Source organism: Malania oleifera, chromosome 12, assembly GCF_029873635.1.
Source record: "Malania oleifera isolate guangnan ecotype guangnan chromosome 12, ASM2987363v1, whole genome shotgun sequence".
Lineage (NCBI taxonomy): Eukaryota > Viridiplantae > Streptophyta > Magnoliopsida > Santalales > Ximeniaceae > Malania > Malania oleifera.
In genome coordinates, this window is record NC_080428.1 from 40,565,090 (window position 1) to 40,633,422 (window position 68,333).

A 68,333-nucleotide genomic window follows, 5' to 3' on the forward strand; every position below is an offset into this window, starting at 1 on the left:
AATTAAGTATTGTTAAATTTGATTTATTGAATAAATAATATAATATAATATATATATATATAATATTATTATTATCATATGATTAAGTAAGTAAAGTAAAAAAAAAAAAAAAAAGGGAAGAAGAAAAGGATAAAGAAGCTGAGAACTTCCTGATGCGTCTTAGCCTCTCTCCCTCTCTCCTGCGCTCGTCCGTCACTCCTCCGTCTCCTCTCTCTCTCCCCTCATTTCTCGACAGATATTCGACCGATTAGGAAACAGAAGGTATCATTGGCTTCCTAACTCCACCACCGACATTTCTACTGAAGCAGATTTGTCGTGAGAGCGGCGTAGCCACCATTCCTAGAGTAAGGTAACTTTTTACTAATTTCTCAATTTCTCGTTATCTGCTGTTAAATCGATTATTAGGTACCACCATGGGGTCCTAGTCGTTATCGTAATCATTTTGGCATAGGTTATTTTTCAATTGGGATTTTCTAGGCCCCACTCCAAGGCGAGAGTGGGAATTGGAAATTTTGGCAAATTGGTTATATTTGAGGGTATAATTGTTTATTTGATATTTAAGGGCCCTAGGAAATATTAAACTAATATTTAATTTATGATTAATTTAATGAAATTAGGATTTTTGATTCAGGGTCTGGGTGAGCGCCACAGGCATCTTTTTAGGGTCTCTGTTGGTGTAGTTCAAGAAACCAGGTGTGGGAAATTTATATATTAAATCAGATTTTATGAAATTAAAGGTAATAATTTATGTTATATTATATGTATGTTTTGGTGTGAATTATTAAAATGTCAATCATGTAAAATTATGATTTCTGAGTTTAGGACCACTTATTTAATTATGTATTTATGGAAATGAACGGAAGAAAGTGGAAGGAATTTTCTAGATATTTATGTAAGAAATGGAAATTGTATTTTCAGTAATTAAATGCTAAATGTGGGTTGACCTATTTTACAAGAATATGTATGAATTTTACTATTAAATTATGTGGCATGAGATTTTGTGCAAATATATGTTAAATGTATGAAATGCAGGCCAAGTAAAGTATTGAGAATAAAATATGTTATGGACTATGTTACTTGTGTATGCTAAATGCAACCATGAAAATGTAAGACAACTGGAAGATAGTCATGTTAGCAGATCTAACACATTTCTATGTGGACTAACTGATGACAACTAAAAGGAGCCGTGTTAGCAAATTCTAGCGCATTTCTATGTGGACTAACTGATAATGGCTAAAAATCAGCTGTAGTACAAAAGAATGAAATGAAAACGTTATGCAATGAAATGACAATGGAATGACCATAGAATGAAATGAAAAATGTGAACGATGTAAATGGGAAAGAGTCACTTAAAGTGAAATGAAATGCAATGCTTAAGCTATGAACATGAACATATGTGTATGATTGAATAATGATAGAAAAGAATAAAGTATTATGATATTGGAAGTACCTATGTACGTAGAACATGATGTGATTGGGTGGGGTGTACTCTTCGCCTGATGGCTTGTTGAGAAAGGCGAGTGCACTAGTAACTTCAAATGTGGCAGTAGTTGCATAACATACTAGGGCAGAGGGAACCTACTTGAATGGGCGGGTAGATTTCCTTTTCCTTAGTGCCTTTGCCGGTAAACTATTGTTGAACGGTGTGAGTACAAGATCAATCTAACACTTGAGGGCTTACTGAGTAACGTGAGTGCCCTGGTATGCTTTAGTAGTGACCTTAGGGTTACCTAAATATCAGAGCAGAGGGGTTGTACTTGTATGGGCAGGTAATCACCCATATCCTTGGGTAATCTCGTGGGTTAAATCTCTGCATGTGATTGATTAGGTTCAAAAAATAATTTTAGTGTTATGTTAATGATTTGAAAAATGTTATTAAAATGATATTTATATACCTCATATTAGTCATACACTATTTTAATATATTGTTTCTTCTCTTACTGAGATGTGTCTTACCCGAATATAAATGTATCTTTTTCAAGATTTCCTTGAGATCGAGCATAGGGAGCTCAAGGGTTTTAGCTTTTTTAAGAATCATAAATAAAAAATGGTATATAATGATAATACTTTAGGGAATGTAAATTTTTATGTTTTATGTCGTTATGTTTTAAGTCATTTATGAAAGGAATGATTGTGAAAATACTGGAATGTTTAGAGAGGTATGTGTATATATGGAAATACAGGTGACAAATGATTTATTATGGATTATAGTTAGAATTAGTAAGCTCTAGTATTGTGTTATATGGAGATTATGCTTATGTTTTCCACTACGTATATCATGGACTATGGATTATTAGGGATTTTATCACGTATAACATGTCGGACTTGGGTTTAGGGGTTTGGGGCATTACATTATGGTATCAAAGCAATGTTCAGCCGGAAGTGTGATTAGATTCACATCGCCTGGATATGGAAATATTAGAATATTAGGTTAGGGATGATTTATACCAGAGTATAGGATTGAGTTATCATAAGGATAGGGATTGGTAGATTAAGATACCATTAGGAATTCTGAGTTGCATTTCGTAAGCTTGGGGAAAGAAATCTCTTGATGGTCTTATGTGTTTTTTTTTTTAAGTAGCTAGCTTTAGAAAATCATGGTAAATCCATTGATGGTGATGTTTCCGAGCAGAGAAATAAGAACTTGGGATTTGAACTCGAAGGTTAGGTTGGTTGATTTAGGAAGAAAAATCTTTGAAGGAGAATAATTTAAGTGATGTGATTTAATGGTTTGTGGTCAAGTTGTGTGTTTGAAATTTAAATTAGAGTATATGGAAATGTGTGGTATGAGGTTGGTTAGTTGGTTTCAGAGGTTATGGCATCGAGGGAAACCAGTAAGTACTTGAAAGGATGAATCGAACTCTAACTGAAAGAGCTCGGTGTCTCGGACTTAATGCAGGGCTACCAAAGAACTTTTGGGTTGAGGTAGTTAGTATGACTTATTTTCAGATAAACCAATCACCAAGGGTGTCACTAAAGGGTAACATGGTAGAAAAGGTATAGACGGGAAGTGCAATAGACTACTTCAGATTGAAATTATTTGGGTGTCTAACTTATGTTCACGTGTCTAATTAGGAGAGGTCTAAGCTTGATCCAAAGTCTCATCGTTGCATCTTTTTGGGATACCAAAAGGGTTTGAAAGGGTGCAAGTTATGGGACCCGGTGGCAAACAAGGTGGTGATTAGTAGGGTTGTAGTATTTGATGAGAAGTCTATTGTGAAGCGTACTCAAGATTGTGATGAATAAAGATAGAAGCTAGAAAACTGAGGAAAAGATGAACATGTTGTGTAGATGGAGTTGGAAGCTCAGGGCAACGACAATGATCATGGTCCTTTGGTTGCAGGGAGCTCTAGCTCGGGAAACCAGCAAGTTGACGATCTTCCTATATTGAGATCCAGACACATTATCAGGCCTATGCCAAGGTATGGGTTTGAAGAGTTAGTGTCATATGCTTTTCTTACCAGTTGCAACGATCCAACTACATTCCAAAAGGAAGTGCATGGCCAAGAGAAAGGTAGGTGGATGGGTGCGATGATTGAGGAGATGGAATTACTACATAAAAATCAAACTTGGAATTTGGTAGAACTTCTAGATGGGAAGAGACTAATAGGCTGTAAATGGGTATATAGGAAGAAGGAAGCAATTTCATAAAAAGAAGAAGAGAAATTCAAAGCACGGTTGGTGGCAAAAGGATACTCACATAAGAAAGGGATAGACTATGATGAGATCTTTTCACATGTGCTCTGATATACTTATATTAGGATTGTGTTGGGTTTGGTAGCTCATTATGATCTTCATTTGGAACAAATGGATATGAAGACGGCGTTTCTTCATGGTGGTTTCGAGGAACATATTTATATGGTATAGCCGAAGGGATTCAATGAACTAGAGAAAGAAAACTTAGTTTGCAAGTTGAAGAAATCTGTTTACAAGTTGAAACTGTCTCCAAGGCAATGGTATAAAAGATTTGATTCCTACATGATCAAGATCGACTACAAAAGGTGTGAGTATGATTGCAGCATATATGTGAACAAGCTTGATGATGGTTTTCTTATTTTTTTGTTATTGTACATTGATGACATGTTAAAATCTGCAAAACATTTAACTGAGGTGAATTAGTTAAAGGAACTATTGCATAAGGAGTTTGACATGAAAGATCTTGGTTCAGCTAAGAAAATACTGGGGATGCAGATTCGTCGGGATAGAATTGCAAGGAGGTTATGGTTATCTCATGGCAGTTATGTACAAAAAGTGTTGGAGAGGTTTAGCATGGCTGATGCAAAACCTGTGTGTACACCTCTAGCAAGTCATTTTAAGTTTTCTAGCCCAAGTACAGATGAGGATATCTGGGACATGTCAAAAGTCCCTTATGCAAGTGTTGTGGGGGAGTATAATGTATGCTATGGTGTGTACGATGCCTGACTTGGCACATGTTGTGAGCATGGTAAGTAAGTTTCTCTCTAATATAGGAAAATAGCATTGGGAAGCCGTCAAATGGATATTCAAATACTTACAAGGTACATCGGGATATGGCATCATGTTCAACAAGCAATAGGGTTGTCCTTCAGTTATAGGGTTCGTTGATTTTGATTATGCAAGGGATATGGATGATAGAAGGTCTACAATGGGTTATGTTTTTACCCTTGTACGAGGACCTATATGTTGGAGATCCATAGTTCAATCTCTGGTAGCATTGTCCATGATTGAAGCTAAGTATATGGCAGTTGCTAAAGCTGTAAAGGAAGCCTTATAGCTTACCGGTTTGGTCAAAGAGATGGGATTGCAACAAGATGGGGTTATGATGCGTTGTGACAGTCGAACTACTATTTATTTAGCGAAGAATCAAGTGTACCATGCCATAACCAAGCATATTGGTGTGAGGTTCCATAGGGTTCGGGAATTGATTACTTCGGGTGAACTCGTATTGGAGGAGGCTCACACATCTAAAAATGCAACAAATATTTTGACAAAATCGGTGACTAGTGAAAAGTTCAAGCATTGCTTGAACTTACTCCATTTCTCCACTTGATAGAAGGGAGACAAACCCAACCGAGTGTTTCAAGTTTAAGGTGGAGTAGTTAGATATGATTTTTGGGTTCAACTAAGGGACATATAATTGCCAAGGTGGAGATTATTTTTTATGGTGTGGCTCTTATACTTTGGGTTTCATAAACAAAGGAAGGAAAAAGAATATAAGGGTGCTACACAGCAGGGACTCGTCGATGAGCGCCTTGTGCTCGTCGACTAATAGATCTCGAGAGTAACGAAAACTCAGAGGTTCTGAGATACCGAGAGCAAGAAAATGGGCTCGTCGATGAGTTTTATAATTAGTCAATGAGTGTTCTTCTCTGCCTTGCCGACGAGTGCCCTGTTCTCATTGACAAGTGCATCTGGGCTATGAGAAAGTATTTGAATTTTAAATTGGAACGTTGTGGTGGTTGGGAATTCGAAGGGAAACTTTCGCGGGAGTCTTATTTATATTTTTCTAGGTGTGTAATGACAGTAGTGAGAGATCATTGTGAAGTGTATTGTGTATTTTGATATTTCTTAGTGAAATTCTTGTGTCGTTTGCTTCCATGGATATAGGCTTTTCCAAACCATGTTAATTCTCGTGTTGTTGTTCTTGTTGTTTCTCATTTACTAGTTGTGTTTCATTTACTTGTTGTGTTTTACTTATTCTGCTGTGCATCCTATATTCGATCATTATACAACACAATAGAAGATAGATGTAAAATCCTAACTAAAAAATGTCCTAAATCAATAAATATTACAAATCAACATAAACATGTCAGCAATCAAGCCAGTAATTAATTTCCAAGAAAAAAACAAGTACAAATTCTTTGAATCTGTCCATGGGGGAGTCCAACCCTACATGTATCCTTGTGGCAGGATAGGATATTATCCTGCCCCATGTCCCAAAACCTAGTTTGTATTGACTTTTAAGATTTGCATGTATGAACTAGTTTCATGCATATGTCATGGGTTGAAGATAAGATGGTAATGATCATTCAAGTCCATGGGGTTGGACGTAGATAAGCTGTGGTTTGTTTCATAATTGTAGCATAGGAATTTACTTCAGTGATCAATACCATCTCATCTTCACCCACATGGCACACGCATAAAACAAGTTCAATATATATATAACAAATTAAGATGCTAGAATATTCTCAGCAATGTAAAAACTCAACCAAGTCCAAATCCACCCTACATATTAAGCTCTTAGGGCTATGTATGTACGTGCATAAGGGCTACTCTTTTTTAACTTTTTTTTCCTTTTTGGTGTCCAATATTGAAGGCATAATATTAGACTTGGGGTATGTAACATAATAGTTAGGTATCTCTCATTTGTCTCTCACATAATATCCCTTCCATATCCTCTCTTTTAAGGCTAAAATATGAGACTATCAACATAAAAGTCTCATGCTCTAACTAAGAATGTCTTTTTTAGAACACGCAAAAAATTACACTCTTAAAAGTCTATCTCAATTTAGATTTTTTATCAAAAATCTCACTGCGTGAAACTTGATCTACCTTTAGCCATGTAAGCTTTCAAAATTATCAAGTTTGATCATATTTTTGAGCTCATGCCCTTTGAACTATAGTTAGAGCCAATTCTCAACTCAAATGAGTTGGAATTGGTGTGATCCCAAGTGGGGTGAATTGGGTTTTAAAACATTTTTTGCTAACTTAAAAAATTACGCCGATTCACCACGTATCATATCTCATTCAATATTAAATGCGTGTATGTAAAATGATTAAACTATTGGTTCATGCATACGCGTGTATCTCATCCAATGTAAATGTGTGCATGCAATTAAATGTAACAGTAAATAAATAGGCATACACATACTGAATTTAAAGTGCAGTAATTTAAATGAGATAGGGAGAGAGAGACACAAGATTTGTTATCGAGGTTCAGCCAAAACCAGCCTACATCCCCGCCTTGGGCATACCCCCCAAGGATTCTACTAAACCTGCTCACTTAACTGGGTAGAGCAAAAGCCTTTTACATTCTCTCCTTACGGAGTAAGGAAAACCCCAACTCAATTATTAGGTTAAGCCGAACTAGTCTCACTTACGGGGCTGAGACTCTCCAGTTCAATTCCAGGCTGAACCGGTCTCATTTATGGGGCTGAGACTCTCCAGTTCAATTTATGGGTTGAACCCAGCCGTTACATTAAAACTATTTTTGTATATGAAAATGCTTCTAAAAAATACAAGCAGAAATGTACACAATAAGCTCAATAAAATATGCACTCCAATGATATGAAATAATGCTCAAGGGAGTAAGGGTGCTTAACTATATTTAAATCCTAATAAATGGTTTTCTCCAAAAAATATATTTCAATAAAAATATATGAGAACCTAGGGTTTTTCTCTTTCAATGATTTTTGTACAAATAGAATGTATATGAAAAATGAGTATTATGTTCTCTAATCAAATATTTATGCAAGTTAGAAATATTTGGAGAATCTAGGAGTTAAGCTCAATAAAATATCTGTGCAATAAATAACTTCTCACAAAAAATATTTATCAAGGAAATAATCCAGGAGAAAACCAAAGCTACACTCTCAAAACAATTTTCAAAGAATAAAGAATAACTGAGAGTAAGCAAATAAATATCCAAATATAAATATGTTCTCTTCAAGAGTAATTTTGAAATGAAAGAGTGGAAGAGAGTTAGAGAGTTTTGTATAAAATTTTGGCCCCAAAAGAAGAAATTTTTGCAATAAAAATGATTTGGGGAAACTTTGATTAACCAAGGATTAGAGAGAAATTTAGACTTAATCAAAAGTTGCTAATTTGGAGTAATGAGGGGGTATTTATAGAGCTTGTGAAAAATATAACCGTTAGGGACATGCTCGGTATTTTGAAAAAGTTTAATTAAGTTTTAATGATGTTTTAAACACTTAAAAAATATTCCAACCCAAGAGCACCAGTCGATCAAGACAAGTTTAGTCGACTGAAGTTCTTGAGGTTTGGTCGACTAGGCAAGAAATGAACTGAGGTCTCGGTCGACCGAGCAAGGGACCTAAATGCGATTTTTCTGAATAGCGCGGTTTGGTCGATCTGGAAGATTTGAACTATTAAGTTCGGTCAACTAGGTAGTTGGGGCATCTCTCGAGGACCCTCAGTTGACTAGAGCATTGGAATACATTTTGGGCTCGGTCAACCAGATGGTCAAAAAGTTAACTTCATGAAGATTTTGTCGACTGGGGTCAAATGAGCTTCATAAGCTTGGTCGACCGAATTGTGGTCAATCGGTTAACCCACACTGGGTTCGGTCGACTGGGGGCAGAATGAACTGCACAGATCGGTCGACCGAAAGTGCACATCTTGTACATTTTTGGTCCTATTTTAAACAACAAACACCCTATTCAAATGACTAACATATATAAGTGTATGGGTGAGTGTCGTAGGGTCATTTCTAGCTCCTTTTGAAAACACCGAAAAAATCCAGTGTGTTTTCATAAACTTCGTTTTAGCCCCGATTTTGACCCTAAAGCTATTCCAAAAACTTTGTATGATTTTAGTCTATTTAGAAAAAAGTTTTTGGTGAGATGTGCTGGTCGCTAGGGTCTATCTACGTTTGTTCTGAGCATTCGTACACATCATGCAAAGCATGCAATATTACATACCAAAGATAAAAATTAAATGCATATACAAATTAAAAACAAATGTCTTCTTCGTCTTTTTGCTCTTCCAACTTCATGGAATGCTCTTGATCATATAGTCTTTAAGTCTTGCAAGTTTCCATTGCCGTTTCCTTATGTGTGTGTTAAATAAATGGATCTGTTCACTTGCTAAATACACACATAAGAAACATGTGTTTTGTCAGCATCAAAACAGGGATCAGACTCGAAAAGTCAACACCTCTCTCTTAAGGCTAAAATATGAGACTAACAACATAAAAGTCTCCTGCTCTAACTAAGAATGTCTTTTTTAGAACACACAAAAAATTACACTCTTAAAAGTTTATCTCAATTTAGATTTTTTATCAAAAATCTCACTACGTGAAACTTGATCTACCTTTAGCCATGTAAGCTTTCAAAATTATCATGTTTGATCGTATTTTTGAGCTCATGCCCTTTGAACTATAGTTAGATCCAATTCTCAACTCAATTAACTTTTCGTCTGTTTGGTTAGAAATAGAACTCTGATGAAAAAAAAAAATATCTAAGTAGATTTCTCTTTATTTTTCTAGTGTGTTATAGATGCCATATGGAAAGAAGAAAAAGTTTTTAAAATGACCACATTGTTTTGTAGTCAAATAATTGGAAGAAATTTAGCATAATTGAAAGAAGCTTGTCAAAAAGATTTCAAAACTTTAGACAAACGTAAAAAAAAAAATGTATCTAAAGGATACATGATTTTATTTTTATATAAGTTTTTGATGTGAATGTTTAGGCTCATAATAGACAATCATCCTCAATGATAGCCTATTTTTTAAACATTTATCTTTTGTTGGTTCTACCCTTCATACAATAATTTTAATCTAATTTAACCTATAGGCAACCTAAGGCAGTCTCTTTTCCTTACGGTAGCTTTACTTTGAGAGGTTACACTCTATTACTATTAGGTAGTCTTTTTTTCATGATTTTAGGCCTATCACATGTGATTAATTATTTTGAGACCAGATATTATTAAATTTAATAAGTATTTCGTGAAAAATTAGTTAGCAATAAGTGATCCATTGATTTATATATTCTTGTTTCTTTACCTCTTTGGTTTGGAGCATAAATAAAACATTACCCAATTAACTTTACACTTTTTTTTCAAAACTTAAAGTATTTTGATTCAATTCCTCACGAGTTACATGTCTTATTGGCAAAAATAAAAAATAATGTAAGTTGTCGATCACAAGCTCGATTGCTTGAATATCATACTTACTTGTTTAAAGAAGGGTGGAAGCTCAAAAAAGACCCTCCGACATTGTGTACATAGATTAAGTGGTGCGATTAGAGGGGACCCATCTAATGTTGATATCATCATACAGTGCTGATTATTTTAAGGGAAAATAGAATATAATTGAAAGGAGGAGCAGAAAGATGTTGTCACATACAAAGGATTTAAGGCTACGTATGTATGTGCATAAGGGCTAGTTTTTTTTCCTTTTTTTCTTTTTGGTGTCCAATATTGAAGATCTAATAATAGCCTTGGGGTATGTAACACAATAGCTAGGTATCCCTCAATATCCCTTCCATATCCCCTCTCTCAAGGCTAAAATATGAGACTATCAACATAAAAGTCTCCTGCTCTAACTAAGGATGTATTTTTTAGAACACGCAAAAATTACACTCTTAAAAGTCTACCTCAATTTATATTTTTTATCAAAAATTTTATTGCGTGAAACTTGATCTACCTTTAGCCATCTAAGCTTTCAAAATTATCAAGTTTGATCATATTTTTGAGCTCATGCACTTTGAACTATAGTTAGAGCCAATCCTCAACTCAAATAACTTTTAGTCTATTTGGTTAGAAATAGAACTCTGCTAAAAAAAAAGTGTAAGTAGATTTCTCTTTATTTTTCTAGTGTGTTATAAATGCCATACGGAAAGAAGAAAAAGTTTTTAAAATGGCCACTTTATTTTGTAGTCGAATAATTGGAAGAAATTTAGCATAATTGAGACAAGCTTGTCAAAAAGATTTCAAAACTTTAGATAAACATAAAAAATTATGTATATAAAGGATACCGTCATGAATGGTATTTGATGTGGAATCAAACATTAGCCTCCACCATTTTGTTGACATTGTATGGAGAGAGAAGAAACGAAATAGATAGATGTGTTGAGAGAAAAATCAAACCTATATAAAATATTTAAAGAGCTAAAGAGAGTATTACACATAACCATTATGTGTTTAATAGTAAAGAATTTTTCACTATTTCAAATATTTTTTAAATAGTATTTGATCTGTGAAAAAGTGTAAGTTTGTATTCATATATAAATTTTCTCCAAACTACACTAGAAATATCCTTCAATTGTTTTCAACTTTTCAATCAAGCTTATTTCTCTGCTCATTTATTTTTCACCATAAACTACCACCATAGGCTTGTTCTTGGTCATGTTTGCCACTACATATATCCACTTCCTAAGGTTTTTGCTACCATCACCACTGCCACCATCAACCTCTACCACCACCTTTTGCTTCCACCATTGTTGCAACCACCTTCCATATATACATGCTATTGTAAGTAGCATATATGCATCTTCACTATTGCCACCACCTAATGTCATCTTTATCATTATCAATAACTAAAGGAAAATGAAACGTATTTTTTCTACTGCCATATGTCATGAACTTGATAGTTTAGCTATCAACAAATTCAAAAACTTATCCTATGGAGAATATTTTTCCAATATTAATTGAGACATTCATAGTTTAATTTTATGTTATCACCTTCTATCTCTTTTCCATTTTCTATTAAGTAAAATAAATGAATTAGTCAAAAAAATTAGTTTCTTTTCTCTATTCTATTCTCTTATAATTTTTTTTTTTTTAATAACTTAGAGATTCTAGCCACCATCGTGCCACTTTGGACACTATAGTGTGGCACCAAACCCAAGGAGGTGAAAGCTACCCGCCTAGTGACGCACCCCTGGTAATTCACCGAGGTAAACTCGCAAGGGGGAATCGAACCCGCAACCTTGGGTTACTAAAGTCACAAGTCGCCCTTACCACTTGAGTCAACCCAAGTGGGCCTCTTATAAATTTTTTATCTCAACCTCTACCTAATCAAATGAAGTGTGAATTGAATTTCTTTTCTCTTTGACCTTTATAATCAAATTGAGTAAGCTACACACATATAGCGTAAGTTGAAACGGACTCATTTGTAATAAAATTCATTAAAATTGATATTATTTGTGAGTGCAATTAATTGAGTTCAATCCAATTTTGAAGATGGTTAATTTTTTATTAGATTCAATATATTGCAACCTTATCATCAACCTCCCCCACCTCTCATAGGAAAGAAGAAAAAGACAAAAAAAAAAAAAGAAAGAAGAGGGAAAATGTAGAGCATTGTATGATCTAAATTACTTTATAAAAATAAATAATATTTAAGGTGTGAGGATTGGTGTAATCCCAATAGGGGGTGAATTGGAATTTTTAAAAGCATTTGCTAATTATTTTACCGATTCACCAATAATATCCCAATCAAAATTAAAGGCATGTATGTAAAACAATCACAACAATAAATATAAACAATCATACACATGTAGAAATATAAATAGTGAAGGGAGAGAGAAATCAAACACAACATTTTTTAATAAGGTTTGGCTATCCCCGCCTACATTCTCGCCTTAAGAAACCCACTTGAGGATTTCATTTAACCACTCCTTAACAAGGTAGAGCGACCTTATACACACTCCTTTAATAGTATGGAGCCACCCTTCACACACTCCTTCAATAGGGTGGAGCCTCCCTTTACACACTCCTTCTAGGCGTAGCCGCCTCTCCAAACAATACCCCACGTTTGGCACGATTCACAATTGTATTCCCTCCTTACAGGCGGAGAAACCTCTTCAAGTGATATCCCCTCACTTGGAACGGTTCACAACCCGAACCACAAATACAAATGATTTAAAAAATAAATTTGCATTCAATGAAATGCTTCTCAAAAGCTAATTTGTACAATTGAAAAATTAGACGCACTCTCAAATGATTTTAAATATGAAGCTCGGTAGAGTATATATATTCCTCTCAAAAATATTTTGCACGAGAATGAGAGAATGTGATCTCTGAGAAAATGTATATATAATAAATGCTTCAAAGACTTTAAACCCAATAAAAGATTTCACCAAAAGTATTTTTCAAGATAAGAGTAAAAGAAGTTAGGGTTTTGCTCTCAAAATATTTTGCAAATAAATGAGGATTTGGAAAATGATTTTTTTTTAAGATTGACCTTTGATAAATCAAGAATGATAAGTTTTTCAAGCAAGATTTATGAGTTCAATATATGCTCAAAGCTATCTTGAATGAGTCAAAGATTTTCTCCCAAATAAATTTTCAAAATGAAAGTTGGAGAAGTAGATATTTTATATTCAAAAAGAGTATAAAATATGAATAAGAATCAAAGAATAATCAACCCTATTTTCAAAATGACGATATTTATATTCAAAAAGAGTATAAAATATGAATAAGAATCAAAGAATAATCAACCCTATTTTCAAAATGACTCTCTAACATTTTCCAAGAGATTTGGCCAAGTATATATAGGCAATTTTGAAATATAGCTATTATATGACCGTTGGTGGATAAAATAATAATTTATTTCAAATTTTTATGATCATTGGGAGCTCAAAATGTCTTCAACTCAAGAGCTCCGATTGACAGACCCAAGGTCCGGTCGACCAGCCAAAGGGCAATTTCCCTTTTAGCATGGTTCAGTATGCCGTGTCAATGATCCAGTCTGCCATGTCGTCTTATGTACAAAGTTTGGTCGACTAGGAGAATCATTCAGTTTGTCGGGCCCTTTAAAAAAGATACATTTTGGCCAATTTGTTCTATCTGGTCGATTGGGCTTTACAGCCAATCGACTGACCCCTTTGTAAAAATGATTTTTTCCTTTGCTTTGTTTTCAAAAACACTTCAAACCTTTTCGTAATTGTTTAACTTTGTAAATAAAAGGTTTTCATGAAAATTTTAGTATACAAATGCGATGATGTGATTTGCCATTATCAAAATGGGATAGGACTCAAAAAGTTAACACAAGATACCATCCAAGTGATACAGAGTTGGCGAGAATTACTTATTGCTGAAGTGACTTCAAATATATCTAATGGTTGGTTAGCCACATCATTGCTTGTCTTGATAAAAAAAAACCAAGTGCTTTTTCTATAGCACACGTGACAAAATTTTCTATATAATATATCTTATGGTTGGCCAGCCATATCTTTGCTTGACTTGATAAAAAAGTGCTTCTTTTGTGGCACATGTGATATATATATAGCACTAAGTCAAAACCTATTATTTAGCACGTTCATTATTAAAAAAAAATCAAGAAATAGTCACATCTTTGCTTTTCTTGATAAAAATGTGTTTTTTTTTTTTTTTTTTTTTTGTAGTAGATGTGATAAATTTTTCTATATATATAGCACTAAGTCAAAACCCATCATTTAGTACGTTCATTATTACAAAAAAATCAAGAAATACTCACATCTTCGCTTGTCTTGATAAAAACTTGTTTTTTCTGTAGCACACATGATAGAATTTTCTGTATAAATATATTTGTAAATATAGCACTAAATCAAAACGTATCATTTAGCACGTTCATTATTACAAATAGAATAGGAAATGATCACATCTTTGCTTGTCTTGATAAAAACATGCTTTTTCTGTAGCACATGTGATAGAATTTTCTATATATGTATACATATATATATATATATATATATATATATATATATATATATATGGCACTTAGTCAAAACCCATCATTTAGCACGTTCTTTATTACAAAAGGTCAAAAATAGTTTTCTTAAGATTGCATTAATGGAAGAATACCTTTTTTTTTCTTTGAATTTTAAGGTTGATTGTCCTCCACTCGTTTAAATAGCTCTTTTCTCACACTACAAAATAAATAAATAAATAACTGGTTTTTCATTATTGAAGTATTAGTGACGGTTTAAAATTCATCACTAAAAGTGTTTATTAGTAACAATTTTTTAAATGGTCACTAATAGTTTAAGTATTAGTGACGGTTCTGATCACCCTCACTAATATGATACTTTTAGTGACGAATTTAAAACTTTCACTAATACTTCCATCACTAAAAACTAGTTTTCACGCTCAAACTATTGTGGTAAACCGGCTTTCGCGTGGAAACTATCCCAGGAAAATATTAGTAATGATTATTGGGGTATTAGTGACGATGTCAAGGCATCACTAAAAGGCACATATTAGTGACGATTGATCAACTCTCACTAATAGTATTGCATTAGTAGAAAAGTCAACAATATTAGTGACAGTTCATAAAGATCGTCACTAATAGCCCATTATTGGCGACAAATTTTTTATACTATCACTAATAGTTTTTTAATTTAAAAAAATATAAAAACAATTTATTTACTATATTAGTGACAGTTTAGAAAATTTGTCACTAATAGTCTGTTATTAGTGACGACTTTCATAAACCGTCACTAATAGCCCATTATTAGCGTCAAATTTTCTTAATAGTCACTAATATAGTTAAATAAATTGTTTCTATATTTTTAAAATTAAAGAAACTATTAGTGACGGTTTATAAAATTCATTGCTAATAGTATGTTATTAGTGATGGTTTATGAAAATCGTCACTAATAGTTTTTTTATTTAAAAAGTATAAAACTATTTATGTACTGTATTAGTGATGATTCGAAAGATTTGTTGCTAATAATGGGTTGTATTAGTGACGGCTTACATAAACCTTCAATAATAATATACTATTAGTGAGGAATTGTCAAAACCGTCACTAATAGTTTTTTAAATTTGAAAAATATTTAAAACTATATTAGTGACGATTTATAAAATTCGTTGCTAATATAGTTAAATAATTTTTTTATATATTTTTAAAATTTTAGAAACTATTAGTGGCAGTTTTGAAATTTCGTCACTAATAATGTTTTGTTTAAAAAATATAAAAACTATTTATTTAATATATTAGTGACGGTTTAAAAGATTCGTCACTAATAGTCTTTTTTTAGTGACGGTTTATGAAAACCGTCACTAATAGCCCATTAGTAGCATCACTGATAGAATTTTCTATATATATATATATATAGCACTAAGTAAAAACCCATCATTTAGCACGTTCATTATTACAAAAAGATCAAGAAAGTCACATCTTTGCTTGTCTTGATAAAACATGCTTTTTCTATAGCACATGTGATAGAATTTTCTACACACACACACACACACACACACACACACATACACACACACACACACACATATATATATATATATATATATATATGTATATGTTGGAATTGGTGTATTTTCAAGAGGGGGTGAATTGGAAATTTAAAAACTTTTCCTTTTAGGTCAAAGTCACTAGCAATAGTAATACACACCCTAGGGTCTATCTAAGTATTACCCAATATCACAAATAATCTACTGAGTAGATATTTAAATATATAAAGCAAAGTCAGTATATAAATCAATCAGAGCAATAAATAATAACACACATGTGCACTAAATAAAGTGCGGAAATTAAAGAGTATGTATAAGATATGTTATCAGGGTTTGGCCGATAGTGCCTACGTCCCCGCCTCAAGCTCACAAGTAAAAGGGTTCCACTAATTGCTCGCTTACAGGTGGAGAGACCCCGTTGACAACACCTTATAGGCTAGTGCACCTGGTTCTCCTGATCGGGTTTGAACCAATCTGGTGCTTGTTTAACCAAGTCAGAGCAATTCGAGACTATTCACAGGGCTAGTCTCCCTCCTCCGACCACACGTTGGGAATACAATATATATCAATATTTGTGTACAATAAAGATGCTTCCTACACTAAGAAGATATTTACCACTATGCACAATACAATAACCAATGCAATCACAGATTATAAATATTTATGCTCAAGTGAGATTGGTCAAGTTATGTATCAACTCTCAAAGAGGTTCATATGAATATGTGTCTATGTGAGAGTAGTACCTTTGATTCAAGATAATATAATCAACAAACAATCAAAGGAACTTCTAACATCCTAATCAAATATCTCAACAAATATATTTTCAATATTAAGCACAGTAGAGATTGGGATCTATGGATTTAATCTCTCAAAAGAATATATCAATCAAGTAATATGAGAGATAATTTAAAGATAAATCTTTGAATTAAAAAAAACAGAAGTCAATAAAACATATTTCAATGATTTATGCTTTAACTATATTTACCTCCACAAAAATATTTTCAGCAATGAAATCAAAGATAGTGAAGATTAGTTTCTTCAAAAATATTTTTGCAATAAGCACAAAAACTAGCATTTGAATCTTACAACAAAGATGCAAAGATTCTTGAGCTAAAAAGAGTTATCCCAAGATAATATTTATCAATGAAATAATCTGGGATCAACTCAAGCTAACTCTCTAAAAATAGTTTAAACAATAATGAATTAAAGAATATAAGCTAAAGAAAGATATATATATATATATATATATATATATATATATATATGCCCACAAGAATTAAGAATAATCACTCTTTAAGTTTGCAGTGGATTTGAAAATGAAGAGGATGAAACAAATGCTCTCTTACCGAAGATGATTTTGCAAAGACGAAACAAGAGAGTGTGAAGATATGCATGAAAAAATCTAAGTATATAAGCAATAAAATCTCAAAATAATTTAGAGAGATTTTTTCTTAATTTAATTGCTAATCTTACTAATTAAGCCAAATGAAACCATATATATAGATTTTTCAAAAAAACTAACCCTTGGGGACACAGAGGACTTTTTGGAAAAAAGCTTAATTGTGTTTAATTAATTTTAACCACCCAGTTTACTTGTGGTAAAAATTTACAACTCGAGAGGTTCGGTCGTCATAACACTAATGACAATTCTTAAGGATTTTTCTTGTTCAATCGCTCATGGCCACTAGCCAATCTATTGAGCTAGGCGATTTTCTAAAGCTTTGGGCTTTCGGTCACCCAGTGAGGGGTTCGGTTGGCTGAGCTACGAACTACGATCGCTCGAGCTCAAATTGAGCTAACATTTCGGTCAGCTGAGTAAAGTGGGGATGGCCACATCCAATGTTCAATCTACTGAGGAGAGTCAGTTCAAAAACCGCTCGGTCGGCTGAGGTTTGTGTTGACTTTATTGTAATCCCAAGAGGGGGGTGAATTGAATATTTAAAAAATTTCATTCCTAGATCGACTAACCAGCAACAATATTCACAAACCTAGGGTCAATCTATAACATATAAGAAGTAAGCCAATAAACACAACTGTAATTAATTTTCTCCAAATAAATTAAACAAACATGCACAATATAGTAAAGTGAATAAAATAAAGATAACCCCATATGTGTTATCGAGGTTCGGCAAAAGTGCCTATGTCCCCGCCTTTAGCTTGCAAGCCCAAGGATTCCACTAAATCTCGCTTAACGGGTGGAGTAGCTCCATATACAATACCAGGTAAAATTACCAGGTCTAACCTCTACCTTTACAACGAATCCTTGCGGGCTTGATTAACACCCCCTCAAGCCATGCTTAGAATAAAGCAAATAAACAAATATAAATTTTCATGTACAATATACGTGCTTCTCCAATAAGCAGATATGTACCAGTATAGCCAATGCACTTGAATATATTAGGATTTATAAGTTTCATGAAGATTATGTAGCTACTTTCAAGTTAATGCAAATATAGCACTCACAGTGTGAGAGTGTATGTGTATGGATCTTTGATTCAAAATAACAATGTCAATCACAATGTTCAATATCAAAGATCCGAAACACCCAAGCAAAAATCTTGTAAATCATTTTCGAAAGTTAAGCACACGAGATATATTGAAAACTAGCTTGTCAAAAATATTTTCTTCAAAACACAAGACAAGCTCTTGAGTCTTGCAACAAGAATGCAAAGAATCACTAGCTTAAGAAAGTTTTCCCAAAATAAATTTATGGATTAAATCACAAGGGAAAACTTTTTGGCTTGCTCTCACTAAAATAAAAAATCAATCCAAGTATATAGAGTGTAAGCTAGTAGTAGCAGTGTAGGTTATCTCAAGATACTCTCACCAAAAAAAATTTTGCAAAAGGAATGAGTAAGGATGGAGTATGTAAACTTGTATATGAATGAGTAACTCAAGGAATTTCAAAGAATATTTTTGTTAACCAAAGTCTTAATCACTTGTTAATTTTTCCAAATGAAGGTATATATATAGCCATTGATAAAAATATAATCGTTGAGACACAAAGGTAATTTTTAAAAAAGATTAATCAGCCCTTTTACATTGATTACAATGGTTAAATTGAAAAACTAGATGCACTCTCAAATGATTTTATTTATGAAGCTCAATAGAGTATATGTATTCCTCTCAAAAATATTTTGCATGAGAATAAGAGTATGTGATCTTTGAGAAAATGTGTATAATAAATGCTTCAAAGACTCTAAACCCAATAAAAGATTTCACCAAAAGTATTTTTCAAGATAAGAGTAGAAGAAGCTAGGGTTTTGCTCTCAAAATATTTTGCAAATAAATTAGGATTTGGAAAATGATTTTCTTTAAGATTGATCTTTGATAAATTAGGAATGATAAGTTTTTAAAGCAAGATTTATGAGTTGAATATATGCTCAAAGCTATCTTGAATGAGTAAAATATTTTCTCCCAAAAATATTTTCACAAAGAAAGTTGGAGAAGTAGAAATTTTATCTTCAAAAGGAGTATAAAATATGAATAAGAATCAAAGAATAATCAACTATATTTTCAAAATGATTCTCTAACATTTTCCAAGAGATTTAGCCAAGTATATATAGGCAATTTTGAACTATGGCCGTTATATGACCGTTGGTGAGTACAATAATAGTTTATTTCAAATTTTTATAACCATTGGGAGCTCAAAATGGCTTCAACCCAAGTGGTCCGATCGACCGGCCAAAGGGTAATTTCCTTTTTAGCGCGGTTTAGTCTATCGTGCCAATGATATGGTCTTCCATCTCGTCTTATGTATGAAGTTCGGTCGATCGAGATAATCATTCAGTCTGCCAGGCCCTTTAAAAAAGATACATTTTGGCCATTTTGTTCTATCCGGTCGATTGGGCTTTACAGCCAGTCAATTGACCCCTTTGTAAAAATGATTTTTGCCTTTGTTTTGTTTTCAAAAACACTTCAAACCTTTTGGTAATTGTTTAACTTTGTAAATAAAGGTTTTCATGAAAATTGTGGGATACTAAGGTCAATCTAAGGTCAGAGTGGAGCTTCAATTTAAATCATAAGATATGCATGCACAATTTAATCATAATAACATTTCAAATGAAAAACATAGAGTCTTCAAGCTCTGCTCTTCAATAATCCATGGAATACGCCTTAAAATATGATTGTGTAAGTGCTTCAAGGCTTCCACTTTGCGTGTATTATTTGTGCTTACAAAAATGGGATGCTGTGATTTGTCATTATCAAAATGAGATAGGACTCAAAAAGTCAACACAAGGTACCATCCAAGCAATACATAGTTGGCAAGAATTAAGCGACTTCAAATATATCTTATACCTGGCTAGCCACATCTTCGCTTGTCTTGATAAAAAAAGATGCTTTTTCTATAGCACATGTGACATAATTTTCTATATAAATAAATAAATAAATATTTATTCAGATATATATATATATATATATATATATATATATATATCTTATGGCTGACCAGCCACATGTTTGCTTGACTTCATAAAAAAGTGTTTCTTCTGTAGCACATGTGATAGAATTTTCTAGATAATATATATAGCACTATGTCAAAACTTATCATTTAGCACGTTCATTATTAAAAATCTATATTAGGAAATTGTCACATCTTTGCTTGTCTTGATAAAAACTTATTTTTCCTGTAGTACGTGTGATAGAATTTTCTATATACATATATATATATATATATATATATATATATATATATATATATATAGCACTAAGTGAAAACCCATCATTTAGCACGTTCATTATTACAAAAAATCAAGAAATAGTCACATCTTCACTTGTTTTGATAAAAACGTGCTTTTTCTGTAGCACACGTGATAGAATTTTATATATATATATATATATAGCACTAAGTCAAAACCTATCATTTAGCACGTTCATTATTACAAAAGGATAAGGAAATAGTCACATCTTTGCTTGTCTTAATAAAAACGTACTTTCTATGTAGCACGTGTGTGATTACGCGTCAAAACTGCGTAATTGGGCATCTTAACTCGGACTTTACGGTTTATATTTTTAATTAAATATCCAAAATTTTCCAATATTTTAATAAAGTTCCAAAGTCATCATTCTTGAACTTTATTGCACTATTTATGAAGTTTTGGTAATTTTTTGTTGCAGGAAAAATCTTGGAAACCAAAACCGACACCTGTTCGTATTTCGTACATAACTTTTCCGTCTGAACTCCGATCGAGACGATTCAAATTTCTAGAGAAATAAAAAAGGATTATATACAACTTTCATGCTTTAATTTTTATGAGAAAAGGGCTTCATAAGAGTCAGATTTGCGATGAACAGAGAATGAAAAAAATGAAAAAAAAAATATAACAATTCGGGTTGGGTCAAGTTGCCAGGTCAGCTCCAATTGGGTCGGGTCAAACCGGTTCAAGTCTCTCACACGGATCTTAGGGCAAGCCTCCTCCTCTATTTATTTATTTTTCCCCTGTTCTGGGTGTGCCTTGCGCACCACTCTTCTCCCCTCTCTTCCTATCGCTTGTCTTGTGTTCTCTTTCTCTCTTACTCTGTCCCTCTCTGTAGTTTTTTTCCGTTTATCTTCCCAGCTCCCTGCTACCTGGTCAGTCTTCCTCTTCCCAAATTTCCCTCTGCCCCTCTGCAACCTCTTTAAGCCACAGCAGCTGTGTGTCTTCTCTAGCCCACGAACCAACTCCCCCCCTACTGCTGCCATACCAGCACAGCCACGAGACAGGCCAGCCTCAGTTCCAGCACTTCCCGAGCTTCATGCTCTGCCCAACCTCCACAGCATCAGCAGCAACACCAGTACCCGCAGCCCTCGAACCACAGCATGCACAGCCATGGCCGAGAGTTTCATGCTTCAACAGCTCCTCTGCAGCAGCCGAGAACATCCTCCATGGCTGGACTCTCTCTCTCTCTCTCTCTCTCTCTCTCTTCCTCTCTCTCTTTTCTTTCTTTCTTTTCCACTTCTTTTAGTTGCAAAATAACACTTGTTTTTATTTATTTATTTAAGTTTATTGCTATGTTTAGAAGATGGTTTTTCTTATTTTATTTCTTTATTGAAGTTTAAATTTTCTTATCTTGCTGTTAGTAGATTTAAAAATTTTAAATTGTTTATTTTTATCTTTCTCTTAATTTAAATTCTCGGTTTGATTAAAGGTTATGTTTTTATCATATTTCGTCATTGTTTGCGTGTTTTAAATTATCGTTGAGTTTGTGTTTGCGTTTAAAATATGATGCTTGATTTAATTTTTGTAGTTTTGTTAAAGGTTCGATTTTAGTGTGTGCGTTTGTGTCTAATTGAGTTTCCATTCTTGCATGTTTTAGTTCCATGTTCTAGGTTTCCAGTTTTTATTAACGCGTGTTCCAATGTTTCCTTAAGTAGACGTAGGGTTTCTATTCTTGTTTTCTTTAATTTAGTGAATGTTAGTTTTAGGATTTTTAAATTACGTGTCATTTAATTCATCAAAAGTAAAATTGAACAACCTTGAAAACTTTGAATCGGAACTGAGTTCAGTAACCTTTTGTTTTCGATTGGACGAATGTGAAATTGAGATTAAAACGCATTCTCTGAGGAGATGATCTAGGCTTTGGGCTTAATATTACACGACGTAACTCCTATACTTGGGATAGATTTCGAGCTGCTCATTTTTCGAGTGAGTCAGTGTGATAGAATTTTTTTTTTTCTCTCTCTCTCTATATATAGCACTAAGTCAAAACCCATCATTTAACACATTCATTATTACCGAAAGTCAAGAAATAGGTGTCTTAAAATTGCATTAATGGAAGAATACCTTTTTTTTTTCTTTGAATTTTAAGGTTGATTGTCCTCCACTCGTTTGAATAGCTCTTTACTCACACTACAAAAAAACTTGTTTTTAGTGATGGAACTATTAGTGACGGTTTAAAATTCATCACTAAAACTGCTTATTAGTGACGGTTCTGATCACCGTCACTAATATGACACTTTTACGACAAATTTTAAACTATCACGAAATCTTCTATCACTAAAAACTAGTTTTCCCGCTCAAACTATCGCGGGAAACCAATTTTTGCACAGAAGCTATCCCGAAAAAATATTAGCAACAATTCTTGGGGTATTAGTGACGATGTCAAGGCGTATCTAAAAGGCATGACATCGTCACTAAAAGGCACATACTAGTGACAATTAATCAAGTGTCACTAATAGTATTGTAGTAGTAGAAAAGTCAACAATATTAGTGACGGTTCATAAAAATCGTCACTAATAGCACATTATTAGTGACGAATTTTTTAAATTGTCACTAATAGTTTTTTAATTTTAAAAATATAGAAACAATTTATTTACTATATTAGTGACAATTTAGAAAATTCTTCTCTAATAGTATGTTATTAGTGATGGTTTATGAAAATCGTCACTAATAGTGTTTTTATTTAAAAAGAATAAAAACTATTTATGTACTGTATTAGTAATGGTTTAGAAGATTTGTCGCTAATAATGGGCTACATCAGTGATGGTATACATAAACCTTCACTAATAATATAATATTAGCGACGAATTGTCAAAACCGTCACTAATAGTGTTTTAAATTTAAAAAATACTTAAAACTATATTAGTGACAATTTAGAAAATTTGTCGCTAATATAGTTAATTGATTTTTTTATATTTTTAAAATTTTAGAAACTATTAGTGATGGTTTTGAAAAATCTTTAGTAATAGTGTTTTATTTAAATATATATATATATATATATATAAACTATTTATTTACTATATTAGTGACGGTTCAGAAGATTCTTAACTAATAGTCTTTTTCTAGTAACGGTTTATGAAAACTGTTGTTGGAATTGGTGTGATCCCAAGAGGGCGTGGGGTGGGTGAATTGGACATTTAAAACTTATCGGCTAATTTAAAACATTTTGCCAATTCGCCAAAGTTCATATCCCATATACATATATACGTGTATGAAAAGCGAGTTTAACAATAAAAGCAAACATGCACGTGTGCGGTATCTTATTTAAATCAAATATATTCATGAGAATAATTTTGACATTAAATAAATATTCATACACATGCTGAAATTAAAGTGCAAGAATTTAAATAAGATTGAGAGAGCAACATCAAATTTGTTATCGAGGTTCGGCCAACCCAGCCTACATCCCCGCCTTGAGCATACCCCTCAAGGATTCCACTATACCTGCTCACTTAACTGGGTGGAGCAAAAGTCTTTTACATCCTTTCCTTACGAGGTGAGGAAAACCCCAGCTCAATTACTAGGTTGAGCCGAACTAATCTCACTTATGGGGTTAAGACTCCCCAGTTCAATTTTTAGGCTGAACTGAACCAGTCTCATTTACGGGACTGAGACTCCCTAGTTAGATTAATGGGCTGAATCAAACTAGTACAATAAAACCATTTTTGTACATGAAAATGCTTCTGAAAAATACAAGCAGAAATGTACACAATAAGCTCAATAAAAATACGCACTCCAATGATATGAAATAATACTTAGGGGAGTAAGGGTGCTTAACTATATTTAAACCCTACTAAAAAGTTTTCTCCAAAAGGATATTTCATTAAAAATATAGGAGAACCTAGGGTTTTGCTCTTTCAATGATTTTTGCACAAAAAATATATGAATATATATAAATGAGAAATATGTTCTCCAACAAAGATTTTTGCAAATAAGAGTGTTTGGAGAATTAAGAGTTTATGTCCAAGGAAGTATTTGTGCAATAAATAATTTTCTCTCAAAAAATATTTATTAAGGAAATAATTCAAGAGAAAACCAAGGCTATACTCTCAAAAAGATTTTCAAAAAGAAAGAATAAGTGAGAGTAAGCATGTAAAAATAAATGCCCAAAATAAATATACTCTCTTCAAGAGTAATTTTGAAATGAAAAAGTAAAAGACATTTTAAACAATAAAAAACATTTTGGAGGAACTTTGATTAACAATAGATTAGAGAGAAAATTTGGGTTAATTAAACTTGCTAATCTAGAGTAATTAGGGGGTATTTATAGATTTTCAACAAATATGGCCGTTGAGGGAGACGCTTGGTATTTTGGAAAAGTTTAATTAAATTTTAATGATGTTTTAGCACTTAAAAAACATTCCAACCCGAGAGCACCAGTCGACCAAAGGAAGTTCGATTGACTGAGTTGCTTTGAGTTTGGTCGTCCAAGTATTAATTGAACTACAAGTTTGGTCGATCGGACATGGACGTTTTAGGGCGATTTTCCTATTTAGCGCAATTCGATCAACTGGGAGGATTTGAACAGTGAAGTTCGGTGGACCGGGCAGTTGAGTTCTCACATGTGGGAACTTGGTCGACCAGGGGGTTGGCATGCAATTTGAGCTCGATCGACTGGGTGGTCAAAGTGTTGACATAGAGGGAGTTTGGTCGACTGCGTGAGAATGAACAGGCAAGTTCAGTCTACCGGGTAGTGGCCAGAACGTTGACTCAATCCCGGTTCAGTCGATTGAGAGATATTGTACTTTCAAGTGCGGTCAACCGAACATGTAACATTTCGGCTCTAAGTCCCTTATACCTTAGCCCTATTCATATGATGATATATGTTTATGCATGCATGTGAATCCTAGGGTCATTCAGGTCTTTTTGAGGACACTGAAAAAATCTGGGGTCAGTCAATTGAAGGGAGCTCTAAAGTCATTCGGTCCCTATGGTCAAACTACGGCCATTTGAGCATATAATTCATATCATGTAGATGTACGCATTATTACAGACCAGAGATATGAAAAAAAATGCAATACAAATAAAACAAAAATCTCTTATTCTTTCTTCTTTGCTCTTTAACTCAATGGAATACGGCAGATATGAGCTTTGAGACATCACATGGCTTCCATTTCCTCTTAATCTTATGTGTAACCTGAAATATACTTATTCACGCACTTAAAAGCACACATAAGAACCGCTTGTGTTTGTCAACATCAAAATGGAGATTGGACTCAAAAAGCCAACAATATCCCCTTTTTTTATGATGACAAGCACATAAGAGCAAAATGGATACAACCTAAAAAGGCTCCCATTTACAATATGCATAATGTAAAAGTATAGACAATACAGTACAAGCATAGCACAAGAGAAGATATTTACAAAGATTGTGCATTTAAATTTTTCATTAAAGCACAGGCTCAGATAATTATCCCTATAATAGTTGCCCTTATGTTTTTCCCCATCAAGATATTTGCCCCTATGGTCATAAATATTTCGCTAAAAAATATTCTCCCCCTTTTGTCATCAGCAAAAGGGCTAAGCTAGGTAGAAAGGATTGAGCATTTAAAACAAGCTTAGAAAAGAGAACACCCTTTTTAAAAATAATTTTTAAAGAAAACTCTCCCTCCTTTTAGTATAGATTATGGGCATAAAAATTTATAATTGTTTGAAAGAAATATGACATTTAAGCACAGAACAATTTTTATAACTGGTCATTAAGAAATTAAAAAACATATGACAAACAAAATCAAACCAGGATTATCCACAAACCATGGCAATTTAGACATATCATAAGACTCGTTAAAGATTTGAGTTCAACACGCACGACATATGATAGAAAATGTAGGTTTGAGCATAAGAGTGGTTTAACTAGTTCATATGCATTTCATGAACAATCAATGAACCAGTCATGTAATATAACACCTTTAAAATATTTCATGACAAAAAATTTTAATGCAGAGAGAGCATAAATCATGTAGGCATTTAAGCACACAAGCAAGAACCAAGATGTATTCTATATAAGTTCAGTTCTTGCTTTTAAAAATTTGTATATAACTAAGTGTATATATATATATATATATATATATATATATGTGTGTGTGTGTGTGTGTGTGTGTGTGTGTGTGTGTGTGTGTGTATGTATAAAATATATCCCCTTAAAATTTTCAATAAATAGTGTGGGCTTATGCTTGCTGAAAAAGAAACTTTAATTTAAAACTCAAACAAACATTATTTTTCTGGTTTATCATTTAAGCACCAAAATCAAAGTACCAGAAAAATGCAACTATATAAATCCAAGGATATTAAATAAATTTAAGAATAAGGATCATATGGCAAAACCTAAAACATTGTGGCAAACAAAATATTTTCATTTATTATATTCAATGAAGATATTACAATTAAGCATAAGCCACAATGAATTCAAAAACCAAATCTAAACTAGAAATGTTGTGAGCACAAGAAGATAGAAAAAAAATAATGGCAAGGTGCTCCCCCTATCAATTTGAATACGTGTGTAGATTCTTTTAACTACTTATACTGATATAATTTGTGAAAATTCATTAAAAGTCCAAACAATATAAGTATTAATTTCATATTTTACCAGATAAGTGTTAGACATATAAATTTCACCAGTAAAATGTCCCTAAACACACATGCACTAAAAGTCAAGAAGTAAATCAAGCATGGTGTTCATGTGTACTCGAAACAGTTCATATCAAAGATATTCAGTAGAGATAGGATATGATGTTCAAGGTGCCAAAATAAATTTCAAATTCAAAAAGTAGAAACAATGAAAGTATGAGTCCATGGGATAGGTGAGTTATAATTCTTATCTAAAAGATGGGGCTAAAACTCCCTTGTCGCGATGTCCCGGAGCGCGGGTGCGTTGAGGTGGCGAAATAAAAATGTGTTTTAATTTTTCTTGAAAAATAGGAATATCGGAGTCGCCACTAACCTTTTAGTGTGGTTAAAACACTTAATTACTACCCAGAATGGGCCTACGTTACCAGAGCTGGGGTCGGGAGTTCGGTTACGCGAGGGGAAAGTATGAGCACCCCCTACGCGCCCGTTCTTATGAATGGTACCTAATTAATTTGGACTTATCCCTAAGTTAATCTAAAAAATCTTTAGAATTACTCCCTATTAATGAACTTACCAATATACATGCGAAATAAATAAATAAATAAATAATACAAAAATACATACATAGATATACTATATATTCCCTCAGAATCGGGACACGTGAAGCCCTAAAGCTCCGACCCTTTCATTAAAATCATAGGGATAATAATCAAGAAAATATTTAAGAAAATACGCTCTCAAATTTTAGAAATCTTACAGGTTTTTTTTAAAATTTTTTTTATATAGGATAATACTAATACGGGAGGTTTTAATATATGGTAATAGGGTAATAAGCAACACATACCTATTAAAATATTACGAATGTCAAAATAAGTAATAAAATACCATAATACTATATATATTAAGATACTAAGGATACTATAAAAAGTAATACCATATATGCTAACAATGCTCCGATAAGTAATACTAATATACTAAAGATACCACAATAAGTATTATATCGTAATAGTAATCTACCTCAATACTTAATAAAATACCATAATGGTGAACTATTTTTCTACCTAATAATGATTCCTTAATAATAAACTACCATAATAAATAAGAATTACAATAATACCTTAATAATAAACTATCATATTATTAATGAGAATGATAAACTGAAACCCTAATGTACAATATAACGACAAAGTAATAAACCCTAAACATAGATAAATATACATTGAATAAACCACAATAGCCACAATGAAAAACCCTAAATATGAATATTAAACATTAAATGCAACCAAGATGATAAAGAAAAACCTTAATAGGAATGTAAAATTTAACAATCACGATGACCACTTTAAATATGCGCACATGTACATTTAAACACAGCGCCAATAATAACAAAAACTCAAAGTAATTAAACTTGAACATACATTAACAATGATAACCCTACATGGAAGGCATGAACATGAACAGTAATTACAAGGACAAATATTATGTATAAGAACAAATCATAAAAAATTTAAACATGAAGGAATATTATGAGACCAAAAATCCTGCCACAAGAAAAATAAACCAATCAATATTTACCATTGTAAAAATTTAAAAATGGATATTGAACACTAAAGATAATATTACTATATTGATCATCTAACAAGTATAGTAATAACAAGTAAAATAAAATAAATAAATAATAAGAAAACTTAAATAAATTAAAGTCTGTATATACAACATGCAAAAATTAAAAAAAAACAGACTTAAACTTTATGTCTAAAATGCAAACTGAACCCATATATATATATTCGTGTGTGTGTGTATGTATATGCAGCATGCATAAATAAAATAAAATCTTAAACTTTATAAAATGCAAACTGAACCCATATATATATATATATATATATATATATATATATATTTTCGCGCGCGCGTGTGTGTGCAGATATGGCAGAGGGAGGCAGGAGACTCACCGTGGGTTCTCGTGGAGATGCCGGAGAAGGATTTTACCTGTGGATGGGGGTTGATGAGGGTGGTTGTTAGAGATGACGGCGGTGACGAAGCCGTGAAGAAGAGCAGTAGCCAACCTGCCGGAGCTCAGAGGAGCGGACTCTGTGGCCAAGTGGTGTCGACGAAGCCAAGGTTGCCGGAGATGATGGGCGGCGAGGCGAGTGGCTGGACCTGCTGATTCGACTTGGTTCGTTACGGGAGCCTGGCAGGGAGTTCAGGTCTTCCAGAGCTGCTGGCCGCTGGGCGGCTGGAAATCCTTGGCTGCAGGTGGCTGCTGTGAGAGACATAGCCAGAGCTGTAGAGGGGAGTTGGCTCGGAGGAACTTCTTGGCTGCTGCAGGAGAAGCTGGTGCAGAGTGGCTAGAACAGAGGGGCTTCATGGCCGCAGTAGAGGCAGAGCCAAGAGGGGAAATAGAGGGAGAAGAGTATAGAGTAAGAGATGCTGGGGAGACAGAAACGAGAGAGAGAGAGAGAGAGAGATGGACGAGAAGGGTATAGAGTAAGAGATGCTGGGGAGATAGAAACGAGAGAGAGAGAGAGAGAGAGAGAGAGAGAGAGAGAGAGAGAGAGAGAGATGGACCTATGTGCGTGCAAGGTTAAGTTTTTTTCTTTTAAATCCCCCCCCAGGGGCAGTGAGAATGTAGCCTATTTATAGGCTTTTACCCCAAAACCCTAAACCAAATAATAATAATAATAATAATAATAATAATAATAATATATCAAAAATAATAATAGTAAAGTAATAATAATAATACTACCAGTAATAGATAATAATGAATAATAATAAAAATAATCATAGTAAAGTAATAATAAAATAAAGATAATAAAAATACTAATAAAAATAATAATAAAAATTAAAAAATTAATAGTAATAATGATAATAAAAATACTAAAAATAATAATGATAGTAAAATAATAATAACAATAAAAATAAGGTAATAATAATAATAATAATAATAATAATAATAATAATAAGAGACTCCTTGTTCTATCTGGTTAGGGTAGAAATAGGGTGTCTACAACTGCCCCTCTTTATAGGTTTTGTTGCTTTAATGTAACGGTAGGAACTCTCCTACATTTTTTGTAGAAGTAAGCATACGAAAATAAAAGACACTTATTTTAGCTAGGCCATTCAACTCCCTATGGCTTTTAGGTTAATCAAGAATTGTATATTTCTGCCAACACGGGATGATTTGCACTGAGTGTAAGAATCCAGGCAGGAGTATGCAACATTGTCTCGCACTGGATGTAAGAATCCAGGTTGAGGTACACAAGAATAGCTTGCACTGAATGTAAGAATCCAAGTTGAGGTACATAGGGATAACTTGCTGCGAATGTAAGAATTCGAGCCGTAGCAAATACAATGATCTAAGCCATGGAACACAATGATGGCTTAATGCGAATGTAAGAATCCAAGCCGTAGTGGATACAATGACCCGAGCCATGGGACACGATGATGGCTTGCTTCGAATGTAAGAATTCGAGCCGTAGTGGATACGATGATCCGAGCCATAGGAAACAATGATGACTTGCTATGAATATAAGAATCTGAGTCAAAACGGATACGATGATTCGAGCCATAGGACACAATAATGGCTTGCTGCAAATGTAAGAATCCGAGCCATAGCGGATATGATGATTCGAGCTATGGGACACAATGATGGTTTGCTTCGAATGTAAGAATCTAAATCGTAGATGATCCAAGCCATGGGACACAATGATGGCTTGCTGCGAATGTAAGAACCTGAACCATGGGACATAATGATGGCTTGCTTCGAATGTAAGAATCCGAGTCGTAGCGCATACGATGATCCGAGTTATAGGGCACAATGATGGCTTGCTGCGAATTTAAGAATTCAAGTCGTAGCGGATACGATGATCTGAGCCATTGGACACAATGATGACTTGCTGCAAATGTAAGAATCCGAGCCGTAGTGGATATGATGATCCGAGCCATGGGACACAATGATGGTTTACTTTGAATGTAAGAATCTGAGCCGCAGTGGATACGATGATCCGAACCATGGGGCACAATGATGGCTTGCTTCGAATGTAAGAATCTGAGCCGTAGTAAATACAATGATTCGAGCCACAAGACACAATAATGGCTTGCTTTGAATGTAAGAATCCGAGTCGTAGCGTATACGATGACCCGAGCCATGAGACACAATGATGGCTTGCTTCGAATGCAAGAATCCGAGCCGTAGCGGATGTTGTGATCCGAGGCATGAGACACAATGATGGCTTGCTTCGAATGTAAGAATCTGAGCCATAGTGGATACGATGATCCGAGCCACAAGACACAACAATGGCTTGCTTTGAATGTAAGAATCTGAGCCGTAGCAGATATGATGATCCTAGACATTGGACACGATGATGGCTTGCTTCGAATGTAAGAATCTGAGACGTAACGGATGCAATGATCTGAGCCATGGGACACAATGATGGCTTGCTTTGAATGTAAGAATCCGAGTCGTAGCAGATATGATGATCTGAGCCATGGGACACAAAGATGGTTTGATGCGAATGTAAGAATCCGAGCCATAGAGGATACGATGATCCGAGCCATGGGACACAATGATGGCTTGCTTCGAATGTAAGAATCTGAGCCATAGCGGATACGATGATCCAAGTCACAAGATGCAACAATGGCTTATTTTGAATGTAAGAATTCGAGCCGTAGCAGATACGATGATCCGACCCATGGGACACAATGATGGATTGCTTTGAATGTAAGAATCTGACTCGTAGTGGATACGATGATCCGAGTCATGGGACACAACGATGGCTTGTTTCGAATGTAATAATCTAAGCCATAGTGGATACGATGATCCGAGCCATGGGACACAATAATGGCTTGCTTCGAATGTAAGAATCCGAATTGTAGCGGATACGATGATCCAAACCATCTCAACCAGCAACAAAGTGTGAAACCAAAGTTTGGAAAATGGTTACTCTATTTGGAAAATGCGCTTGGGGTAAGGTCTGAATGTCAATGAATGAATCCTTTTTTTTTTGGAATTTGTTGCCTCAGTTTCAAAATAAATCAATGTGTGTTTGGGGTCAACTGCCCCAGTTTCCAGGTGAATCAATGTATGCTTGGGGTCAGCTACCTCGGCTTAGATATTTGCACAACAGTAATCTCTCAATCAAAGATATCAAATGATCATTTCAAAGCTTATTCAATAAGACAAGTGTGAAAGGTGCTCTATTATTGCTTGTGATGCTAGGATGTAATGATATGCTGCTATATGTATGCATGTTACTAACTTATGATGCTAGAATGCAGTGATATGTTGCTATTTGTCTACATTTTTCCCTTTTTTAATTTTTTAATTTTTTAGTTTTTTAATTTTTTTAATTTTTTTAATTTTTTTAATTTTATTTTTGTGCAATGCATGAGGATGCATGAAAAGTATGGTAATGCATGAAATGTGAGATAACGCATGAAATGCATGTGTGTTTTGACTTAGTGCTATATATATATAGAAAATTCTATCAAGTGTACTATAGAAAAAGCACGTTTTTATTAAGACAAGCAAAGATGTGACTATTTCCTAATATATATTTTTTTTAATAATGAACGTGCTAAACGATAGGTTTTGACTTAGTGATATATATATATATATATATATATATATATAGAAAATTCTATCACATGTGCTACAGAAGAAACACTTTTTTATAAAGTCAAGCAAAGATGTGGCTATTTCCTGATCTTTTTGTAATAATGAACATGCTAAATGAGAGGTTTTGACTTAGTGCTATATATATATATATAGAAAATTCTATCATGTGTGCTACAGAAAAAGCACGTTTTTATCAAGACAAGCGAAGATGTGAGTATTTCTTGATTTTTTTTGAAATAAAGAGCATGCTAAATGATGGGTTTTGACTTAGTGCTATATATATAGATATATATAGAAAATTTTATCACATGTACTACAGAACGATTTACCTCCTTTATGGCCGTTTGAGCTAGAGTCACATGGAGCTATAGACTTTTCATGCTTAGATGCTCCATATCTCTTTTCAAGTTCTCCCATATTGCTTTAACATTTTAACATGCCCTTACTTCACGAAAGATACTAGTATCTAAAGCATAAAATAGAACATTCATGTTCACTGCTCACTTATGAAATGCCCTTGAAAGAAACGAATCCTGAACCTAAGCACAAGAAGTCTATTGCTTTAAAAGTGGCTAATGAAAGCTCAAGTGATGATGATAGTGAATCAAGTGATCTAGACCAAGATGAATTGACATTTATTACTAAAAGACTTGGCAAGTTCTATAGAAGAAAAAAAGTTCCCTAGAAAGTTTATTAAAGCAAAATCTGAAAAAGGTAAAACATGTAGGAAGGAAAACAAAAATAAAAATGATCCACCTATATGTTATCTTTGCAAAAAGTAAAATCATATCAAACCGGACTGCCCTCAGCTAAAGAAGGAAAAGAAGAAAAAGAAGACATCTATGAAAGCAACATGGGATGACACGAGTTCAAGCGAAACGAAAAATGAGACAAGCAGGCAAGAGATAGGTAACATATGCTTCATGACACATAATGAAGAGGTAAATTCGTATTGTTCCTCATTAAAAGAATCCAGTAGTGAATCATGTGATGAATCTTGTGATAACATGCCTTCATACAAAGAACTTCAAGGTGAGTTGTTTGCCTTATATGAAAGATTTATCCAAGTTTATAAAATAAATATAACTCTAAAAGAACAAGATGAAAAACTAATGAAACAACTTGAAACCTCTAAATTTATTGAAAAAGAGAAAGAAACCCACATTGAAAATCTAAAAGAAAAAATAAATTATATGACTCAAGATATAGTCAAATTACAAGTAGATGATCAAAATAAGAGGGATTTAGAAATAAGTGATTTTAAAAAGACAATTGAGGATAAAGATAAAATTATCTACAACTTCACAAAAGGAAAAGAAAACTTTGAGAAAATGGTTAGACAACAAAGGATGCATGAAAATAAAGAAGGAATTGGTTATAATGGAATAACAAATAAAAGAAAGAAGAAGTTGTTCATGGGATACTTTGTGAAAGAAGCCAAATATTATGCTAGTACTTCCTCTACCAATGTACATGAACATACTACTTGCTACATGTGTAAGAACAAAGGACATATTATGTTTAATTGTCCACTTAAAAAGAAATATGTTAAAATTAAAAATGAATGGAAAGTAAACAATGGAACTAGATATGATTTAAAGAAAGTTAAGAAAAAATGGGTTCCAAAAGTAACACCTTAAATCCTTTATTGTAGGTATGCTTTAGGACAACAACATCAAGGGAAAAGTGGTACTTGGATAGCGGGTGTTCAAGACACATGACAGGAGATAGAACCAAGTTCACCACAATAAAAAAAAAGTATGGGGGATACTTAACCTTCAGTGACAATGCCAAAGGTAAAATTGTTGGAATTGACAAAGTAGGTTAGGAGCCCTCACTTACAATTGATGATGTGTTGTTTGAAGATGGTTTGAAGCATAATCTATTAAGTATTAGTCAACTTAGTGACAAAGGTTTTGAAATCATCTTTAAGAAAGACAAATGCATAATTCAAAATCTTAAGAATAATGAAATTCTATTTATAGCTCATAGAATGAACAATGTGTATTGCATAAATCTTGATAATTTAATATCTCAAGATGTAACTTGCTTGGCTGCAATAAATGAAAATAATTGGCTTTGGCACATAAGAATAGGACATGCTAGCATGGATCTTCTATCTAAATTGTCTAAGAAGAATCAAGTAAAAGGCCTACAAAATATTAAATTTATAAAAGATAAAATTTGTGATGCTTGCCAATTAGGAAAACAAGTCAAGTCAAGACAAGCTTTTAAAAAAAGAAATACATATCAACTAGTAGGCCCTTAGAACTCATGCACTTAGACTTGTTTGGACCTACTAGAACTCAAAGCTTAGGCGGAAAACAATGTGCTTTTGTGATTGTTGACGATTGTTCTAAATACACATGGGTATTGTTTTTAGCCAATAAAGATGAAGCTTGTGATATGTTAATAACTCTATGCAAGAAACTTCAAAATGAGAAAGGTTATAATATTACCAACTTTAGGAGTGACCAAGGTAGAGAATTAAAAAATAAAGATGTTGAATAATTTTTTAGTGATCATGGTACAAATCATAATTTTTCAGGCGCTAAAACTCCACAACAAAATGGAGTTGTTGAAAGGAAAAATAGAACCTTTCAAGAAATGGCTAGAACGATGCTAAATAAAAACAATTTACCTAAGTATTTTTAGGCTGGAGCTATAAATACAACTTGTTAGGTGATAAATAGGGTATTTATTAGAGGAAGCCTAAACAAGACATCATATGAACTATGGAAAGATAGAAGGCCTAACATAGCTTACTTCCATGTATTTGGGTGTAAGTGCTTTGTTCTAAATAACAAAGATGACTTAGGAAAATTTGATGCCAAATTAGATGAAGGTATTTTCTTAGGATATACTACAAATAGTAAAGTCTATATGATCTATAATAAAAGAACACTTACTATCGTTGAATCAATGCATGTAACTTTTGATGAATCAAATCCCTTTGCAAATGATATCAAGAATGATGAAAAAGAAGATATCACACAAAATGTAGAAAATATTGAAATTAAAGAAGAAATAAATGAAAAAAATGAAGAAACTTCACAAGAAAAACTCACGGAAAATCAAGAATTACCAAAAGAATGGAGTATGTTAAAAATGATCCAAAAGACCAAATTATTGGAGAACCATCAAAAGGAGTAACCACTAGATCATAATTGAAGAACATATGCAACCATTATGCATTTCTGTCTCAAGATGAACCAAAAAATATAGAAGAAGCATTAAATGATGATTCATGGATTATGGCTATGCAAGAAGAGTTCAATCAATTTAAAAGAAGTCAAGTATGACAATTAGTGCCTGAACCTAAAGATCATTCAATCATAGGAATTAAATGGGTCTTTAGAAATAAGAAAGATGAAAATGGGATAGTTATTAGAAACAAAACTAGACTAGTAGCTCAAGGATATAATCAAGAAGAAGGTATTGATTATGATAAAACTTTTGCCCTTGTAGCTAGAATGGAAGCAATTAGAATGCTTCTAGCCTATGCAGCCCATAAGGAATTTAAGTTATATCAAATGAATGTAAAAAGTGCTTTCTTAAATGGGTATATAAATGAAGAAATTTATGTAAAACAACCACTAGGTTTTGAAGACACAAAACATCTCAATCATGTATTTAGATTAACCAAAGCCTTGTATGGTTTAAAACAAGCTCCTAGAGTTTGGTATGAAAGACTAAGCAAATTTCTACTTAATAATGATTTTTCAAGAGGAAAAGTTGACAGCACCTTATTTATAAAGAATAAAAACAAACACATGCTAATAGTACAAATATATGTGGATGACATCATTTTTGGAGCTACAAATGAAAAAATTATGTAAAGAATTTGCAAATCGCATGCAAAAAGAGTTCGAAATGAGTATGATGGGAGAGTTGAATTATTTCCTAGGGTTACAAGTCAAACAAACCAAAAGTGGAACTTTTATAAATCAAACAAAATACATTAAAGATATGTTCAAAAAGTTTGACATGGAAGGAAGTAAACCCATAGGAACTCCTATGAGCACCTAAACAAGCCTTGATAATGATGAAAATGGAATTTCAGTGGACACAAAACATTATTAAGGAATGATAGGAAGCCTACCGTATTTGACAGCTAGTAGACCCGATATCATGTTTAGTGTATGCATGTGTGCTAGATTTCAATCAGCACCAAAGGAATCTCATCAAGTAACTATTAAAAGAATACTAAGGTACTTAGTAGGTACTCTTGATTTAGGATTGTGGTATCCCAAGGAGATTGATTTTGAAATAATTAGCTATTCGAATACAGATTATGCTGGATGTAAAATAGATAGAAAAAGTACTAGTGGCACTTGTCACTTTATAGGACGCTCACTAGTATCTTGGTTTTCAAAGAAGCAAAATTACGTAGCTTTATCCCTAGCCAAAGCTGAATACATAGCTACCAGGAGTTGTTGTGCACAAACACTATATATGAAACAACAACTAAAAGACTTCAATCTTGAATACCAAACAATATCAATTAAGTGTGACAACACAAGTGCAATAAAAATTTCTAAAAATCCTATTTCACACTCACGAACTAAGCACATTGATATAAGACATCACTTTCTAAGAGATCATGTTCAAAAAGAAGATATAATACTTGAATTTTTCAATACAAATGATCAATGGGCATATATATTTACAAAACCTCTCAGTGAAGAAAGATTCATAACTATAAGGAGAGAACTTGGATTAATACATTGCAGAGAAGTGTTTTAGAAAGAAATTATGAAATTTTTCTAGACTTCAATCATCTGAGCCTAAATCCTCAAACGACTTAACACTGTAGACTGCAGGTTGAGAAGATTGAACTTGGACTTCAGACATCTAGGAGGCTACTGACTTTTAAAATTCATTGAAAATCTTGAGACTACTGAAGATAATCTTCAGTATTCTAAAGTCACGGAGTTTAAATATAACAACTCCTTCAAAATCCCAATTTCAAACATTTGAAGTCTATTCCATTACTCCCCTGAACTTACCTCCCTCTATTTCCTTCCACTCTCAACCAAAAATCCTTCAATCCAAAGCTTTATTTACTCTTCAAAAATCACTCTCACACAATCTAGGGTTTTCAAATCAAGCTCTTTCGCCTACTCCAATCATGCTTTGCACCAAAAAAAATGGCAAATCATGGATCTTCTTTAGGAAGGGATGACCAAAATATTGAAAAATGGCTTGTTGCACCACAAGCCAAACTCAGTTATCGTTCCTCTCTTAGCATTGTTGATCCTATTCTAGGTAAGGTCTTAGACATCTCCTTCTTCACTGATGAATTTCTTGAAATTCTCCCGTTATTTAAAAATATAGGATGGGATAATTTCATTGTTTAGCAATCCAAAGGCACCTTTCCTAATCTTGTCAAAATATTCTACGCAAACTTGATTTATGAAAATGGCATTTTTTCATTTGAAGTTAAGGGGAAGAAAACTCTTTTAAATTCTAAAATACTATCTTCTATCTTCAAAATCACTCCAAGAGAATTTGAATGTCCCACTCTCACTCAATCCTAGATTTTTGAACAAGGTTTTACACCTGAAACCTTTCTACCATTAGTTATGGAAAGCAAATCCATATACTTTAGGCATCCTCCGTCATATAAGTAACTTAATTTAAAAGCCCAAATTCTACATAAGATTATTTCCTATAATATTCTCCCCAAATAGGGTTCGTTCAATCATCTTTCATACATGGAATGTTTAGTTCTTTTGTGTCTTCTTAAAGAAAAAAAAAAAACTAGATTTGGCTAGCTTGATTATAAAATGGATGTGGACCAAACTAGAATCCACCAGCATCTTTCTCCCCTATGGTGGTGTTCTCACCCTTCTCCTTGCTTATTTCATATCTTAAATGCTTCCTAATTCTTCATTAAAAGAACCTGATATGATCTTTTGAATCTTACCATCTTAAAACAAATGGGGTACAACAAAGGCAGTGAGGGTTGGTAGTATAAGGCTAGTAGACCTCAGCATGCTCTAACAGCCTCAGCAGTAGCTCCTCCTCCTCCTCCTACACAGAATGAGGGATCTTTACAAGAAGCACCCTCGTGGATTTTGTCCTTTCAGCAAGACTTCTCCACTTTCTCATCTGAAGTGCAATCCAGGATTCAGAGTATCAAAGAGAAAGTCACCTCACTTGATCAGTGCTTAACTCGGATTGAGGAAGATCAGGAAAATTCTTTTAGGGGTGGTGATCCCATGGACATCAACTCAACTCTCCATAGTGAAGCTGATAGTTCTGAAGAAGAAATTGAGGACGAAGAAGAAGGATATAAGGAAGAAGAAGATCAAGAAGAAGAAAAAGGTCAAGAAGAAGGTCAGGAAGAAGAAGGTCAAGAAGAAGAAGAAGAATAGGAAGATGAAGAAAATAAAGATAGAGTAGATGACTAGCTAATGTTGTATATATAAGTTATAATTATGAATTGTTTGAGTTGTATGGCACTGTTTGAGTTGTTTGACTAGCTGAAGTTATTTTATGAGTTGTTTTTTCTTGATACTTTTTGAATGTAATTCCCTCTATGTGTAATGACATATTTGCTATTATAATATGATTCTATTTCCTATCCCTTGTTTCTTTTTGAATAATGACAAAGGAGGAGAAAATTGTTAGCAAAGATGATACAAAATGAGCTAAAGTGTAATATGCTAAAGTGAAATATGGCACAATATGACACATAACTTGTAAAGTGAAGCAAGTAAAGGTGAATAAGTTATACAAATATAAGAAATCATACTTTAAGTGATACATTTCTTGTGAATGAATTTAAAGAGCTTATACAAATATGAAAGTAAGAAATCATACTTTATGAGCTAATAGATTCATATTGAATAATGTGTGACATACTTGTTAAATATTACTTCATGTTGGATAATATGCTATTTGTTTACTTGAAATTTTTATCATTACTTTTATCAAACATTAAATGGATGCTCATTGTAAGGGCCTTTTTCAAAGGAACTCTCATCTTTGCTCCTTGTTTGTTATCATCAAAAAAGGGGAGATTGTTGGCCTAACCGAGCTTTTCAATTAGTTTTGGTGATAACAAACAAAGGATAATCTAACTTGCAATGGTTGAGTAATGATGTTTCAGGTTTGACAATAATACAAGGATCATTATGGATCATCAAGCCACATTCACCAACAAGTGATCCAAGAGAAGCTTAAAGCAACACCAGATTGATCAATGTATAAGGAATCTAAAACCAGCTCAAGCTAAAGTCCAAGGGATTTCAAAGTGACCATGTCATGGAAGATTTTAAGCTTATAGTATAAGGTTTTAGGATGAGCAGTGTAAGTACTTCATAGTTGAATATTTGTTGAAATATCATTTGAAGTCCTTTAGGAGAAATACATGGACTTAGAGACCTATTTTAAAACCATAGAAAATGTTTTATAAAAGAGTAAAGAAAGAGAGAAAAAAATGGTTTTGAAAAAAAAAATTAAAAACCAGAAAATTGTACTATTCAGAAGACCGAAGTCACAGCCTAGAAGACTGAAGAGTCAACTTCAAAAGACTGAAGTTTAAGTTCAAGCATCTAAAGAATTACTTTAGAAGACTGAAAAATAAGTTCATTCATCCGAAGATTTATTAGAGAAACACAGAAACAAGCAGAACCTTACCAGAAGACTGAACCTTGCCTTTTGTCGTCTGAACCCCAACTTCAGATGTCTGACCCTGTGTCAAGTTCAAAATTTTTAAAACTTTAAGGAACTTCTGAAAATTGAACTTGATAGTTCAGTCGTCTGAACATTGTTAATGGTCAAAATTTTTAAATATTTTAAATGTTTTAAATTGGTTTCTTGTGCTCCAAATTTTCTTAAAACTTGGGAAACACTCCAAGTAATCTTGGGTAGCACGAAACTAACTTTATTAGCCTATAAATACATTATTTTACAAATTGAATCATACCAAGAATTGAAAAATTTGCTCTAAGCTCTCTTGCATTCAAAGCCACTGTTTGCTTAATCTATTGTAATCTGAAAGTGCTGATATTCTGAAAGTGTTGATCATCAATCTCTGAGTTCTACATACTGATTTCTCATCTAGAGAAAATGGGACTTGGTGAATTCTAATCTTGAGCTTCAAATTGTATTTCAAATTTGATATTTAAATTCTAAAGTATATAGATTTGAATTGTACTAATCAGCTCTGTGTGAGAGCACTCTTTGTACACATCTACTTGTTGTTTCTCTTGTAGTTATGGGACGATTCCAGACTTTTTGGATTGTTAACCAAATGAGGGAATATCATTTGGAGATACGGGCTCTAGCCTACTTGAAGGAGTGGTTGTAAAAGGTGTTGTTCCGCTTGGCAAAAGAACTAAGCTAGTGGAATCCTTTGGTGGTTTGCCAAAGGCGAGGACGTAGGCTAGGGATAAGCCGAACCTCATAAAATCTTGGTGTTCTTCTCTCCTCCTTACTCTTTACTTTCTGCATTTTACTTGTATTTGTTGGATGCAAATTGATTGATTGCAGGGCTTAAGTAAATATTCATAGAAGACTCTTGATTCTAGAAAGTATGTTTCAAGTAAACTTTTGTGGAACCCTCAAGGGAGTACGTTGGTTAATTTGCGGAACCCTTGATTAAGAGAGTGCATTATAAAAAAAAACAAAACAGGACTTGCATATAATCACAGGGCTATTACCAAAGGCTGAAAGCATCAAGTTCTTGTTTATTTTGATTAATTGATTTCAATATTGTGGTTGATTGGAATTTGTGGTGTGTCTTGGTTTGATTGATTTAATTATGTTCTTGTTGTTGCACTAAAACAAAAAAGTTTTAAAAGGAGCCTGAAAGTTTTAAATAATCCAATTCATCCCCCTCTTGGGAATCATATTCTACTTTCACCATGCATGCAAAGAGATGTTGTTTTCAACACTATTTCATAATCTATGCGTAACTCTCTCATCTGACCTCCAATTTAGATGATTCAAGATGCTATAGAAAATTAAGAGAATCCTATACAACGTTCATGTTTTGCATTTTGAGACATACTAGTTGCATCAAGGTTAAAATCAGACATGAAATTAGCATACATTGTTTTTATGGACTATTTTGACATTACTTTGTAATCTAAGCATAACTTTCTCGTTCAAGCTCTGATTGAGATAATTCAAAATGCTATGGAAAGCCGATAAAATACATACAACAGTCATGTTTTGATCTTTGAGTGTTACGGGCTGTAGGAAGGTCAAAGTCGGGCTTGAAAGTGGAGGGAAGACCGTGTGCTTTTGAAAATAATAATAATAATAATAAATAAAGGATGATGTGACCCGGCCATGCAACCAGGTCCTCTTAGTGGGTGTTGGGTGATGCATTGGGTGAGGCAAAGAAAGGAAAGAAAGAAAGGAAAAGAAAGGAAAGAAGAAAAGGATAAGAAAAGTCAAAGATGGGGGGCTATGTTGAAAAAGGGACTTAGGGTTAATTTAGGAGGAAACCACTGTAGGGTTGAAAGAGGGCAGGCCATGAACAACTTTCCTAGAGGTTGGCAGCACGGACATGAGAAAAAAAAATAAAAAAGAGATTTAGGGAGGCCGCAACACACATAGGAGGTTTTGAATAAATTCTTTTTGGTGGGAGACATACAGGCAGTCATGAGCAAGAGGTTTTCTTGAAGTCCTTGGAATCTTGTAGAGATAGCATGGAGACTTTTGGGAGACTATGGGGAAGAAGGTCAGCACAGACAGCGACAAAGGTAAGTGGTGGCATAGAAAGAATAAAATATTTTTAGGAGTAAGAAAGTGGTGAACAACGGTGGTGCTTGGGGTGTTTGCGGCGCGCAACGACGGTGCTGTGGGTGCTGAAGCATAGTGAAATTGTTTATGTTTGATTTAATTTTTGGCATGAACTAATTTTTGTATTCTAGGAAAATGATGTAGCCTAGTTTTTAACCTACGCTTGCTCTTCCATGCTAACCTGAAGTAGTTTTCTTTAATGTTTGTTTGAGTTATTATGCGTTTAATGCTTTTAATTAACTTACCATTAATTAGATGATGGTGGTCTTATGATTTTCTATCGAAAGGGGGAATTATAGGATAGATCTAGGATAATTTAGCATAGGTGAATACAGAGATCAAAAGACTTGTATGAACTTACGTAGCATTAAAAAAACGAGGGTCTTATTGTGTTCTTGCGTTATTAATTTGCATATTATTATGTTACATACTAAACAAGAATAGGTTCTAATTGACTATCGAAAGAGGCTTTTGGAAAAAATGGAGATTTGCTAACAAACAAAGAAAACGAAGTTGAATTAGCTAAATGAGTAAAGCATAGTGAGAAACTAAGTGAAATCAGTTTCCTAGATGTTTTCCCCCTCATTAATTTGATACTTGACCAGTTTTATTTTCTCTTGAATAGTTTATTTAAAGTAGCCTTATTTCAACTTCACATTTTGAAATTATTAATCTTTCTAAATAAAATCAAGATTAGTACAATTTTGGTACTTGGAAAAATTAAGACATCAATCCCTGAGGACGATACTCTTCACATCACTATGTTATAAAACTACGATACTGTGCACTTGCAGTTTTGCACCGATCAAGATTTTGGCGCCGTTGCTGGGGATTGAGTTTTTCTTATTTTTTCCAATATCGATACAAAGTTATCTTGGTTTTAATTTAGAATTTTATTTTTATTTGTTTTATTTTATTGTTTTTCTTTTTATTTTAATTTATTTTACTTTATTTTTTTCTTCCTTATTTCATGTGTGTTTTTTATGTTGGATGCGCAGTGTTAGAACATGTGACATTACTCCTTTTGATTCGGAGATTTAAAGAATGCTCAAAGCACTAAGGAAAAAGAGGGTACTAGTTATGGATAACTGACAACAAAATGTGCACCCACGCACCTCGATGGATTATGTACGGCTAGTTGTGAATGAAAACTATTCGGGTTTCATACGATAGCCCATTAATGCCAACAATTTTGAGCTCAAACCCGCATTAATCAACGTGGTGCAGCAAGCCCAATTCAGTGGATCACCACTTGATGATCCAAATATCCATCTGTCGATGTTTATGGAGATTTGTGACACTATAAAGATCAATGGTGTTACGGAAGACACCATTAGACTAAGATTGTTCCCTTTTTCTTTGAGAGACAAGGCAAGAGGTTTTCTACAATCTCTACAACCGGGAAGTATCATGAGTTGGCAGGACATGGTAGAAAAGTTTATGGCTAAATTCTTTCCGCCTGCAAAGACAGCTCAACTCAGGAGTGAGATTGGTCAATTCAAGCAACATGATTTTGAATCACTCTATGAAGCTTAGGAAAGGTATAAGGATTTGATTCGATGTTGCCCACAACATGGATTGCTAGATTGGTTGTAGATTCAGATGTTCTATAATGGGTTAAAAGGGCAAACTCAAACTTTAGTTGATGCTGCATCTAGGGGAACTTTGATGTCAAAGACACCCGAGGGTGCTACTACTCTCCTGGAAGAAATGGTCTCAAATAACTATCAATGACCAACTGAAAGAACTATGGCTAAGAAAGTTGTTGGATTTTATGAATTGGAGCCATTTGCAGCACTATCAGCTCAAGTTGCTTCTTTGGCTCATCAAATTTTAGCTTTGACAACCTAAAGGATACCACAGAGTGCAAAATATGTGGCAGCTACAAGTAGGATAGATCCAAGCAATGGAGCAAGCCAAGAATAGGTTCAATACATCAACAATCAGAACTACAATTATCGTGGTGATCCTTTGCCACAATATCACCATCTAGGGCTTCGAAATCATAAGAATTTGTCTTATGGAAATACAAGGAATGTGTTGCAACCTCTTCCAGGACTTGATAGTCATCAAGGTGAGAATAATATGTCACTTGAGAATGCCATGATATCATATGTTGAGGAGACAAAAGCAAGGTATAAAAAGGCTGATTCACGGTTGGATAACATCGAGATTCATTGCAACAATATAGGAGCCACTATGAAGAATCTTGAAGACAAGATTTTGGATAACACACCAAGAGAGACATACACGCGTTCAACAATTTCCATTCCGAAAAATCCTCCTATTCTCTTTACTTCATTTTCTTATCCTTAACGTTTTCAAAAACAAAAATTAGATAAGAAATTTTCTAAGTTTTTGGATATTTTAAAGAAAATTCACATAAATATTCCTTTTGTAGATGCCTTTCAACAAATGCCAAATTATGTCAAATTCTTGAAGGACATCATTTCCAAGAAAAGAAGGTTGGAGGAGTTCGAAACAATAAAGCTTACTGAGGAGTGGAGTGCTATTCTTCAAAAGAAATTGCCTCAAAAATTAAAAGATACAGGGAGTTTTACTTTGCCTTACACTATTGGAAATTCATTTTTGATAAAGTTTTATGTGATCTTGGTGCTAGCATTAATCTTATGCCACTTTCTGTTTGTAGGAAATTGGGACTTGGAGAGATGAAACAAACAAACATTTCTTTGCAACTAGCAGACCAATCCATCAAGTATCCACATGGAAGTGGTAAAGGTGGACAAATTCATTTTTCCTGCTGATTCTGTGGTGTTAGATATGGAGGAAGACCAAGAAGTTCCACTAATTCTTGGCCGACCATTTTTGGCCATTGGAAGGGCTTTAATTGATGTTTGAAAGGGTGAGTTAACATTGAGAGTGGACAAGGAAGAGGTTATGTTCAACATCTACAAAGACATGAGATTCCCAGAAGATCCAAGCACTTGCTTTCCAGTAGATGTCATTTAGCAAGGTGCAGAAAAAGCCTTTCAAAATGATGTACCAGCTGATCACCTAGAACAATCCTTACAACAAATTACAACATAGCAGCGTGTGGGGAGGCTTTGAACAGCTTTCTTGGAGGTTGGCCGTGCAGACACAAGGAAAAAAAAATAAAAGGTAGATTTAGGGAGGCCGCAACACACACGGGAGGTTTTGAATAAATTCTTTTTGGTGAGAGACTTATAGGCAGCCGTGAACATGAGGTTTTCTTAGAGCCTTTCTTGTAATCTTTGAGAGGTGGCACTAAAGACAAAAGCAACAAACGAATAGCAAGGGGGGTTGATGACATGCAAAAAATTAAAATCTTCTTATGAACCGAAAAGCACCAAACAACGACGGTGCTTGGGGTGTTCACAGCGCGCGATGGCGGTGCTGTGGGTGCTAATTTGTCTTCTACTCTCCAAATAAAAGGAAGCTTGGTGAAATCGTTTATGTTCAATTTAATTTTTGACATGAACTAATTTTTGTATTCCAGGGAAACAATCTAGCCCAGTTTTTAACCTATGCTTGCTCATCGATGCTAATATGAAGTAGTTTTCTTTAATGTTTGGTTGAGTTATTCTGTGCTTAATGCTTTCAATTAACTGGTCATCAATTAGATGATGTATGTCTTATGAGTTGTTACCGAAAGGGGGAAATTATAGGATAAATCTAGGATAATTCAGCCTAGGTGAATATAGAGATCGAAAGACTTGTATGAGCTTATGTAGCATTAAAAAAACGAGGATCTTCTTGTGTTCTTGCATTATTAATTTACATATTCTTATGTTAAATAATGAATAAGAATATGTTCTGATTAACTATCGAAAGAGGCTTTTGGAAAAATTGGAGATTTTCTAACAAACAGAGAAAATGTAGTAGAATTAGCTAGATGAGTAAATCATAGTGAGAAACTAGGTGAAATTGGTTTCGTAGAAGTTTTCTCCCTCATTAATTTGATATGTAGCAACTAGTTTTATTTTCTCTTGAATAGTTTATTTAAAGTAGCGTTATTTCAATTTCGCATTCTAAAATTATTAATCTTTCTAAATAAAATCAAGATTAGTACAATTTCAGCACTTGGTAAAATTAAGACATCAATCCCGGAGAAAGATACTCTTCACATCACTATATTATAAAACTCTGATATTATGCACTTGCAGTTTTGCACTGATCAATACACTTGGGCTGTTAAAATGAACTAAGTTTACTAAGTTTTTCTTCTATTACAACTTCGCTTCTAAGTGAGGAAAAAGCTATCGGGGAGGAGTTTTTGGGGACCGTCAAATCCGGCATGTGCAATTCGATTTAACAGACGTGTTAGGACTGATTGAGCTCGGTTTGGGCCTCGTATGCCTGAATTGGACCCTTGAGTTGTTAAATTCAACTAAGTGTACTAAGTTCGCCTCTAAGCATGAAATTTTCAATTGGCATGGAGATTTTAGGGACCATAAGATCCGGCATGTCCAGTTCGATGTGATGGATGTTTCAAGACTAACTCAGCTCAGTTTGGACCTCGTTTGCCCTATTTGGACACTTGGGTTGTTAAATTCAACTAAGTTTACTTTTCTATTCTAACAATAAAAATATTGTTATGTGAATTCCTACAAAAATTGGATCTAATAAGTCATTGCATGCACAATACATATAATAAAATATGAAAATATAACTGCATAATTACATTGTATAATTTAGACCAATTCAATTTCAAAACTCCCTACACAAATATTCCTACCGCATACTGAGTATACCATTTAACGAGAGGAGGAGCCACCTGCATCATCTGGACGAGATTGGTGCAAGTAGAGATGCGCTCGAAATATATAATGACAATAAACAAAGTGTGAACGCTGACAACAATGTAAATACAACTTCCTAAACTATTCACATTGGACCATTCAATAATGGTTGAAATACAAACATCACTAATCGTAAATGAAACAAATAATGAACATGGTCAATTGATTATTAGTCATACTATGTAGACTAATAATCAATTGAATTTAAGTACTTGATTTATCTCACATGTACGATGAGGCATGGTTGTATAGTAACCATTCTTGAATGGGTGCAAGCTTCAATGAACACATGAAATGCAGTTCTCAATTTGTTCAATTAACCGGTGTGCAACATCCTAGTCAACTAAGCATCATGCATTTCAGAATTTATGCATCAACATAAATAATCTGTCAACTCAACCAGCAAGCAATATCCTAATCATCTATCCTAGTCAATCAATCGATCATTGCCTTTTATCACTTTTTGTAAGTTTTTCAAAAATCTAACATTAGAAATTTATATATATATATATATATATGTGTTTCTCATAAAAAAAAATTATATATATATATATAATTTTTTTTTTTTATGAGAAACACATACACAATGTAAGCGCAATAATCATTCTTAGAATAGTATTATAGAATGTTAACCAATTAATTTATTATTTGAAGAATTAATGGTCTCTTTAAAAAATTTTTCCTTTATTTCTATCTTTTAGAGAACCGGTAATTCGATTTTCTATACTTTACTCATCTTCTCAAAATGGTCTTCAAAATTGTTGGTTATAAATAGGTCATTCGAATTTGGTGTCAAAAGTTGGCTAGGTGACAAGTGACTTGAGATTGAGTCTTTAACTATTTATAGGTTCAAGTATATATGCGTAAAGCATAGAAATATTGAAATTTTTAGCTCTAAAAGCACTTGAAGAAATCCCTTCAATTTTAGTTGGGTTTTGGTTTATTTGTTCTTGTTTCCTATATATGGAAGGAGGCATGTATTAAGAGGACAAGAACATGTGGTTGATTTACTTCCATTTTACCTATTCTAATATATTAGCTAAAAAAGGGATAAAAAGATGATATTTAAATATATTTTCATTGTTTAAAAAAAATTGCCTCTCGCCATCTATAATTGTTTGGAAACTCACAAGAAATACTAAATAATACTGAAATTTACAATAACAATAATCCAAAACATACAAACAATAAAAACAATAATAATACAATAATAATGAATACACAATAACTATAACAGTATACAAATACGATGACAAATAATAATACCCAAAACAAGAATTGAATAAATCTAAAATTTACATAAACAAATACAACATAAATAAGAATCAAATAAAACTGAAATTAAAACTACTTACAAAATAACTAATTTAATTCTATTCTTCAATCTTGAATTTCTAAATGAATTATACAACACATTCAAATATACAAATTATATATAACAATTTATGGGAATTGGGGATCAGATTGTAGTACACAGACAATTACTCAGAGACACACACAGTTAGACCCACACACACACACACACTCACACATCCACACAGACACATCCAGACACACTCACAACCACAAATACTCACATACCCACACAGACACACCCACACGTAGTCAAACCCACACACACACACTCACACAACCACATGTAGACACACACACACACACACACACACACAGGCATCATGCACGCACACAAGGTCAACCTGCAAAAGAATAAGATGAAGAAGAAGAAGAAGAAGACGGGGAAGAAGAAGTAGAAGAAGAAGAAAATGAGGAAGAATCGTACGTACCTGGAGCTTTTGTGAGCAATGACGACGAGATTAGAGAAGCTTTGAAGGTGAACTTTGACGAGCTTCGGTGAGCGGTGATGGCAGGAGGAGGTTCGGTGAGCAACGGTGAGCAACTAAGGGAGGGAAAGGAGGGAGGGAAATAAAGGGGAGGGAAAGGATAGAGGGTTTGCTTGGGGTATTGGGGATTTTAACCAAACTATTAGTAATGGTTTTAAAACCATCACTAAAACTATTAAAACCGTCACTAATAGTCTGCTATTAGTGACAGTTCTCCTAAACCATCACTAATAGTCTGTCCTTTAAAATTGAAATTAAAAATGGTGAAAGTGGAACTTCCTTGGGGGAAAAGCTATATATTTAATATGATGTGTAAGGGCTCTAGAACAATAAACCTAGACAAGTTTTGAATTGTAATCATCTTATTCCATGAGCAACCCACCTATGCATGCATAGACATTGGAAGAAAGCATGTTGTTTCTCTTTCATGCATCCCATTTCTTGTTAGTATTGTACGCGATGAATACTTTTAAAAGATCTCTCAAATTATAGCTCTATTGGATAATTAAATAATTAGTCAAATCTTTGCATCACTTTACCACACCTTAATGCCCTGGTCTGTACACATACGGTCATTCCAAAAGGTATGAACTTGAAAAGGTTTAAATTTAAAGAATCTTTTCAACCAATATTCACTATATATTAATGAAAACTCTTCCATTATTTTCCATCCACTATGTTAACAATAATCCCAGTCCATGATCAGACATATAGATCTTTCCTTATTCAGATTTGAAAAAGGTTGCTTCTATTAGGAAAAGTGAGAAAAGATCTTCAGGACCTTATTCATTTAAGGAGCTAAAAATGAGTAATGCTTTCGTGAAGTCTTTGCACAATATTAAAAAGTTTGTCTCAAAGAAGTTGGAAAAATCTTTCGTAGATGATGAAAATGGAACTTCCATAGGGGAAAAGCTATATATATAGTACACTAAACATTATATTTGGTTTTCTAGTTGTTAAATAGAGCAGACTGCCAATCATGCCTCGGTAAAGCTTAACTAATTAACATCTACCAGCATACTTTGCTCATCCTTGTCAAGCTTAGTGGAAGTGCTCGTAGGGGTCCCTAGCCAATACCTTGCCATCTTCTAGGTTAAATTTTTTTATAGCAATTCTTTCACCTATTTTGATTGGTTAATGAATGTGCCATTTTCTTCTTGTTTGAATTGATGTCCAAGAAAGAAATTGAGCTCCCTCATCATGCTCATTTCAAATTCTTCTTGCATGCATTATTTGGCAAACTTATTGCACACATCCTCATTAGTAACACCAAATATAATATAATCTACATATATTTGAACTAGAAGCATGTCGTAATTTTCAGTTTTTATAAACAGAGTAGTGTCAATTTTCCTTCTTCCATTATTTTCTATCCACTATGCTAAGAACAATAATCCCAGTCCATGGCTAGATATATAGATCCTTCCTTATTTAGATTTGAAAGAGGTTGCTTCTATTAGCAAAGTGACAAAAGATCTTCAGGACCTGATTCACTCAAGAAGTTAAAAAAAATAATGCTTCCATGAAGCCTTTGCACAATACCACAAAGTCTATCTCAAAGAAGCTAGAAAAATCTTCCGTAGATGATGAAAGTGAAACTTAATTCCCTAGGGGGAAAGCTACATAATATGATGTGTAACAACTCTGGTCCTATTAAACCTATAGAACATCCTCTTCTTGTTGTATTTTATCTTCAACGCATCAAAATTCTCATTTGTAGTGTCAAGTTGCTTACTGAACAATATGAGCAGCTTTTCTTAATTTCGTGCATCCTATCTCTCAAACTCTATTGCATTTCAAAAATCATTCCAATCATTATAGAACTTCACCCCACATCGATCTTCCTAGGTCCATACACGGTCATTCCAAATGGTATTAACCTTAATTTGAAAGGTTTAAATTTGGAGATTATGAATCTTTTCAACCAATATTCACTAATATTATATAAATGACACCTCTTTCAACTTTTTGTCCACTATGTTAAGAACAATCTTAGTTTTGAATTGGCCACATATAGATTATTTTGCTTTCAAGTTTTAGAGGGGTCCTACTCATCAACTAGGTCAGTTTCGAAGTATTTTGCCAAGATTCTCTTATATAATTTAATTAAACATATTGAAGTTGATACATTTGGAATGATCGTGTACAAACAAAAGACGTTGTCGTCAAGTTCTACAATGATGAACTAATTTTTTAAATGCCATAGACTTTGAGTGATCTTTTGAAGTTGTTTATTGTCATAGTACTAAATAGAAAGGAATGGGATGCACATGAAAGAAAGAGTTTGGTTCAAATATCTATACATGGGTGGGTTGCTTTTGAAGATGATTAAAATTCAGATGGGCCGGTAGGAGACTATCTTCGTAGTAGTGGATAGTTGCCGATATTGGCAAGGAAGAAAAAAAGGGAACACTATTAGTGACGATTTTCATAAACTGTTAGTAATTTAGTTAAATAATTTTTTTATATTTTTCCAATAAAAACTATATTATGACAATTTAATAAACCCCAACTAATGCAAGACAAATAGTGACAGTTTGGAAGAACCGTTACTAAAAGGCAATTATTAGTCATGGTTTAAAAGAACCGTCACTAAAATTGTTGACTTTTTTTAATCAACATGCATTATTAGTAACGGCTAAGGGCACCATGACTAATATTACTGTAGCGCCATGAACCTGTAAACACTGTCTGACATGTTATACCTGATTAACCGTGTCTTGTGGCACCCCAAACTCGCCTTGTGGGACCTAGGTACCACGTCCTTCATTTTCCTATACTTGTTATTCCATGTATAAATATGCAGTAGAAAACATAACTACAGTCCTCAATCAATATAATACTAGAATTTTCTACATCTATTTACATACCAACAGGAATTATACATCCACCTATATCCACATATATACACAACTCAAAAAACATAAACCACAACTTCCAGTATTCACATTCATCCATTCCTCGGATCACTTAAATCATAAAAGCATAAAACATAAATTTATACAACCTAAAAGTATCATCAAATTTATACTCTTTTATCCTTTCTCTAAACCAAAAATGCTATATAAACCTCGAGCTCTCTAAGCTCGATCTCACAAAGGTCCTGAAAAAGAATAATTTGTATTTAGGTGTGACACAACTCAATATGGTAAGAAACAATATATTAAAATAGTGTGTGGCCAACATGAGGTTATAATCAACATATATTTAACATTTACAAATCTTAACATGATTTCTGAAATCATTTTTTATGCCTAATCAATCACATGTAAGATATTTTACTCACGGAAAAACCCTAGGATAGGGGTGATTACCCACCCATACAAGTAGCATTCCTTTGCTTTGATACTTTAGGCAACTCGAAGGTCACAACTGAAGCATATCAGGGTACTCACCTTACTTAGTAAGCTCTCAGGTGTAGAAGTAATGTTGTACTCACACAGGTCATACAAAATTTTACTAGCGAAGGCTCACAAGAATAGGGAAATCTACCCGCCCATACAAGTAGTTTCATTTTGCGGCCTATTGTTGCACCTAACACTAACCAGGGCACTAAGCTTTCTCCACAAGCCCTCGAGCGAAGAGTATGCCCCACCCAAGTGTAACATGTTCTACTAGCACAAATAATGATACAACCATAATACATTATTTTGTTTACCATTATTTTGCATTTCTCAACTGTTCATGCTTTCATCTTTTACATTTCATTTCATTTCACTTTATGTGGTTTTTCCCATTTCACATTGTTCACATTGCACATTTCATTTCCATTTCATTCTCATTTTTATTTTTCATTTCATACCTAGCATCTTTTAGCTATTTTTGTATTAGTCCCAACATCTTTCAGTTGTTTTTGTGTTAGTCCCAACATTTTTCGATTGTTTTTGTGTTAGTCCACATAGAAATGGGCTAGCCTACTACCCAGCATTTTTCAGCTATTTTTGTATAGTCCCAACATCTTTCAATTGTTTTTGTGTCCATGGTTGCGTTAACACTCACATGCAGCATATTTCATATAATATTTTCATTTCAATTCATGTCTCGTATAGCCTACATCCCATACATATAGCATAATTCCACACATAATTTCTATTTTACTCATGCCACACTATTTAGCAGTAAATTCATAATTTATATATTTCCTATAAAATAAGTCAACTTACATTTAACATTCATTTACTAGAAATATACTTTTCATTTCGTACATATTTATCCTAAAAATATCTTTCACTTTCATCATTCCATTTTCACATATACATATATAATAAAACAGCCCTAGGCTCAAAAATCATAATTTATACGTTTGTCATTTTTAAACCCATATGGAAACATATACATACATATATAACACAATCTAGTTATTCCTATAATTCATAAAAATCTAGTTTTATGTGTATTTCCCTTTACCTGGTTTCTTGAACTACACCAACAGGGACCCCGAAAGGATACCTGCGGCGCTTACCTGAACCCTGAATCAAAAATCCTTGTTCCATTAAATCAATCCTAAATAAAATACTATTTTAACATATCTTAGGCCCATAAATTATAAATAAATAATTAAACTCTTAAATATAACTAATTTACTTAACTCCCCAACTCCCACTCTCGCTTTGAAGTGATGCCTAAGAAATCCAAATTGAAAATTTACTCCGGCCAAAATGACGACGATCGAGACTAGGACCCGGTGGTGGTGCCCGATCGTCGATTTAGCTAAAGATCTAAGGATAAATTGAGTAAAAAGTGAGGGTTAAACTTTCCCAGGAGTGGTGCCTACACCACTTCCACGAAAAATCCGCTCCGGTAGAAATGTCGGCGGCGAAGATGGGAACCCAACGATATCTTCAGTTTTACGATCAACCGAATATTGGCGGAGGAAATTGAGATGAGAAAGAAGTGGCATAGAGAGACAATAAGAGAGCTACACCCAACTCTCTGCTCTACAACAAGTTTTCTTCTTCCTGAAGCTTTCAAGCTTGAGGAAGTTTCTTTTTATATATAACATATTATATTATATATATATATATAATATAATATGTTATCTTATATCCTAAACATATATACATATATCTATATCTAATATATTATTATATTACATTATATTATATTATTTAATTAATAATAGTTATTTAATTATTTAATTTTAATTTTAATTTATTTTCAATTTATTTATTTATTTTTGGGTCATTAGATTCTTCCCTCCTTAAGAAATTTCATCCTCAAAAGTTTTACTAACTAATCATCTTTTCACATCACTAAAATTTATCAACTTATGCAGTTCAGTATGCATCGCCAAATGAACTTCTATATCATGTAAAATTAAATAAGATCAGCATTATCTTAAACATAAATTCATACCTGTCCCCTTGGCTTTATTTGCCTCGTCTAGGACTATCGTATAAACACATGCTAGTCCACCTTTGCCAAGCGATATCTACTGTTTCCCTCAGTCGTGGGTCTGTGCAGGTATAATAGGTAACATCCCGACAATTCTTCTTTATATGACCCAATTTATCACACCAGAAACAGGTAGGAGTCTGAAACCAGCATTCACCCCTATGCATCTTATTACATGTATGGCAAATAGGGTAAGACTGACTATCTTGGTAACTGGAACCCACTGCATCTTTCCCTTCCTTCCCTGACCCCTAACTGACCTTAGCTTAAAAATTTGGTGGCGCAGGTCTCTTCTTCTGCTCTGCAGGCTCTGTGCTACTCTAGATGCTCTTCTCCAGCATCAAAGCCTTATCAACTAAATCTGAGAAATTCTCAATCTGAAACCCCCCCCCCACCAGCTCATAAATTCTGCGTTTCAGGCCTTTTTCAAAATTCATTGCCTTCCTTGCCTCGTTTGGATCAGAAATGGTGTGAAGCGTGATAGCTCTACAAATTTTGCTGCATATTCCCCAACAATCATATTCCCATGGGTCATGTTAGTAAACTCTTCAATCTTTTCCTCTCTAACAGATAAAATAAAATACCTATTAAAGAACAACTCCTTGAACCACTCTTAGGTCAGCGCTATCTTTACCAGCCTTTGCTCCTCTAGTAGCTTCATAGAAAGCCACTAGCATTTTGCATCTCCGGTCATCCTAAATATGGCATAACGGACCTTCTACTCGTTCGTGTAGTCGAGTATAGCCATGATCTCCTCTATCTCCTACACCCAATTCTTTGCAGTCAATAGATTAGGTCCTCCTATGAAGGTCGGAGGGTTCATCCTCATAAACTCCTTGATACCGCAGCCTTAACTTGCAGGTGGACAGTTCTGCCCTATTGGATCCTTTCTCATTTTGGCTATGACTTACCAAGCTATACCCCGCAGCATTGCAGAGGTATTAATATCCTCTTCATTAGAAGTCTCTAAATTATCCCTTCCTTCAGCCTTTACATCCTCATCCCTAGGATCCATCCTGAAAATAGAACAGAAATAGGATAAGAATTCCATATCATAACCCCAACAACGCAATTTTATAATTTAAATACAACATACATGCAAGTTCTCCATATAAGGACCAATCTCACAGCTCATGAAATCATCTAAAAATTACCATGGCTTTTCTGAGGTCGTCAACTGCTTTAGAAAATCACATGAAATCGTTGACGTATTTCTGCATCTAAATTACAAAACAAAATCCGATACTTCTCAACACCTAACCTATCCATCTAGTATCCTTGTCGTAACTAAATTCTATACTCTGGCATAAATCATCCCTAAGTCTACAGAATCCCAAAACCTATGCTCTAATACCAAAATGTAACGCCCCGAACCCATAAACTCGCCTTGTGGGACCCTGGTACCACGTCCTTCATTTTCCTGTACTTTTTATTCCATGTATAAATACGCAGCAGAAAACATAACTACAGTCTTCAATCAATATAATGCCAGAGTTTTCTACATCTATCTACATGCCAACAGGAACCAAACATCCACATGTATACACAACTCCAAAAACATAAACCACGACTTCCAATATTCACATTCATCCATTTCTCAGATGACTTAAATCATAAAAACATAAAACATAAATTTATACAACCCAAAAGTATCATCAAATTTATACCCTTTTATCCTTTCTCTAACCCAAAAATGCTATATAAACCTTAAGCTCTCTAAGCTCGATCTCGCGGAGGTCCTGAAAAAGAATAATTTGTATTTGGGTGAGACACATCCTAGTAAGGGAATAAACAATATATTAAAACAGCGTATGACCAACATAAGGTTGTAATCGACTTAATATTTAACATTTGCAAATCTTAACATGATATCTAAAATCATTTTCTATGCCTAATCAATCACATGAAATATATATTACCCACTAGAAAAATCCTAGGATAGGGGTGATTACTCGCCCATACAAGTAATACCCCTTTGCTATGATACTTTAGGCAACCCGAATGTCACAATTGAGGCATATTGGGGCACTCACCTTACTCAATAAGCCCTATGGTGAAGAAGTAATCTCGTACGCACACGGTTCATACAAAAGATTACTAGCGAAAGCCCCCGAGAATAGGGAAATCTACCCACCATAAAAGTAGTTTCCCTCTGCCCTAGTACGTTATGCAGCCTACTGTTGCACCTGATACTAACCAGGGCACTCGCCTTTCTCAGCAAGCCCTCAAGCGAAAAGTATGCCCTGCCCAAGCGTAACATGTTCTACTAGCATAAATAATGATACTACCATAATTCATTATTTTTTTTTACCATTATTCTATATTTCTCAACTTGAAATTAGGAATAGCTTCCCAAGAGGGGGGGTGAATTGGCTTTTAAAACTTTCTTTTAACATCATTTAAGAATCCTTAACTTCTTTAAACACTTAAACAATTCATTAAATTGTTTGTTTAATTTCACCAATCACACAACAACTTAATCTCTTTAATCAACCACACAGCTAATAAAACATTCAAACAATTAATCACAATCTCCACACCAACACAACCACACTTTATTTATCAAATATAAGTTCACTACAACATTATTAAATTTATAAAATCATTCAAGATTTAGCACTCTTGGAATACAAACAATATCCAATCAATCTCAAGCTTTTATACCATTCAATCACAATATACCTTTTGTTGTCAGCCCTAGATATGAAATTGTAAGCCCTGTATATATGGTTTTACTTCTTCAATATGATGTGCAATATAACATTCAATCAACACAATATCTACACTCCTCTCAATATTTAGAACTCAACTAAACTCTTGGTAAATTTATCATTGGGATGTTAACCAAGTAACGTACTCCCATATGGTTTCTGCAAGATATGGTGTAACCAACGTACTCCCTTTCAGTTTCCACAATCCAAATCAAAACTAAACCTTAAGTTTTTTTGATTTCCAAATATATGTAGTTTATATGATTTTCAAATTTAAACCATCCACGCAATTTAAATATGCACTGAAAATAAAGAGTAAGGGAGAGAGAGAATGAGACGGAGATTTTTACGAGGTTCGTCTTATACCCAGCCTGCATCCTCCCCTTTGGCAAACCACCAAAGGATTCACTAGTTCACTTTTGTTTACAGGTGGAACAATACCGATAACAACACTCCTTGGTTAAGGCTAGAGCCCGCCATCTCCAAACGATATTCCCTCGTTCGGTCACTCCTTACATAGGTTAGAGTCCGCCTCTCTAAGCAATGTCCCCTTGCTTAGCAATGATCCAAAAAACCCTTGGAACATCAAAGGACTATAAGAAACACAAGATAAGATCTGCGTACAAGTATACACTCTCAAAGAGCAAGTTAGTACAATTTCAGCACTATATACTTTGAATGTAAAATATCAATATGAAATACAATGAAGTTCAAGTGTAGAATTCACCAATATTCTTGTTAGAAGAGGATTAGAAGTAGGAATTCAGAGGAGGAAGGATTAGCACTTCAGAATATCTTAGCAAAAGAATTTTTCAATTAGTGAGCAAGAGAACTTTGGAAGAATAAGAGTGCTTTCAGCTTCTCAAAACAGATTTTTCAATTCTTGGATGTATTTTGATTTGCAAAACCATGTATTTATAGGCCTTCAAACTTGTTTCCATGTTGCAAAAGTTTCCTTAAAGAGTTTCCCAAATTTTTAGAAAGTTTGGAGCTCAAATGACTATATTTTAAAATATTAGAATTTAAAAAATTTTCCCGTTGAACAGTGTTCAAACGTTTGAAGTCGCGAGTTCAGACGTCTGAACTACTACTGCCTTCTTTATATTCTATCCAAAAAATATTTAAACATCTGAACTTAATCTTCAGACGTCTGAGGTCAGCTGTTCAGTCATCTGAAGTCCCTCCCATGAACAGTGTTCAGATGTCTGACAGTAGTGAATCCACTTTAGTGTTTTGGCCATAACTTTTTCTGTATAACTCCACATTAGGTGTTCTTGGTGTCAAAAGAAAGCTCAGAAAAAATACTACAACTTTTATGTTGACAACTATTTAAAATAATGAGTTTTAAATAGAGAAAAATTTACCTCAATGTGACTATATAAAAACTGACAGCAATTGGAAAAACTTTTTTTGATGCTTTTCATTCCAAAAATGATTCTAACATTTTTAAAATAATTTTTGACTTTATAAAAATATTTTCCAAATATTTTAAAAGGTATTTAGGTCTAATAAGTTAACCTAAGAGTTTCAAAATATTTCAAACGATATTTTAAACATTAAAGCACTTACATGAAGACTTCTAAAACTTTTCTCATTATAGGTTCTTGAATCTTCATGTTTTGTCCTTGGATTGAGTCCATCTTTTCTTCAAGCTTCCATATTTTTTGAGCTTTCTCACTTTGCCTTTCTTTGGCTCTTTTGAATTTAATATGCCTTGGCTTTCACCAACTCATTCATGTTCTCATATTCTTCAAGGTTTCATATATCATCTTTAAATCCATGTTTTGACTCTTTTAAGCTTCATTTGATCCTTGTGAGCACTTTGACCTTGGTTTCTCATATATGAGCCCTGAAATATCATTACTCACACAAATACATTAAATTTCACTTGTTTGTTAGTATCAAAACAAGATAACAAGATTTTAAGCCTTGTGAGGCCAACAATCTCCCCCTTTTTGATGATGACAAATAAGGAGCAAAAATGTGAGTAAGCCTTAAAAAGGCTCCCCCTTTCAATAAGCTTTATCTTAATAAAATCAATCATGCTCAATTATGCTTAATTTTTGCTTCACAACTTCTCTCCCTTTTGACATCAATCAAAAAGAAAAGAAATGATTTAAATTCAAATACAAATCATTTTAAGCATATCAATAACCATGTATTCCAAACATATGTACACACTCAAGTTTTTTCAATATAGCATGGGTAGTGTGTAGCTCACAACATTTATTCAAGATACCAGCTGATATTAATTTGACGGTTTTTATGATACCAATTTAAAATTTAAAATTTAATTCATGATATCAATTGATTAATGATTCATGACACTCCCCCTGAATTCAATACATTCAATTTTGTTATTAATTTTGCTTTTATCATCTTATGTAAAATATTGAATCATATCATGTATCAATTATGCTTTTAAGTTTATTATCCATGATTCATATTGATTCATATCATGTATGTTCTCATGAACACACTCATCAAATACCAATATCATGCTAAGATCATCAATGTCACATCATGCGCGTAGACATAATCATGCTCATAAATAATTTGACTTTGTGATACCAAGTGAGCTTTTAGATTTGATATCTATTGAAATTTTTAACATGTGAAACCAAAAATACTTTATAGATACCAAAGCTTAATATCACATAATGTATAGTTCATGGATACCAATATAACTACTATATCTTTCATAGCTCATAGATAAAGAGCAGTATATTTATCCATGCGATTCATTTAAAATCATGCATGTTCAAGAATTATTCTTATATAAAAAATTTATGCTTAAGCTCAATAATCTCATTCTCAATTTTCAACATAGTGAGCCATACTTTTCAATATAAATCAAGTCAAGTTAATTAATACACATGTAGCATATAGCATATCAATACATCACATGTAGGCAAGTGAGCATGCAGCATGTAACATCAAGGTGCTTATATAATAAGCTCAGAATTGATATTTTCTATATATTTCCTTAAGTTAAGCCTTGCAAAAAGTCATCCTATGATTTTGGCCAACAATGCCATTTTCTATTTTATATATGTGTGAAGTCATTATTTCATTTTTGGTACCCATATTTTCTTGGGTTCGGAGGATTTTTCAAGGAAGGTTTCTTTTATTTTCCATACTTGCTTGGTTTTAACACCTTTTCTCTTAAACGGACATTCAAACTTTATATGCCCCTTTTTCTTGCATTGATAGCGTATGGTGTTTGTGTAGGAATTAGAAGATGTGCAAGTATAGTCTTTGGATTCTTTCGAGAAATATCCCATGTAAGAATTCTTTTTCTTTTTATTTCCAATTCCATTGAAACCAATGCCTTCTTTATTTAGAAACATTCTTTGTAAGCCAATCATCTTGTCAAAGTTTTCATTTCCTTTTGTGAAGTTGTAAATAATTTTATCCTTATCTTTGATTTGATTGTTGAGATCATTTAACTCTATGTATTTCTTGTTATCAACCTTCTTTAATGATTTCTCTAATTCTAGAGATAATTTTCTGATTCTATCTTCTAATTCAGAAATATACATATCTTTCTCATATACGGTAAAGGATAAGGATCGAAGGTCTTCTATCATTTGGTCATTCTTGCTTTCTAGTTTCTCAATTTTCAAGTTGTTTTCTTTTTCAGCAAGATTTTTAAATTCTATTTCTTTCATTGCTGATTCATACTTATGTTCTAATTGCTTGAGTTTTGAGTCTTTATCTCTTTCAGCATTCTTTAAGAATTCTAACTCTTTCATTAAACTTTAATTCTTATTCTTCAATGAGGTGTTTTGTTTATTTGCTTTTATCAGTATCTTATGTACTTTGAATAGATCATTTTGAAGTTCATCATAAGATGTCATACCCTCATCACTTGATTCATCACTACAAGATTTATTTGAAGATTTAGTTGAGGAGCTTTCTTTGTTATCCCATGCCATAAAGCACGTGTAAGCAACCTCTTGGTCACTTATTTCATTCTCTGAACTACTTGTACTATCCCAAGTAGTGGCTTTCATGGCCTTCTTGTTTTTCTTTTTAGACTCTTTCTTTAATAGTGGACATTCCAGTTTTATATATCTAGCTATATTGCAATTGTAGCATTTAGGAGCTTTATTCTTTGATTTCTTTTTTCTGAAATCTTTTTCTTCTGATTCGAAGTCTTGATTTCTTCTTTTAAATTTATTTCTCCTTCTTAGTATCCTTGCTAGCTTTTTAGATATGAAGGTTTCTTCATCTTCATCCATTTCACTACTTGAGTTTTCCTCTAAGACTTTAAAAGCTATTTTTTCTTGGGCTTTGGTTTTCCAACTCTTTTCATTCATTGCCATTTCATATGTGAGAAGAGAACCTATAAGCTCATCTAAAGATGTGTTTTTCAAATTTCTACCTTTGGTTATGGTAGTGGTTTTTGGTTCCCATATGGTTGGTAGCCCTCTAAGAATTTTCCTTATCATTTCATAAGTAGTGTAGGTTTTTCCTAGTGCATTTAGGCAATTGATTATATGAGTGAGCCTAGTAAACATATTTGTAATTGATTCATCCGGGTTCATCTTAAATGCTTCATACTCGCTTGTGAGCATATCAACCCTATTATCCCTAACATCCGTTGTTCCTTCATAAGTAACTTCTAACTTATCCCATATTTCCTTAGCTGATTTACAAGCCATTACTCGATTAAATTCATTAGAATTTAAAGCACAATATAACACATTCATAGCACTAGCATTAACTTGTAGTATCCTATAGTCCAGGTAGGTGATATCATTTTTATCTTTGGGAACTTGTTTTCCATCAACTATCTTAGTGGGAATTTGGTTACCTTCCATGACAACTTCCCATGCTTTCCAATTCATAGTTTGAAGATAAATTTGCATTCTCTTTTTTCAAAATGTATAGTTTTGTCCACAAAAGATTGGTGGCCTAATTGAAGATTGTCCCTTTCCAAATGGAGCTACGCCTATGTTAGTCATTACGATCTTTTTATAGCTTCTAGTTAAGAGTTGCTATGACCCCGCTTTGATACCAATTGAAATTAAGAATAGCTTCCCAAGAGGGGGGGGGGGTGAATTGGCTTTTAAAACTTTCTTTTAACTTCTTATAAGAATCCTTAACTTCTTTAAACACTTAACCAATTCTTTAACTTGTTTGTTTAATTTCACCAATCACACAAAAACTTAATCTCTTTAATCAACCACACAGCTAATAAAACATTCAAACAATTAATCACAATCTCCACACCAACACAACCACACTTTATTTATCAAATATAAGTTCACTGCAGTATTATTAAATTGATGAAATCATTCAAGATTTAGCACTCTTGGAATGCAAACACTATCCAATCAATATGAAGGTTTTATACCATTCAATCACAATATACCTTTTGTTGTCAGCCCTGGATATGAAATTGTAAGCCTTGTATATATGGTTTTACTTCTTCAATATGATGTGCAATATAACATTCAATCAACACAATATCTACACTCTTCTCAATATTTAGAACTTAACTAAACTCTTGGTAAATTTATCTTTGGGATGTTAACCAAGTAACATACTCCCGTATGGTTTTCGCAAGATATGGTGTAACTAACGTACTCCCTTTCGATTTCTGCAACCTAAATCAAAACTAAACCTTAAGTTTGTTTGATTTCCAAATATATGTAGTTTATATGATTTTCAAATTTAAACCATCCACGCAATTTAAATATGCACTGAAAATAAAGAGTAAAAGAAAGAGAGAATGAGATGGAGATTTTTACGAGGTTCGGCTTATACCCAGCCTACGTCCTCGCCTTTGGCAAACTACCAAAGGATTCACTAGTTCACTTCCATTGACGGGTGGAACAATACCGATTACAACACTCCTTGGCTAAGGCTAGAGTCCACCTTCTCCAAATGATATTCCCTCATTCGGTCACTCCTTACATAGGCTAGAGTCCGCCTCTCTAAGCAATGTCCCCTTGCTTAGCCAACGATCCAAAAAACCCTTGGAACGTTAAAGAACTATAAGAAACACAAGATAAGATCTGTGGACAAGTATACTCTCTCAAAGAGCAAGTTAGTACAATTTCAGCACTATATACTTTGAATGTAAAATATCAATATGAAATACAATGAAGCTCAAGTGTAGAATTCACCAATATTTTTGTTAGAAGAGGATTAGAAGTAGAAATTCAGAGGAGGAAGGATTAGCACTTCAGAATATCTTAGCAAAAGAATTTTTCAATGAGTGAGTAAGAGAACTTTGGAAGAACAAGAGTGCTTTCAGCTTCTCAAAACAGATTTTTCAATTCTTGGATGTATTTTGATTTGCAAAACCATGTATTTATAGGCTTTCAAACTTGTTTCCATGTTGCAATAGTTTCCTTAGAGAGTTTCCCAAATTTTAAGAAAGTTTGGAATTTAAATGGCTATATTTTAAAATATTAGAATTTAAAAAATTTACCCGTTGAACAGTGTTCAGACGTCTGAAGTCGCGAGTTCATACGTCTGAACTGCTACTACCTTCTTTTTATTTTGTCTAGAAAATCTTCAGACATCTGAGGTCAGTTGTTCAGTCATCTGAAGTCCTTCCCGTGAATAGTGTTCAGATGTTTGATAGCAGTGAACCCGCTTCAGTGTTTGGGCCATAACTTTTTCTGTATAACTCCAAATTAGGTGTTCTTGGTGTCAAAAGAAAGTTTAGAAAAACTCATACAACTTTTATGTTGACAACTTTTTAAAGTAATGAGTTTTTAATAGATAAAAATTCACCTCAATGCGACTGTATAAAAACTGACAGCATTTGGAAAAACTCTTTTTGATGCTTTTCATTCCAAAAATGATTCTAACCTTTTTTAAATAATTTTTGACTTTATAAAAATATTTTATAGATATTTTAAAAAGTATTTAGGTCCAAGAAGTTAACCTAAGAGCTTCAAAATATTTCAAACGACATTTTAAACATTAAAACATTTACATGAAAACTTCTAAAACTTTTCTCATTATAGGTTCTTGAGTCTTCATGTTTTGTCCTTGGATTGAGTCCATCTTTTCTTCAAGATTCCATATTTTTTTAGCTTTCTCACTTTGCCTTTCTTTGGCTCTTTTGACTTTAATATGCCTTGACTTTCAACAACTCATTCATGTCCTCATATTCCTCAAGGTTTCATATATCGTCTTTAAATCCATGTTTTGATTCTTTTAAGCTTCATTTGATCCTTGTGAGCACTTTGACCTTACTTTCTCATATATGAGCCCTGAAATATCATTACTCACACAAATACATTAAATTTCACTTGTTTGTTAGTATCAAAATAAGATAACAAGATTTTAATCCTCCTAAGGCCAACACAACTGTTCATGTTTTCATCTTTTACATTTCATTCCATTTCACCTTACGTGGCTTTTCCCATTTCACATTGTTCACATTGCACATTTCATTTCCATTTCATTCTCATTGTCGTTTCATTTCATACCTAGCCTCTTTCTGTTATTTTTGTGTTAGTCTCAGCATCTTTCAGTTGTTTTTGTGTTAGTCCCAGCATCTTTCAGCTGTTTTTGTGTTAGTCCCAGCATCTTGCAACTTTTTTTGTGTTAGTCCACGTAGAAATGTGCTAGCCTGCTACCCAGCATCTTTCAATTATTTTTGTGTTAGTCCCAACATATTTTAGCTATTTTTGTGTCCATGATTGCGTTAACACTCACATACAGCATATTTCATATAACATTTTAATTTCAATTCATTTCCTATATAGCCTACATCTCATACATATAGCATAATTCCACACATAATTTCTATTTTACTCATGCAACACTATTTAACAGTAAATTCATAATATATATATTTCCTGTAAAATAAATCAACCTACATTGAACATTCATTTACTAGAAATATACTTTTCATCTCTTACATAATTATCATGAAAATATCTTTTACTTTCATCAACCCATTTTCACACATACATATATAATAAAACAACCCTAGGATCAAAAATCATAATTTATACGTTTGCCATTTTTAAACCCATATGAAAACATATACATACATATATAACACAATCCAATTATTCATTTTATTCATAAAAATATGGTTTAATATATATTCCCATTTACCTAGTTTCTTGAATTACACCAACAAGGACCCTGAAAAGACACCCATGGTGCTCACCTGAACCTTAAATCAAAAATCCTAATTCTGTTAAATAAACCCTAAATAAAATACTATTTTAACATTTCCTAGGCTCATAAATTCAAAATAAATAATTAAACTCTTAAATATAACCAATTTACTTAATTCCCCAACTCTCACTCTTGCTTTGAAGTGGTGCCAAGGAAACCCAATTTTAAAATTTACTCTAACTAAAATGACAACTATCATGACTAGGATCTCGTGGTGGTGCCCGATCATCGATTTAGCTGAAGATATAAGGAGAAATTGAGTAAAATGTGAGGGTTTACCTTTCCCCATGAATGGTGCCTATGCCGCTCCCACGAAAAATTCGCTCTGGTAGAAATGTTGGTGGCAAAGATGGGAACCCAACGGTATCTTCGGTTTATGATCAGCCGAATATTGACTAAGGAAATTGAGATGAGAGAGGAGGAGTGGCGAAGAGAGACAAAGAGAGAGCTGTGGCCAACTCTTTGTTCTGCAACAAATTTTCTTCTTTAGTATGTTTATTATATATATATATATATATATATATATATATATATATATAATATAATATAATATATTATATCCTAAACACACACACACACACACACACACATATATATATTATATTATATTATATTATCTTAATTAATTAATAATATATATTTTATTTTAATTCTAATTTATTATTTATTTATTTATTATATATTTATTTATTTACTTATTTTTTGGGATCACTACAGTTACACTATTAGTGACGGTTAAGAAACCATCACGAATAATTGTCTTTTAGTGTCGCCTTGAAATCGTCACTAACATCTTTAGAAACATTGCTAATATTTTTCCACGATAGTCTCCACGTGAAAAGCGGTTTCTCACGATGGTGTGAGCGGGAAAACTATTTTTTAGTGACAAAACTATTGGTGATGGTTTCAATTTTATCACAAAGGAACTTATTAGTGATAGTTGTCAAAACCGTCACTAATACTTTGACTAGTAGTGACGGTTTCAAAAATCGTTATGAATAAGTCACTTTTAGTGACGAAATTGAAACCGTCACTAAAAACCAATTTTCTTGTAGCATTTAATTTCAAGTTCATCAATGACTAGATCCTTTTCTTTTTCAATTGAAGTTTAAGACCATAAATTTTCCATTTCTTTTATCCCTTTTTCATTCTTCCTTTCTAATCTCTTAATTTTTAAATTCATTTATATTTCAATAAGATTTTTAAATTCTAATTCTTTCATTTCTGCCTCATTCTTATTTTTCAACGAAGAGTATTCTTTAGTTACTTTAACTAAAATATTATGAACCTTGAGGAGAGATTCAATTAATTCATCTAAGAAGGTATTTTTCAAATTTCTTCCTTCCATTATTGCAGTGACCTTAGGTTCTCAAATTGGTGGAAGTCCTCTAACGATTTTCTGGACCATCTCATATGTAGAGTAATTTTTCCCTAAGGCATTGAAGGAGTTTATTATGTGTGTGAACCTAGTGTACATACTAGTGATGGTTTCATCAAGGTTCATCCTAAATGCCTCATACTTGCTAGTGAGCATGTAAATTCAACTATCTCTTACATCAACCATTCCTTCATAGCTTACTTCAAGTTTATCCCATATTTCTTTGGTTGATTTGCATCCCATAATTCTATTAAGCTCATTCACATCTAAAGTACAATATAGTGCATTCATAGCACTTGAATTTACTAACAACATCTTTAGATTGTTATCGGTCATCTCTTTTTCTTCCTTCGGTATTTCTTTATTATCCACGATTTTAGTGGGAATGAGGTCACCATGTGTTACTACTTTCCAAGCTTTCCAATCCATGGTTTGTAGATAGATTCTCCTTCGCCGTTTCCAAAAGGTGTAATTAACGCCACAAAAGATAGGTGGTCTACAAGAGGATTAACCCTTGGCAAAAGGAGATACACTTAAGTGTGCCATAGAAATCTTTATGTAACTTCTAGATTAAGATTTACTACAACCTCCCTCTAATACCAATTGAGAATAAAGTTGTAATCCCAAGAGGGGGGTGAATTGGGTTTTAAAATTTTCTTTACAAAACTTTTAGTCTAGTATAACCCTTTTACAATCTAAGTTGATTACAATCAAACTATCCAACCAATAAGACAATTCTTATCAACCACCTTACCAGTAATTAGTGTAATGTAAAGATGATGTTATAAATTTTACTTTTAGTACTTCAATGGATAAAAACTCCAGATCAGATTTTCTTTTCAATATATATGAAATACAATATTAGTTTAGAAATTTATCTTAGGCACTCTGCAATTTTGTTTTAATATAATAATTTATTTCACAAGATTAAACGCAGTTATAATACTCAACAATTCAGTATTCAAATCCAATACTTCAATACACAACCAAATTCCAGAATCAATTATTTTTCTGAACAATGAACAATAATAACTTCAATAGATAATCTCAATAGACCATTCTAAAGTGTCTTCCAATATGACTACACTAGATTTATTGTAGACACCATATTTTTGCCCAAGCCAAATACAACAAAATTATTTTTACTATTATTACTATTATTATTTTGTTATTGTTATTATTACTATTATTATTAATATTATTATTATTTTTTATATTATTATTATTATTATTACTATTATTTTTAATATTATTATTATCTTTAAATATTATTATTATTATTATTAGTAATATTAGTATTATTATTATTATTAATATTATCATCACTTTTAAATATTATTATTATTACTTTATTATTATCATTTTTATTATTATCATTATTACTGCTTTACTATTATTATTATTATTATTCGCAAAAAAAAAAAAAAAAACAGCAAAAGAAGAAAAGAGGAAAAAAAAAAAACCCACATCTTTCTCTCACACTAACTTCTCTCCCTCGCTCTCTCTACATTCTCATGCTCCCAGCAGCCCT

At 33.2% G+C, this 68,333-nt stretch overlaps 1 protein-coding gene and 1 non-coding gene across 2 annotated transcripts; one reads left to right on the top strand and one right to left on the bottom strand.

Moving 5' to 3' along the window:
- Positions 1 to 29,127: 29,127 nt before the first annotated feature.
- LOC131143892 (uncharacterized) lies at positions 29,128 to 39,155 on the top strand. The gene is made up of 3 exons (XM_058092251.1): positions 29,128 to 29,304; positions 29,357 to 29,578; positions 38,868 to 39,155. The coding sequence occupies exons 1-3, from the start codon at positions 29,128 to 29,130 to the stop codon at positions 39,153 to 39,155; spliced, it is 687 nt and encodes a 228-aa protein (XP_057948234.1).
- Positions 39,156 to 44,010: 4,855 nt separating this feature from the next.
- On the bottom strand, positions 44,011 to 44,117 carry LOC131145346 (small nucleolar RNA R71). The gene has a single exon (XR_009134129.1). It is a non-coding gene; the product is annotated as a small nucleolar RNA R71 (small nucleolar RNA).
- Positions 44,118 to 68,333: the final 24,216 nt, after the last annotated feature.

Bases quoted from the DNA above. Each gene is read 5' to 3' on its own strand.
- LOC131143892 (XM_058092251.1), top strand. From the start codon at position 29,128: ATGCCGGAGAAGGATTTTACCTGTGGATGGGGGTTGATGAGGGTGGTT. The intron at 29,305-29,356 runs GCGAGTGGCTGG...GGAGCCTGGCAG, and splicing joins CGGAGATGATGGGCGGCGAG to GGAGTTCAGGTCTTCCAGAG. The intron at 29,579-38,867 runs GTAAGAGATGCT...TTGTCCTTTCAG, and splicing joins TAGAGGGAGAAGAGTATAGA to CAAGACTTCTCCACTTTCTC.